Below are 72,089 nucleotides of genomic sequence, written 5' to 3'. Positions count from 1 at the left end.
AGATATTTTAAAAGTAGAATATAATGATCCACACAAGTATCACTCACACGGTCGGCCATTTTATGGAGTCAAAATTTTAACTCCACAAAATGGCCGACCGTGTTTCTTCGCGACGTAGAAGGAAAACCGTGCAATTTCGAGACATGTTTGTGTGGATCATTATATTCTATTTTTAAATTATCTAACCATTTTTTGCATTTCATAACAAACGGTTTCAAACGCTTTTCAAAGACCAACCAGACCGATCCAAGGCAACGTGGGTCATTAAGCCACAGAGTTCTTACCAAACGTATACCGATAATTTAAATACAATAAAAGCCAATGAACAAAAGGTTCCAACCTTTTTTCAATTAAATTCGACATTCAATTCGGTGATTGTTGATGAGAATTAAAGGATTTGGGTATCTTTTCAAAATGTCCATATATTTACATTAAACTTACAGGGTTTGAAGATAATGATAGTGGAAAGCTTCCCTTCAAATATTATTTACTGAGGTGCTGTAGTTTTTGAGAAATGAGTACAACAATGTCATGAATTTTTTTTTGTAAATGCTTTGAAAAAAAATTCGTCTCATGAGACGAAAATTATTTTCATGACATTGTTTTACTCATTTCCCCAAAACTACAGCACCTCAGCACGTAATATTTTCAGGGAAGCTTTCTACTATCATTATCTTCAAACTGTGTAGGTTTAGTGTAAATCTGTGGACATTGTGTTTTTTGTCCTACAAAAGTTACATACACCCTTTAAAGAGGCAAACATTTTTAAAACAAGTATCTAAATCAAAGTTAACCAGGATCCTGCAGGAGTCCTGCAGGACTGACTGAGAAAAAGATCAAAAGATGTGAAATAAGATAGGATAAGATAACAATTTTTTTTATATAATCCCACACTAGGGAAATTAAAACCGACATTGATTCAAACAGTACATACAAAAACACTATTAGAACAACAGACAGGTGGATTTAACCGATACAAGAAAACACAAATTGTTGTAAATAAATAAATAAATATGCAATAAACAACTACACATACTATTACTGTTAAAAAAATTCAGATTCAAAAGGGATCACACGCATCACGTACTCTAACTGTTTTGACCATTCGAGTAAAACAACCCCAAAACAAAATTGTGTCGTTGCTTCTATTTGCGAGAGGGTGACGAGGCCGTATTGCAAAATAATTAAACAGAAAACACCCCCAGAATAAACAGTAAAGAATAATTTAGTTGCTGGCACGACATCCCCTTCGGATGTACGCAATCGGTCGAGGAATCACAATATACTTTAGAAATAATAACTTCATGGTGTTAATAATTCATAGGCCGAGGGAGGAAAGAATTTAAAATATTACGAAATGCGTAGTGTGTGTATATATATAAACAAGATCCTCTAAATGCAGTATTGGAAAGTCGCGAAGATCTTCATGTAAATGTTGTAAAGCAATGACTAAAATAAGCTACTGAAAATAAATATTTTTCGATCAGTGACGCAAACGGAATATCCGGTGGAGAAACCTAAAGCTAAACATAGAAATAGAGAAATCGTCACAATCTTTTAAAATTATAATCTAAAAGTCAAAAGTAGATAATATGTTGTTTTGTTCGTGCCGCCATCCTTTTCATAATCTGACAACATCTGAATAAATTATATTCGGAAACTACAGTTTCGTGACCCACTCACCCTACGCCCACCTCAAGTATTACCACAGGAACATACGTGTGCTCCCTAACGTGCAGCTCACTACGTCATCGTGACGTAGCCTTCTTCAAACCAAAAGCAGTCCTTTATTCTCTGTTGTGTGTTGCGACATTTTTCTGACAGACCAGCAACTTTTGAAGTGTTTTAAACGAGCAGCGGATGATCGTTCATCAAGACACCTCGATCTCTGGTAAAATCTCTTCATGGGTTGTATTAAGATATTTGCCTGAACATTTTTAGCACTTTGTATATAGGCCACTTTGTATTACAGGCTCGAGATTCTACATGGCACTCGACTTGATGGTGATATAGGCCTTGCTGGTTTTTTTTTTGTGCAAAGTAGCACACCGGACTATAGTAAGTTGTGCGTTTTACTTGCTCCCGTTAATGTTTAGCAGACCATGTTTTAAAGTGTCTATGTACTTTTTCCTAACACAAAACACAATGTCCACAGATTTACATTAAACTTACACAGTTTGAAGATTTTGGTAGTAGAAAGTTTCCCTTGAAATTGTACTTATACCGAGGTGCTGTAGTTTTTGAGAAATGAGCAAAACAAATAATTTTTTATCTCAGTTTTAGCATGTAAAACCGTATTAACTAGTTATGCTATGTTTATGGTACAGGGGATTTTGCTAAAATAATTTTCGTCTCACTTGAGACGAAAACTATTTTGTGACTTGTTTTAACCATTTCTAAAAAACTACAGAATCTCAGTTAGTAATATTTGAAGGGAAGCTTTCCACTATCATTATCTTCAAACCCTGTAAGTTTAATGTAAATCCGTGGACATTTTGAAAAGGTACCCGAATCCTTTAAACGCCTATATGTCTTTCTGATGTATTACAGCAATTCACAACCACTTTAATGTTTTAATGGACTGTGTTATTCACATATTTAATAGAGAAAGAAACATGAGTTTTTTTTAACGAAGTATGTTTCACAGTTTTTGACAGCAGGTTCAGTTGAGAAGTGGTGTTACTGTTAGCTTTAGCCCTGTATTGGGTTCAAACACGTCACAAATAAATCACACGAAAACTGTGTGTGACAATGCATCCTCAACGTGTCCATCCAAAAACAATTAATTCTTGTTTCATTTCCCTTTCTTTCTTCCCTTTTGTTTGCGAGATGATAATAATACAGTTTCATCTCTCCCTTTTTGTATGGCCGTGCTCATTCCCCATTGCAGAATAGAGAATAATGGGCGCCAAGTGGAACAGAAAACTAATCCACCGTTGCACATTGTTCCGTCTCACCAATAGCAGTCACTATCAGCCATCAGCTAGTGTCTTTCAAACCATTCTGTGTAGATAGATTAAAAAATATTCTAATATGAATTTTCTCCGACCCCCCCCCCCCCCTTATTCTGGTCGAGACTCTAGGAGAAATTCAAATGGTGAAATAATTAGGACTAATGAAACGACAGAGTGAATTCATTTTTTTTTTGCCAATCCATCAGTAAAAAGGTGCAACTGAGTGTAAAGTTGGATGCAGTGAAGCGTTCCCAATTCTCGAGCAATTTTGTTATTTATTTTTTTTTTATTTATTTCCTGCTGGAGTTTTTCCAAAAATAAAAGAAAGAAATTCATGGCCGTGACTGCGACATTACGAACGGCCTCACCGTGTTGATCGGCGAGCCCGAAGGTTGAAGTGACCGGGGCGGACGCGTTGATTATTAGGCACTCGCTACTACCAGAACGAATTAATCACCGCTCGAAAAAAGGAAAAAAATATTCCCAGTTTTTTCCCCCACGTATCTGGTTGGTCAGGTCGTGATTGTAGAACGCTTAAAACCGCATGAGTTAAATCAATATTTTTCAGTCAAAGTTTGTAATCGAATTTGATTGTAAACTTGAAGTTTTCATCAGCTGGGATTGTTCGGGCAGATGAGAGGAGTCCTACGTCAAAATGGTGTGGCGCTCCTTGCTACCATGCAATGGTGGCTTAGACCGATCATGATGAGCTACCATAACGACACCGTGCTCTAGTGATCGTGACAACATTGCGATTCAACTAATCAAAACACACCACCATTCTATTGCAGTTGGTTATTAATAGCTCACGAGCAGCGCAAAGCATACACAACAAAACCCAGAACGTAAAAATCGTCTGTTTTCCAGAAATCACGACCGGGAACAAATCACATTTCGGTTCCGCACCAGTCCCACCACTAAAGAGACGCTGCGGCGCCGACACCAGAAAGAAACAAAACACATTTCATACATCGTTATAATCGCAAATTTTTGTCCCATCTTCCTTTCTCTTTTTTTACAACATAACGTGCATCCAAAACGTGTTTAACAATGGAAGACTTTGCTTGAAACTGGTCAGCCTATAACGCACCTAAATTCACCCTTCTGTCTTTTCACTATTTTATAAAAGAACAGATACCGCCTGCTAAAATTCCCGCTTCTCGTCAAAGTCACGTCCTGGTGATGTATTCTCCCCTGTGCGAGACTTAACAGAGCCGTGACGGTACCAGCGGAATGACAATTGGGACATGTCTTGTTCATAATTTGATCCATCAGCGTGTGGGAGTGTGCTTTTAACCACCCGTTCTCCATTGTAAAACCTGTGCTATTAAATTATCGGTCTCTGTTACACAATGATGCCCAAGAAAATCGAAGTGCTATTATAAAGATAAGACAAACTGAGGTTTTTTTCCACACTGAAATCAGAGCTTTCGAGGGAGGACGGAATTGTGTAATACCAAGAGTGAGAATTGGTGAAAACTTCTTGACAATTTTGAGAATGTTTGCGAGATTTGTTTAACATACAGGCCCACGCACAAATAATATAATACATCGAATAGGTTGAGTTTCGATTTTTAAGTGACCATTTCAGGCGATGACAATATTTACCTTCAAAGTGAATAACTTCACATCCCCATTCGACTTTGGTTGGAAAATGTACGGAAACTCACTGCACTGAAAATACAGGAATTATATAAATTTGATACAAAATCACATCAAATTAGCCCTATCATTGACTGGGGCTACCCGAAGCAAAAAGTGGGCTACATAATTGAAACAATCTGAACGAAAACACAAACTCTTCCAAAACCAACATCAAAACCTTATTATGCAGTTTGATGTAATGTTGTTCTTTACTGTATATACTATAACAAATCATGGGTCCACTGTCATGGCTCTGCTTACCGCGGCGGATTTATGCGCTTATCGCGCCCAAACACAATCATTCTATGTGCCTTTTCGAAACCACGTCATTTGGGCTTGGGCTCCTTCAGCCTAATTAAACCCAATAAGGAAAGCGCGCGTCTTGTAAATAACTGATGGGAGCCCAAAAAGACAATTCCATTTCTTCAGCATTACCTCGTTCTTGTTTATCGGGGCAAACAGGGGAAATACTTGGGGAAGGGTACCTCTTACTTTTTGTGCTTTTGGACAGCAGCTCTATAAAGTTGGGCCCAGGAATCATCAATAAGACTAGAGACCATGTGAACTTTGTTTACAATAAGTGTGACCTTGTGCATTCTTTGGGTATTCTGGCAGGCAAGATACTGCGCTGGTCATATGGGAAAGTTGACATTTTGTGTTATGTAAGTAAAAGCTGGACAAGTTTTGAGGTGTGCCCCATTCATCATATCAACAGTTGATAACAGTGCAATCTCCATAAAGTATAAGATTTTTTTTTTTTTTTCATTAGGCTGTGTACAAATAGTGCCTGCAGGAAGTCCAGGCTTGGTGGCTCTTTTGTAAACAAGTGATGTCACAGGTCACATCGTCTATAAGTTACTCTTTGTTGACGATGTTGTTGCTGTTGAACTCATTTTATTTTGAAGGCGATGCAGAGCACCTCGTGTTTGAAAGGTCTGTGGAAAAATAACTATTTGTTCCTTTTCCTAACTAAAAACAAAACTCCCATTATGCATTTCTATCTGTGTGTCTGTACCTCAACGAAAGACACTCCGTTTCGATGTTCAAGTAAAACAATAAAACACGAAAACTCCTTGACTTAAACTCAAAACTTTTTTATTCAGAACAAAGACCGTCAAAGAAACCTAATTAAGATTTTCTCTGCCGATGAAACTAAAATAATAAAAGCCACCCAGCCGTCAAGTCCACTAACTTAATTGTCTGGCTATGCAGTAAATAGTCATAATTGCACACTGGGTATTATTTTTTATGTATACACCCTATATTCATCTTTGCCAATCACGGCAACAAAAAAACAGCTTCCAGTGAACCGGGAGTTATCAGTTGATTTGCACAGCGGTTGCAAAGATCATTTGGTGGACGTCTTTATGCGTCCAACAGCTTCAGTTTTCATAACCTTGATGCACCCAGCAAGCAGTGAACTTCAAGTGTCACATGTAATGATAAGAATATCAACAATTCAATTTGGTTAACCAGTGCCTTGCCATGCTCTCACGGCAGACGTAGAAATTACAAATCACATCCGTGGTGTACATCTGAAAACCTCCTGAATGGCGTAATTGTTTTTAGGGGTCTGTCGTTGTATTTGGTGGCGGGCCGGGACTCTCTAGAGCTAGGCAGGCGCCGGCGGGTCGATCCCCTACCTCGGTCGCCTCTCGCGCCGTACGGGTAAAGCCAGGGAGACCTGCTAGGACACACACGCAAACCCCATAGAGCGAGCCCCACAGCATACGGCACCACATTTATTCTTATATAGTGCGGTCGTGGTCTCTATGACGTGAGAAGAAAATCGTCGTGCGAGTTCAGGATTTTTTGTTCCTTTTAAGACATTTTTTTGTTTAAATAAAAGCAAATAAAAAGTTCAAATTTTAATAGCGAAAATAATGATCAATTAAGACAATCATAGAGAAAGGACCACGTATAACAACACTGCTCTCATCACATCTTGCAAGACTGTTGTTATGAGTGCACGAAGATTCATCATCAAAGACAAAGTTCTCTTGTAACTTTCTGACAATTATTTTTTTCCCCCTTAAAGACCCTGACCCATTTAGTGGCTGTTGATTGTTGTATACGGCCCGACCTTGACCATGGTACTGATTCCACTGCAGGCAGCCTGGGACTGGTCGACATTAACCACTCGGTGTGAGGTGCAGTTTATTCAAGGTTTAGAACATTACACGATAAAAATATGAAGCTCTCTATCCCTCTCTACCGTCCATCTGAGGGCCTCAAGATAAAAGACCCCGAAAATAAAACTAAGTGTCTCTTTTATATAGAGTTACCGAAGTGTGTAAAAACTGTTCGCGAATGGACTGTAAAATTCGCAATTAACAGAAACCTCAACGTCTGGGGCCCATTTCAAGCATCAAAACTTGCTAAGCATAGAAAACCCTTTAGTAGTCAGTTAGGTTTAGCCAAGACGCATATAGTTTCCATTGCTGTGGCCTGGTACCCTATTCAAATGAAACTCAAATGAAATGAGTTCAACGACTGGGCCCCGTTTCATAAAGCCCGTATTAAAAGCACAAAAACGTGCCAAGCACAGAAAACTCCTGCTTGGCAAATTAGGTTACCAACCAAGATGCCATACATATACCATTGCTGTGACCTGCCCTACTCACTTCGTGCTTAGCAAAGGAAATTATTAAGCAGAATCTTCTGCTAAACAGCCTCTGCTTATCGAGGCAATTCTGACATTATTAGATATTCATTTTTAAATTTGATATCGACAATTAATGAAAATCCTATCAATTATGAAATTTTTCTTTCCTGAGAATCCAACGTCTTAAGGCCATTTCATTCCTTTAAACTTAGATATAACTTTTGCTGCTTAGTTTTGCTTCTTTAACCGAATTGTTTTCCGTCGTAGCGTTAAGGGTTCTCATAATTCGGTTAGATCGATGTTTTGTTTGTTTTGTATTTATTTACTTGGGATTTTGTCTTCTTCTTTTGAGCTAGCGGGACGTGGAATGGTGTCTGGCGTAAGACATCTCGCCTCGCCGACCAACGGTCTCAATGCCTCCCCGCCCGTCCTTCCCCTACTTCCCCCTTTGTCGTGCTGTACTTGATAAAATGCGATTAGCAGCATGCCACTCTATCTCTCAACTCAAAAGGAAAATCTGTTCACGAAATAAAAAAACAGAATCAAACAGGGAGGAGGATGGTAAGAATGATATCCACACATAACAAAAAAAAATACTAATAAAAGCCTGAGCGCTTCTGTAGAGAAATCTCTCAGACAATGAAGACAGTCTTATGGGGATTGAAGTTTCACCCCATCTTCGCCATCGTCGGGCCCGAGCCATTTCCGGTGGCGGGGTTCAAGCAGCTGTAGCCCCCGGTGAGAGCGCCTAAATTTCGTCACATCGGAGGTCTGTTGAGAGCGGACGACGAGAGAGAAGAACGGAAAGCAGATATAAAGGAAAAATATTGTCGTGAGGAACGACCCTGGATAATCGCGTTTATTTCTTGTTTGTCCCATCTTTTCTGATGGACAGATGCTGGGGACTAAACCGCCGTGTCACGGCCTGTCTCTATCCCCCAAGCCCCCCTCGTGTGATGGGCCCATGAGCGGTCTCGTGAAAATGCCCCCGGATTAGTCGACCGTTCACTATTGCAAACTGAATTTATCCAGTTATGTCAACAAACTCTGTATTTAATAGTTACTGTTACAAATTGAAAGGAGCGGCGAGATGGGTTTGGTTTTTTATTATTATTAGCGTGTTTGAATTGGGACACAGACGCAGTGTAGGGCATCATCAGATGTCCGTGAATAAAAAAATAAAAAAAGAGAGGGGAAAAAAAGAGTGAGACATTGGGGACAAGGCCGGGCGTCCGTGAGGCCATTATTTTGAGCATCTTCTGTTCTCCGTAATAGACAGTGTTAAGTTATCATTGGAGAACAAATTGAATCTGCATGTTGTGTTCCTTTGTGTTTGTGATGCAATGGTGTCATCGGCTTCAAGTGAGGGGCCCTGTCACACGCGGCAACTTTTGCAGGGCAACATGGAGGCAATCAACTACAGTGCATGCTACAGGAACACTTTGAAAACACTAGCGTAATTTTCCAAACAATGTCTTTCATTATTATTTATTTCACTATTTCGATAACCAATTGAGCCAGAATTTGTTAAAGGTTTGTCATTTTGTTACTTTAAGCATGATGTTGGGATGCACATAATGTGCGGATGCTGGTCCTTGACCATTTTTAATAGTATACACTGTCTTTAAGCATACGATGTTTGGTTATAGTTTTCGCTTTTGTGAAATACTATTGCTCTCGGTTAACTGCTGTGGTTTTTAATATTGTGATGCTTATAAATTTTCTTCTATTTCAATGTAATAACCTTTAGTTGTAAATTTTCCAATTAATTGACTAATGTGCGTCATCTGATGCGAATGAACTGAACTGTTTGTTGCCATTCTGTTTTGCAGTTGTGCTGTTTTTCAACGCATATCCCCACTATGATAACTTCAATGAGTCAAAATTGAGTCAAAATTGATGTTTGTTTATGCCGCTATGTTGTTATACACCAAGTGAGAATACTGGTCTTTGACAATTGCAGTGCCTTTAAAGGCAATGGACACTATTGGTAATTGTCAAAGAATAGCCTTCACAGTTGGTTTATCTCAACAAATGCATAAATTAACTAACCTGTGAAAATTTGAGCTCAATCGGTCATCAAAATTGCCAGATAATGATGAAAGAAGAAAATACCCTTGTCACACGAAGTTGTGTGCGTTTAGATGGTTGATTTCGAGACCTCAAGTTCTAAACTTGAGATCTCGAAATCAAATTCGTTGAAAACTACTTCTTTCTCGAAAACTATGGCACTTCAGAGGGAGCCGTTTCTGACAATGTTTTATTACATTAACCTCTCCCCATTACTCGTCACCAAGAAAGGTTTTATGCTAATAATTAATTTGAGTAATTACCAATAGTGTCCACTGCCTTTAAAGCAATTCATTTTGAGATACACATGTTATCTATTGCTATAACAACGACACATTGTTCGTGATTTGGGTGTTATCCAAGCTGGTTAACATTCACACCGAAATAACAATATTCCGGATTCTTTCAATATTGCATCCCGGAAATATGGCGAGGCAGTTTAACACCATCGGGAAATCATCAACTCCTAGACAGATATTGGAAACATCGGTCGAGGTGTCACAAAATACTTGTAGTTTTGCTTATTGTGTGTGTTGGTAATCGAAAAACAGAATCAATGACCACGTTCTAATCATCAGGAAGTCCACAAGTTCATACACACGCTACCAGTAAAAGTCACTGAACACCTTCTCACTTGGTGTATCCCAACATACGCATAAAATAACAAATGAAAACTTTGACTCAGTTGATCATCGAAGTTGTAAGAGAATAATGAAAGAAAAAACACCATTGTTGCACAAATTTATGTGCTTTCAGATGCCTAAAAAACGGCTTCGGACCTGAAGTCTTTTGTATGAGTGAGAAATTAACTCTGTCTCAAATACTTCGTTACTTGAGAGGGAGCCGTTTCTCACAATGTTTTATACCACCAGCAGCTCCCCATTGCTCGTTACCAATTAAGTTTTTAAGGTAACAATTATTTTTAGTAATTGCCAATAGTGTCCAGTACCTTTAAGTACCGGTAATATTGATGAAGTCCTTACATGTAAGTCTTATGTATGACTTGAATATGTATTTGTTTTTACTTTTAATCTTTTTTTAGTAATGAGTCTATAAGTGAATCTGCAAATATGCAAGGGTCAAATATAGAACTTTGACCTTTATGCCTGAAGATACATGTGTAATGAAGACGATGACGCAATTTTCAGGGAGGGGAACCCCCTCTCGCTTTCACTCTCTGGTCGACCGAGGTCGCAATCATGTTGAGATTTGCCCATTCATGTCTATCCCCTCTAAATTTGTGTGATCAGTTGGAAGCACCCAGGCAACTACATCTGTATAGCTGAGTTTCTGACTTAACCTAGTTCCCCTTCCATGTTTTGGTGAGCAGGTGATAAGCTGAGAGACAGGAAAACCTTAATAGTGTAAACACCATCATGTCCAATTAGAGCTTTACTCAATACCACTTCAGTTCCATATTACCTGAGCATCCGTTTGCTTTGAGTATTAAGTATATATGGTCAACCTATGGTTTGGTGAGAAACTGGGGAAATCTTCTTTCGCATGCTTGCTCTGTAGTATAATGGAATTAAAATGGTTTTATTGATTGAACAAAGACAAAAATGACTAAAGTATGACTCGAACCAACGACCTCCGGATTGACGGTAATACGTTGTTTTCTTCTATTGAATGTGCCGTACAAATTGTGCCTGGGTGCAGGAAGTCCAGGCTCTATGGCTTTTTTTATAAACATGTGACGTCACAGGTTATATTTTGCATTTATTTGGTACCGCCCGTTTCGCCAATTTTTTTTATTGTAGCTTCGAAAGATCAGACATGAATAAAATAATAGCATCCAGTTATTTAAATCATCAAATGTTCGTCAAAGGAAGAACAAATTACGGAGCGGGTTGTGTGTGTTTGATGTTGATGTGGTTCCTTTTCTTTTTAATTTCGTCTTTTACGCGCCGGATGGAGGGATCATGTCCACAAAGCTGTGCTGCGTGGATATAAACATATTGAGAAAGGAGCTGCGGTGGATTTTGACTCGAGCCTGATTTCGAAGAATAAAACATTAAAATATGAGAGAAAAAGATTCAAGAACGTAAGCAATCATGGATTCCCTGCCCTCAGGAGAGATACCGACAGTCTAATTTGATTGTAAATTATCAAAACAGACTCCGCGAAAAAAGGGGGAAAAAAGAAGATAATTCAAGAATTAATTCCATTTTGCTGGGATCAGTCGGTGATTTTCCTCCGCCCACCGGATACGGGAAGTGTCACCCCGTTTGCAAACGGTCAACCGACGCGAGAGCCCCTCGGTACCTGCTCCCATGAAGCACGGTCGGCCTGGGGGATTACCTGCTGAAGATAAACGCACAATTTATATTCCGCACTGTTGAGGACGAGTCGGGTCCCGGTAAACCCTTCACGTCCCTAGCGGGTCAAGAGGAGGGGAAATTAGCATGAGCTCCGTCCTCAGTTTTTGGAGAAGAAGAAAAAGAGCAGCAATAGTCACTCATTTTATTCCCCTTTCAAGTTCTCCCCATCCTCATGTTTGTGATCATAGCATAAATATTTATGTCCGTATTTGCGTATTTCTCGATCGCTGTATTTGCGTATTCCTTGAATGAAAAGCAGATCCCCCCATCATATATATAGGGACTCAGTTTCATTGACATGAGGTGCACTTTTTCTTTTCTGTTTCGCTCTTCTCTTTTTTTGCCGCTATGACAACAACTTTTTGTTTGACTTAAAAACACAATTACGCACCGAAAGTCCCTGAGAGTTTCCAAATCCAATGTACACAGTTGGGGAGAAATACATGCAAATAATATTCATAATTAATAAAGCGTGGGGAAAAGGTAGGAATTTATTAAATCATCAACTGTTATTAAAGGGACGTGCTCTGCGTCCTAGCCCCCCCCCCCCTTGTCACCTTTGAAAATCACTCAGTCCCACTTCCTTCTTTATCTTCGGGTTGGCATTAGTGGTATCCTGCCCTGCCTTTCACCCCACTGTGGGCCGTGGTTGGAATCCCACCTCTGACGAGGCCGCGCTAGTTGGCACTGCTTATCACGAAAGTCTACGCTCACAGATCCATGTAAAATTTGTGTGCTTTCAGATGCCTAAAAAACGGTTTCAGGTCTGAAGTATTTTAATATTTGAGTGAGATATTACCTCTTTCTCAAAAATTACGTTTCTTTTAGAGGGAGCTGTTTCTCACATTGTTTTATGCTATCAACAGCTCTCCTTTGCTCGTTACTGAGTAGTTTTTTTTTTATGCTTATAACTATTTTCGAGTAATTACCAATAGTGTCCAGTTCCTTTAAACACAACAAAGCATAGCCCCGTTGACTATAGCATTTAGCGAAGTGAGTCGTGTTTAGCTTGCTCGCACTGTGACCTTCACCTTAGGTGACCCCGAACCACAGTTCATAACACCACGGCATGACAATATTGCCAGAATTTCTTCTCTTTCTTTCTCCCTCTCTCTGAAATATAAAAATAAAAAGAGCCACCATTCACACCAGCTCCGCAACATAATGACACAATACACCAAACCGCCCAATCATGTCTTTTACTAGACACCAGTAAACGGAACAAAAACACCAGGCCCCAGCCCGTCCGCTGTCGACTCTCTTTGTGTCGCACGACATAATCAATTGTTTTGTTATCATTTTATCCGTAAAAAGGAAGAACCGTACTTGACGATAATAAACACAGCGCCACTGCGAGACATGCCCCAACTATCCGTTTTCCTTTATTCAATTCGATCGAACATCTTTCATCAGAGAATAACTAAAGGACAAGGAGAAAGAAAACAAAAATGTGTAATTGGCTGTAGTCTCTCGCTGTTGTGTACAATAACACGCTTGGTGATTTTTCTGAACATCAGTTGAGCAACCAGTCATATTAAGATTTATTCACAGGTTAATGACCGCAAATTCTTAAGACCATAAAGGAGACAGACATAAAAGAAGGGGAGACCAAAGAGGGGAGAAAAAAATTTATGAGAATTACCCTCGAGAATGGCTTGAAAATGGTATGGAAATTTCAAATGACACAGACCAAAAATCAAACACTTTAGAATGCTATAATCCCTAGGCTTATTAAAAAAGGGAGTACATGGATAAGCCATCGCCTCAATTAAGTTCCAACTTATGAATAATTTTAACATGCTCATTTTGATGTGCACCGTCTGACGTTGGTACATATTGAAATAGCTTTAGCTGTTTTAGAAATGCATGGATCACCCTTGCTTGTCAATATAAGGAGTAAAGGATGGGGGAATATATTTTGAAAATGCATCGCCCGCTTGTTTGTTTGTTGCTGCATTTTTAACATGTCATTAGGAGTGTGGAATGTTTGTTATGGTCTTCTTCAGAAGACGGGAAGTTTTTCCCGAAATTTTGGAGAAATCTTTTCACTTTTTTTTGTAATACCTATTTCACTTGATTGTTTCAAAGTTTGTGGCCGTTTTTAAAGGCAGTGGACACTATTGGTAATTACTCAAAATAATTGTTAGCATGAAACTTGGTACTTGGTAACGAGTAAAGGGGAGCTGTTGATAGTATAAAACATTGTGAGAAACTGCTTCCTTTGAAGTGACAGTTTTCGGAAAAGAAGTAATTTTCCCACGAATTTGATTTCGAGACCTCAGAATTTGATTTTGAGGTCTCTAAATCAAGCATCTGAAAGCACACAACTTAGTGTGACAAGGGTGTTTTTTTTCTTTCATTTTCTTTCTCGCAACTTCGAGACCAATTGAGCTCAAATTTTCACAGGTTTGTTATTTCATTGTTAGTAAGCTATTAGTGTTAAATATTTGTATTTATTTTGTCTTCCTCAAATTTGAATCATTTGAACTTTAGTACAACATACCAAGTTATATACTGGCACCGAGAATGCATCAAATTATTCCACAATTCTTGTTTTGTGTGATGAGTGAATAACCCCAACCCCCTTATTGGCCTTCTTTAGCATTTCTTAACCCTGAACGTCTTCGTTATCTTCTGGAAATGTATATGATTTATGTAGTGTTTAAGTGTCCCAACTTGTCATATAATATTCTGCATAGGGATCCTTGATTGATATGGTGACACACACTTATCCCATACTTTGTATGTGATTGATTGTGTTTATGATATAATCTGGGTGATTCAGACCGATGTGTGTGTCTCCTTCTTCTTCTCCTCCTTCTTCTTCTTCTTCTTCTGTGAGAAGGCGGTCCTTGGGGGAGGCAGGCAAAATCAACTCGCTCAGCATTTCTGAGAGCCGTGAATTTTGGTGCGACCTTTCACAACCTCAAAGATGCACATCCCAAGAGTCTTACACTCGCTGAGTCGCAAGGGGAGGATTTGTAAGAAAGACTTATTTTTGTTCTCGGATTATCACTTATTTATGGCAAAGGATGCCAAATCTTGAGAGCAAAAACATCTTTATTGTGTTAAAACCCGTCTTTATAGAAGGATTTAGTTTTTGACCCGTACTTCAGTGTGCTACAAGTGAATTCAAATACAAAAGCATCATCGACCACTATACCATAGCAGTAGTGATAACAACAGCAATTCTTGACATGTTAAGACTATAACAAAACAACAACACCAACAGCAGTAGCAGCAACAGCAGCAACATATACAGCAGCAGCGGCAACAATACATACGAAACAACAACTACGACAACGACAACTTGCAACAATGACAAATACAACTTACAACAACAGTCACAACAGCAGCAGTAAACAACTGACACAAACAACAGGAAGGAATTAAAAAAAAGGGTAAAACAAAATAACTAACAACAAAAGCAAGTTCATTAATATTCTCAAGGAAAACCGTGTATTAAAAAAAAACATACAGCAAAACATAATGAGACAAAACATCTATTAAAGACAATGCACACTATTGGTAATTTTCAAAGACCAGTCTTCTCACTTAGTGTATCTCAACATATGCATAAAATAAAAAACCTGTGAAAATTTGAGCTCAATCGGTCGTCGAAGTTGCGAGATAATAATGGAAGAAAAAACACCCTTGTCGCACTATGGTCACACGAAGTTGTGTGCTTTCAGATGCTTGATTTCGAGACCTCAAATTCTGAACTTGAGGTCTCGAAATCAAATTCGTGGAAAATTACTTCTTTCTCGAAAACTACGTCACTTCAGAGGGAGCTGTTTCTCACAATGTTTTATACTATCAACCTCTCCCCATTACTCGTTATCAAAAAAGGTTTTATGCTAATAATTATTTTGAGTAATTACCAATAGTGTCCACTGCCTTTAAGATGAAACTGATTTCCTTTAGTATAGACTGAATAACGGACCTGGCATAATTGAAGGGTTTGATTCGTGTACTCAAGTGCAAGAAAGTCACCACTTAAAAACCAGTAATGACATAAACTGATTTAGCCATGATCAGCAATTGGCTAACATCCACACAACATTGAAAGCAATTACGGCACAACAATTTCTATTCTCTGGGCAAGGCGCTGCAAAAATAAAAAAATAAATAAAAAATTTATGTTATTATTAAAAATGTTAGCGCAGAGCTAGCCACCAGGTTTCTTTAATAATAGCGAGAGAGCCGTTTGTGGGTCACCAATTAACATGCTTACCAGCGCACAAGGCGCCGTCCCTTGTTCTCGTAATAAACGCTCCCTTTTCCAATTAAAAATAATTTTGTCAATATTACTCTGTTGCTTGCCACAATTTTTTTTATCTTGTCCGTTTAATGAATAATAAAAAATCCTTGATTTGTTTTTTAGCGCCGGCGAGGTTGGCAAAGAGAGAGAGAGTAAGGCACTGCATGGTCGGCGCCTATGGGGAGGCCATGTTGGATGATGTGTTGGTTTTATAATATAGTGGAGGTAAAACAGGACCTTGGTGGCATATAACCACCAGCAGGAAGGAAGCCTCCGAGAGATCGAGGTTGAAATTTTCAACAGTATCACATTTCATGGATTCTATATATTAGCGGGTCTTAATATGTGTTCAAGGGTGACCTGGGGGTGATTAAGTCTTGATTAATATTTGCGAAGGGGAGAAACTTACCACACATATAGAAAAGACGTTCTATACACCACAAAAACAGATGTAATATCGCGATGTGCATAGAGCTACAGGGTAATTAGTGAAACAGCGAAAAGACTGACTATAGAGCGCCGAAGGAAACCGAGAAGGAAATTAAACTTGTCAGGTTTGAATCCCGTGGTAGTGTTTGACTCGTTAACGGCTACGGGTGTTGGCGGCGCAGTGTTAATTAAGAGATAATGCACAAAAACTGTGATTAAATTGTTACACTACTCCGAGCAAAGTACACGGATTTATTAGTTGGGAATCTTGTCTCCTTTGTCCGCAGTAAGGCTGGTCTGTCGCATGTAATTTCGCATGTTAAAGGCACTGGGCACCTCTGGTAATTGCCAAAGAGAACACTTGATGTATCCAAACATGTGCATTAATAACAAATCTGTGATCATTTGGACTCAGTTGGTCATCGAAGTTGCTAGAGAATAATGAAAGAAAAATACAATTTGTGCACAAATAATTATGTGTGCTTTCAGAATAATGCCTAAACAAGACTCAGGTCGAAGTATTTTAATACTTGAGTGAGAAATACCTCATTATATCAAAAACTATGATAATTCAGAGGGAGCCGTTTCCCATAGTTGTATTCTACCAACGGCTCTTATTTCGGTTGCTCGTTACCAGGTAAGTTTTTATCTTAACAATTATTTTGAGTAATTACCAATAGTGTCCACTGCCTTTAAATACCGTGTTCATTTGTGCAGTCTGTAATTATGTTGTGTGTCATCGACATGTAAACCTGTGTACAATCTGGACAACATTGTTCTGTTTCACACCAATTAACAAAACTAACAAACACACAATGTCACAACAAGGACACAGCCGGGGACTTCCCTTTGTTATCCCATTGTCTCTGCTTGTGTTTTTTTTAAATGCAGTGGAAACTATTGGTAATTACTCAAAATAATTAGCATAAAACATTCATTGGTAGCGAGTAATGGGGAGAGGTTGATAGTACAAAACATTGTGAGAAACGGCTCCCTCTGAAGTGACGTAGGTTTTCGAGAAACAAGTAATTTTACACGAATCTTGATTTCGAGACCTCATAATTAGATGAGGTCTCGAAATTAACTTGCATCTGAACGCAAACTTCAACTTCGTGTGACAAGGGTGTTTATTCTTTCATATTCGCAACTTGCAACCAATTGAGCTCAAATTTTCACAGGTTTGTTATTTTATGCATATGTTGATACACACCAAGTGAGAAGACTGGTCTTGACAACTACCAATAGAGTCCACTGTCTCCAGCGATGTCCCCATTGATTTTTGTACATAACGAAAGTGAATTGGAAATGATTTTTCCGGATCTGTGAAATTCCTCGGTTTTAACGTATAGACATGTTTAACAAAGCTGATCACCATCGAGAAAATAAAGAAACAATCAAACAAACACACAGTAACAAAAAATTACCAACAATTTAACTTGTCCATCATGTCATGACTTCTTGTGCGCCTCATAAAAATGCTTATTGGACTTTGCTTTATTATTTAATAACAATATACAATTTTAATTTGGTAATGATATTGAAGTGAGTGTTCTGAAAGAAATATCTCTTGCAACAGGATGACAATAAAACTTCCCTGATTAAAACACGTTTCTTCATTTTGGTTGGTATCATTAAATAACCATAATCATAATTTTAATCATAATATTTCGTATAGGCTTTGTCCTAGACACTGGTTATATGGCTTGGACGGTAGCTAGCTGAATGTTAAGGCGGTGTCACTCCTTTTTGCCAAAAAAAGCTTTCCGTGGTTGAATTATTTGAGAACAATAAATGTTTTGCTTCATTTCTGTTGGTAACATTAAACAAGCATATTCATAATTTTAATCATAGTATATCATGCGGGCTTTGTCATAGACGGGTATTTGGACAGAAGCTGCTTGCTGGAAGCAGTGTTGAGACGGTGTCTCCCTTTTTCGCATGAGGCTTTCTTGGTTTAAATTATTACAAAAAATAACTTAGTCATCTTGCAGGAAAACTGTATTGGCGAGGCTGGTAGCATTTCCAGCGGACTCCTGGTTCCATAAGTTGGACACCATTATTATATAAAACAGCCTCAAAAACAAAGCCTATAGCCTTAAAACAATGTTAGGTGTAGGCTTCATTACACAACGTTAGACACCCTATCCCTCTGTACATTGTAATGAAGCTGTGATGTGTTTTCTCCGGTGAAACACCTTTTCACTTACGGGCAGTCGTAACAAAATCTCGCACCCATTTTTCTGCCCCGACGTCGTTTGAAATGCGAGCTCTTCATACGCCCCCAACGCAACGGAGAGGCTGGCCAAGCTAACCGTCCAAACGAACCAGGTGACGACAACGAGTTGTAGTATGTACCAAAATCGATCAAAATGTGTAATAATACAGTAAGTTGATCAGGACAGTCCACAAACGCTGCACTACTCGGCCTTTCCTCTCGTCACCGACCAACCCCCGGCCCCTCCGGGGATCCTCATGCCACTAGTCCGACAAATGCATCGGGTCCATCGCTCCTCTGTCCCCCGTGTGCGCTGCTTGCTTTGCCACCCTACTCTCCCCCAAATCTCCCGTATAATACGCCCGAGATTGTTGATCCTTTATTGCTAATACGCGTGTTTTGCCCTGGGGCCCAAGTCGGTATATTACAAGTGTACACAGTGACATATTGTGGCGAACACAATGCTGCGGTCTGTGATGTGATACAAAGCTACTGTCAATGTAGCTACAAATCCAAGCACGCTCTAGTACATATCACGTACTATTATGTATACATGTACTCTCTTCACTCACTGCACTGTTGTTATTTTTTTTCCTGGATTGTTGTCCTCAACCTTAAATTGACTTATGATATTGGATATAATCGTGTTATTATTACTAAAGACGATCAAAATATTAAGTAAAGGCGATTTAGTGATTTGTTTTTTTATTTGGTTTAGATTGACCAACCATAATCACGTGCGCATTTCATTGTCATAAACAACTATGAACCAAAACATCACGTGTGCATTTCATTGTCATAAAAAAAAACTCTGAACCAAAACAAAATCAGCAATTTTTTGTATCATAATTTTAGACTCAATTGTAATTTGAAGAAACATATCACCAATCATTGACGAGTAGACAAGATTTAGTCCCACACACAAAATACTATGTCCAGTTTGATGCGGTGTCTTCTGCCATACGACAATTTCGCATTCTGGTCGATGTTGCCTATTTAAAGGGTTCATGTACTTTTTGTAAGACAAAAACTACAATGTCCACAGATTTACACTAAACTTACACAGTTTGAAGATAATGATAGTAGAAAGCTTCCCTGGAAATATTACTTGCTGAATTGCTGTAGTTTTTTTTTAGAAATGAGTAAAACAAAGATGTCCTTTTGACGATGTGGTTTGTGTGCCATTTAATAATGGAACACGGTAGACCTATGCTATTTTGTATCAAATTTCAGACTCAATAAAATGGCAGACCGTATGTTCTGCGTGCTAGTAGATTCCAAGAGGCAAAGTTATTATTTGTTTTAAATGACTTCCCATTTAAAGGCAAGGTACATGTTTGGTAGTTGTCAACGACCAGTGTTCTCACTTGGTGTATCCCATCATAAGCATAAAATAACAAGCCTGTAAAGATTTGGGCTTAATTGGTCATCGAAGTTGCGAGAAAATTATGAAAGAAAAAACACCCTTGTTGGACGAATTTGTGTGCTTTCGGACTTCTAGCTAGAAGTCTCATTATTTGAGTGAGAAATTGCCTCTTTCTCAAAAACTACGTTACTTCAGAGGGAGCTGTTTCCCACAATGTTTTATACTATCAACAGCTCTCCAATGCTCGTTACCAAGTCAGTTTTAAAGTTAATATTTGAATATTTGTTTTAAGTAATTACCAAAGTGTACTTTCCATTTAATGAAACACTGTTCCTAAACATCTCCAAAAAGGATAAGGAGAGGTTCCATGCAGTAATTTGAGATATTTGAAGGCAATGTGCCAACATTACTGTTAATCGATTTGCCAATACATCGATTAGTTTCAAAATTCAATCTGACAGGTAACTGATAATGACGTTTAATACCAGTAACGTAGGCCTATCCTTCACAACGTCGAGGTACCCAACCACAACAAATAGTTCCGTTAACCAAGTAAAACGTTGCAACTCAATTTGGATGAAATATTTTACAAAATGGCTGTATGATGTGTTCACTTGAACCTAGAGGACAGTGGTGGGCATTTTATGCCTTCTTGTCTACATAAACAATGGTGTTCTATTGCGGTATATACGCCTAGTACAATGACATTCAAATATTTCAGTGGAAAATTACTTCTTTCGCGAAAACCACGTTACTTCAGAGGGAGACGTTTCTCACAATGTTTTATACTATCAACAGCTCCCCATTGCTTGTTACCAAGTAAGGTTTTAGGCTAATAAATATCTTGAGTAATTACCAATAGTGCCCAGTGCCTTTAAATTCGTTTTACAAATACTTAAAAATGCATCACATACTAAGAGTGAGACAGGTTTTCATGTCAGATATATCTTATTGTTTTGAGTGAATTTGATGTGCGTAGATTTAGACCCAAAGTACTTCCTTTTAAAGTTCCGGTGGTAAATCTAGTCGTATACCTCAAGGTCAATCTGGTAAATTTAATCATAAACAGATGACTTCCTTTATTACAGCTTTTTATACAAAACATGATCAAAGGCACTGAACACTAGGCCTATTGGTAATGAAAAATCACTGTTAGCATAAAAACTTACTTCTAACTATGAATGGAGAGCTGTTGATAGTATAAAACATTGTGAGTAACGGCTCCCTCTGAAGTAATAGTTTTTCGAATAAGAGGTAATTATTTTTCACTCAAATATTCAAAGACCTTTTTAGACATCCGAAAGCACACAAAATTATTGTGCGCCACAAATTGTGCGCAACTTTTATCACCAGTTGAGCCCAAATGTTCGCAGAAGTTATGTTAGATGCATAACGTTGGGATGGGTACTCGTTGGGATGAACCTAGTGAGAATATTGGTCTTTGACATTTGTCCGGTGCCTTTAAAGGCAGTGGACACTATGGGTAATTACTCAAAATAATTATTAGCACATAACCTTGTTTGGTAACGAGTAATGGGGAGAGGTTGGTAGTATAAAACAATTAAAAAAAAAAAGCTCCCTCTGAAGTGGCGTAGTTTTTGAGAAAGAAGTAATTTTCCACGAATTTGATTTCGAAACCTCAGGTTTAGAGTTTGAGGTCTCGAAATCAAGCATCTGAACGCACACAACTTCGTGTGACAAGGGTGTTTTTTCTTTCATTATTATCTCGCAACTTCGACGACAGATTGAGCTCAAATTTTCACAGGTTTGTTATTTTATGCATATGTTGAGATACAGCAAGTGAGAGACTGGTCTTTGACAATAGTGTCCAGTGTCTTTAAAAGTATTGTGCGCGATCGGGAAAATTTAAGTTTTTGCTTTTACCCTTATGTCTATGTAAGCACTGAATGGTAAGTGCTTCCTAAAATGTGCGGGGATCTACAACAACAAAGGACAATATAATTTGATGATCAATTGTCACGGCAGAACAAATGACTTGAAAAGGGCTGTTCAATATGTGGTAATTATGTATAGGCCTACGGTCGGAGTCGCTAGGACAATTTCCTGGCACCGTAAATTTGGGAATGGTTTGTTCATGAAAGCAGTTTCAAGATTTACCTAAACCAGTTTCAAGTTCATATACACTATAGACCTTTATCACGGTGTGGTCATTTTGATTTTACTCCATTCCAACTCATTGTAACCAAACTGAGACTGTGGACGAAATAATAGTCTGGTGCCATGCGCAAATAATGTTAGCATTCATTACTGTTATTTGAAACAGGGAACATGACCAAGATGGTAAACGCGCGATAAAGGTCTATACACTTCAGATACTAAATACTAATTTTGTTTGTGTCCACTTACTTATTTCTTTATTATCACTGGTCAATTAAAGCATATCTTTTTAAAATGTCGTCCGGTCTTCTAAACAAAAACAGGTGGATTTTAATAATGATCTGTGACTTATAGATGTTAATTTATGATCTGTGACTTGTTTTCACATTTTCTGCAAACAGTGTATCTTTGCAATTGCAACCCTGAACATTCGAAGTAGGATGTACCATGGTGGAAGGAAAATACATGCACTACGTTCACTAATTTAAAACAAAATACGTACACAAGTAAAAAATTACACGACTGGGTAGGCCTACCCCCAGAGTGGGCTGGTTCCTTGCGTTTCGTCAACAATAGATCAATACAGACAACACAAAGTGTACACGGCCGGACAAAACACCATTATGGTATGATATCTGGAAATCGAACCTCACATAAAAAAAAAAGATAATTTGAAAACAATGTCAATCACAGAGAACGCTGGGTGTTTTGTTGTGGTCCCAAATTGCATGAGATTGTCTACTGCCATGTGCCAAGTTTAATGAGACAATGACGTCATTTCTACCAATTAGTCTTGAGCACGTGTCGTTCTTCTCTAAAGCACTCTCACTAAAGCACACACACACAAAATTCACTGTCACCTTCCAAGGTTTAGGATCGTCTGGCTCTGGCAAGCATGCCGGAATGGCGCGCAAAAAAAATACACAAATGAAAAAATTGCACTGGATGGAAAAAGCGCGCACAGGAAGCAGACGGTAGTCCTGTACCAATCTATTTTACTCTTTCTATTATATCTCTTTTCTTTTTTTGGTAATGGCGTGTTTGTTGTGAAAACATCCCGGGTTGTCGAGACTAACGGCCCGCTGGTCTTGACATTTGACTTGAAGCCATACATAGACAAGAATGAAAACCAGACAACAGAGTGATGAGGGAACTGGAGAAGTTGTGAAATCGGGGACCGAAATGGGCGGGCTTTGTCGTGTGTGGTGTTCCTGACTGCTGACTCACTGTTATATCTTTTGGAGGGGGGTGGGGTTGAAACTCAGTTAAAGACGAATGTTTCTAAAATTCCTCCACTAAAATATTTACCAATATACCTTTAATCAAATAACTGTATATGAAGACAGATAAATTGTCAGACTCTGGGTGCTGAGTGTTCGATGTAATGTATGTTTTTACACTGTTTGAGGGTGAGAGCCAATACGGACACCCCTCTAATACCAGTGGGATCGTCCGAGGTAACTTTGAAGTGCACCCACAATCCACCGCGAGAAGAAGAGGGGAAAATTATACTCGTACGCTGTGAAGCTTGACGCGCGTTGGGTTTTACCCAATGGTGATCAAAAGAGTGAATATTGTTCGCTGTCGACTACCATGCGAGTATTTCCCCCGAGCAAAAGACCGATTGCGAGTGCAAGCACGAAAACATATACCGGGACTAAACAACAGAAACAAATTTTGGCAGCAGGGAGATCGAGAATTAAGGGTCCACGCTCCTGAAAAAGTGTGATCTCTTTGGTGGCTTGGGTCGACCTACTGTGAGTATTTCTACGTATTTATCATTTGTGAGATAGCAGTAGGGTAGGAGGGAAATTATTTTAAATATTTGATTTCAGGGAACGGCCGAGTACAATGATTTTCGGACGCAGAGCTAAAAGTCGATCGACTTGATTTCGATGGGATGGAGATCGTTATCGCGGATTTTAATTCTCGCGTGATTTGTTGCCGTTTTGACGTGGGTTTTTCTTTCGTAAATAATCAGTAAGCTCTCATTACATAAGAGGTTTTATAAAACTGTGCCTTGGTCCGTTTTTTTTTATCGGGCATATTTGCTTAAACGTGTTTTTTTCCCCTAAACATTTCAGTCGAAAATGTGTTAAATTGGCCTCTCATTTTGCGTATGTCCATCTATAACCCAAACATTCAATACTTCGTCCTTTGTCATTCTGTGTTGGTAAATATTAAAAAATATATAATAAATAGTAACAAAATAATAATGAAAATATTTTGTTGGTCCATATCTACTCATTATTTTTAAACAACCAGAAAAGAAAGACAAGTTTGTACTGAAGTAAACCATTGACATTACTGCTAAAAACCCTTGCAACGAAAAACATAAAAGTTGTTGATATTTTCATTTTCATACAAGAATGACTGATGAATAAAGTAATTATTAATCAATCAATAGGGCCGAGCCAAACTTTAGTATGGATTGTCAAAGAAAAATAATACAGAGACATTTTGTTTATCACGATAAATGTCTTTATAAAAAATGCTTGTATTTGAGCGATGCCTATTTCAATAAGACATTGGGCACTATTGGTAATTGTCAAAGACCAGTCCTCTCACTTGGTGTAACTAAACATATGCATAAAATAACAAACCTGGGAAAATTTGAGCTCAATTGGTCGTCAAAGTTGCGAGATAATAATGAAAGAAAAAACGCCCTTGTCACACGAAGTTGTGTGCGTTGATATGGTTGATTTCGAGACCTCAAATTCTAAATCTAAAGTCTCGAATTCAAATACGTGGAAAATTACTTTTTTCCCGAAAACTATGTCACTCCAGAGGGAGCCGTTTCTCAACCTCTCCCCATTACTCGTCACCAATTAAGGTTTTATGCTGATAATTATTTTGCGTAATTACCAATAGTGTCCACTGCCTTTAAGCAGAATGAAAAACAAAATATTTCTGATACTGGACAAGAATGCTTTGACAGAAAAATACAACAGACACCATCTGTTCACAACCTCGGCACTACATTTGATTTTAGTTTTAGAAACAAAACATTACGTAAATCTGATTGTGATTTTAAAAAAATGTTTAATGCTAAATGTCTCAGATATTATTTGTTGATACAACTTGTAACATAGGCTTCCGAGGAAAGTAATGTTTTGCAAAACTAGGACATATCTATTGGAAGAGTTTATACTTGTTCTCGATCCTAAAAGTCTGGTTGCAATTATTGTGAAGAAATAAAATGAAGCAATTTGCAGAGTGTGAGAAGTGCCAACAACGGCACCGAATAACTTTTTACAAAGGTTATTTGCCTTATAACCGAATTCAAAGTAAAAACAAATAGTTGCTGATTCGGAATTTAAGTATATGAATAGGCGGAAAGGATTAAATTTTACTTCTTTATCCGATGGGCTGAAAACTTGTTTGAAATTTGTGATGGCTTCAGGTTCGAAAGTGACTGAGCATGTACCATTCTTATGTAGTGCAGTTAAACTCTCAACTAGATTAACGGAACTGGTCCAATTAACTCTTTTAACAGTAATGATGTTATAAGAGGACGACGAAAAAAACAAAGAAACACAAACAAAAATGAGATTAGGGGTTTCAGAATGCACTCTTTATGAGCAAACTAAATTAAGCTGTGAAAAAAAGGTCACTCTCAAGTAATGGGGCGAAAAACGGTTGTGGTTTTACCACGTATTGATTTAAAAGACGTCAATATAAGACTTATTTCGATTGCAGCAACTAAAACATTTGCTTTGTAGGTTCTCAAGAATTACCAGATTTAAGAATATTTTATGTGGACATGTTTCTGGGACGCGTCTTATACCAGTCCCCTAGTAATGCATGTAATGATCTCTTATAATTAAATTAATCAATGTTCTGTTTAGGAAATGACCACCTTTGTATTGTCTAAGATTCCAATAGATGCGTGTGGGTTTGAGTTACCTAGAAATGCTTTCTAACACCTTTGCTTTCTGGACCAATACAACAGGCTTTCCTCTCTGCGAAAAAAAGCTCGGCTGATTCTGTTTTCTCAAAAAAGCTCTACTTTTGAAAAGGTGCGTCCAACATGGTTAGATAACCACTGTATTAGATAACCACTGTAACTAAAGACCTATTTTTTCTCAATTCAAGAGGAAGTGTACTAAAGAGGTGCGAAGATGATTCACTTAACCCTGAAACAGTTCAACAATCAAATTACAAGAAGCTTTTCTTCTTTAGCAATCAAATTAGAAGAAGCTTTTCTTCTTCGGCAATCAAATTAGAAGAAGCTTTTCTTCCTTCAGTACCAACATGTTGAGGTCACGCCAGAGGTGCGAAGAGTGTCTTTTGTGTGGTTTTGCTAATCACGTCAGTTGTGGCGTGGGGAAAACATTGCAAATTGAAATACACGGCTACTTAACACCTTGTTATAACAATGGTCAATGTTGGCCCATACCTGTATGGGAAATCTGGTTTAGGTTGGACATTGAGTCCTTTGGTTATGTGCTGCTGGGTCCTTCATGTAATGGTGCTACGTGAGTGAATTGTGGGGACTGATCAAACATAAAGGCATAAGGGTTCCAAACATGAAGACGTTTTGAACAAATGTGGAGTGGATTGGATTAAACTGAAAACATAACAACTGGTGACATTGGAAAAGTATGAACCTTTAATGGCGGAACAGCCTCACTCGAATATGTTGGTGACTTCAGTGCTGTGTAAATTTAAAGGCAGTTTACAGTATTGGTTATTAGTCAAAAATATAATTAGCAGAAAACCTTACTTGGTAACGAGTAATTGGGAGCTGTTGAAAATATAAAACATTGATGTGAGAAACATGTGGCTCGATCTGAAGTAACGTAGTTTTCAAGAAAGAAGTAATTTTCCACGAATTTGATATCGAGACCTACTTAGAATTTGAGGTCTCAAAAACAAGCATCTGAAAGCACACGACTTCGTGTGACGGTGTGACAAAGTTTTTTTCTCCATTATTATCTCGCAATTTCGACGACCGATTGGGCTCAAATTTTCACATGTTTTTTTATTTTTACCCTGTAATTTCGGCTGTTTGCAATGGAAGGGCCGAGCCGTTGGCAGAAGGTGTGCACAACTTTATGTCGGGTGCGCGTCACTGGTTTTTGAGAGAGAAAAACTCATGAAATATTTTGCAGAATTTCTACCAGAAGAACTTCACCAAACATTTTGTAAATGAAGCGTTTTATTTAGGCTACGTGAAGCAAGAAGAATTTCTTTACACAGTGAGTAGTGTATAATGTTTCTTGAGTATTGACCATTCCAACCTGTTTGTAGGTCACAAAGCGGGAAAATAGAAATTGTAACATCGCCACGAGCAAATGAAGTATAATTTCGTTCTCAGTCAGAACAGTGACAATAAAAATGGTGGAACAATAAGAAGTGGATCCATCATCGATTGTCATTCCAGTTGGTCTTGGACATTCACACAATAGGAACGGATAGGACTGGCAGGTGACGTCCACAATAAACCAATAACTGAATAAAACACAGCTTCATCATGATAATAGGAGCATGAAAGACAGCAGAAATACACAACATTGGCCGTTGGGCCTTAATGCCAAAGTTACAAGGAATCTTTCTACCACTACCAAAGCGCAACCCTCTCCTTTCATCTATTCTGCTCCTATCAAAGGGAGAGGTGTAGAAACGTGTAGCCTTCTCGTTTGGAAGGACATAGGGACAGACATGGGTTTTGAATGGGCTTGGTGAAGTCCTCTGGCAAAGATAACACAAACACGGGATGATTCAATCAATATTCTCTTATCTCAATACAGGAACCATCTATATCGGTTGTTTTTCCTTTCACAACAGTTACCGGGGGATGATGCGCCCTGGCCCGGGCGCCACCTTGTCGCCAACTCCTGCTTAGGGTCCATTCAACGCGGGCGTTTCCCCGTGGCCGACACAGCTCAAAACTGTCGTGGATGAACGCGAACAAAAACAAGAACACAACTTTGTTTTGGGAACTGAAGAAGTGGTGACAACTCCGAGAATTGCTCAATTGTATAAGTGAAAGGGGTAGTAGTCCACGCCATGAAGGTGCTAAAATGATTTGGGGGTGTTTTCTGTCTCCCTTTTGAACACGCATCGATAAGAGTGAATGTGATCGGGGTGGACTTTCAATAGAATCGAGGAATCTTCGTTTGTTACGTCCCTATATTTATTTGATACACATAGCGCCATACGTGTGAAGTGCCACCTTGAGGCTGCTCACACGTTTTGTTATTTTGCGTGTTATTTATTATTTCGGCGAGCGAGAAGATTTTCTTCTTTTTTTTGCGATGGGGGGGGGGGGGGGGGGTGGTAAGTGGAGGATCATGCTTCTGTAGGAATCAATGATTCATTGAAGGGAATGAGTTACAGTTTTATAGCTTTGTCACACGTAATGTTAGTTATAGGAGCTCTTAAATAGGGGAGTTAAATCGATGAGGATGCAGAAGAATGTTCGTGGGAACAAAATTCAGGCAAAGAGCACAAAACAATTTACAAAGTTACGCGCCGTGTTCTGTTTTACCGCTTAGTACGGTAGGGCCGTTAGTGAAGTTGGAACTGCGATTGCATCGTAACTGACGGGCAAGTCGCCCGTTGAAACACGGAGGAAGAATTATCATCAAGTAAAGGCCTACGGGCTATTTCTCGTGATATCAAAGTCAACTTAACTTGGAAAATCTGCGTCGAGATCTCAATGTGTGTTGTGAATCGCTTTTCCAAAGATATCACAAATCGGGGCCTGCATGAACTTCCAAAAAGTTTCTTATGTCACGTTATTTTCGTTGGGCCTACAAAACTTTACTTTTGTCGTTCACACCTAAAAAGTTTCCCGTTGGATATAAATTATTTAAAACTAAAATGAGGATAAATCAATAAGAAGACAACTCCATTTTGCAACAAAGATGCTTGTAATAGAACGTGTTGGTACAAAATGCACCATGCAATATGAACATTGTGCACATAAAGTACGGGCTTTGCAAATACTTCCGTGCACCGGGGCCTAGAGTTCCCCCTGAAAGTATGCCCATCACACGGCGTGTGTCTGGTGCCCCCTCGACCCCGTGGCGCCGGTGTGGTTTAAATACCAGAGTCCTTCTTTAAACACCCCAGTCAAAGGCATTCACTTTTGGTTTACACTCTAATCACTGTGAGCTCATTGATTGGGAAAGTCCAGCCCGTACTTCAGGAGCTCGGCCCCCAAGACAAAACCTCAGGACAATCCCCGCCCTTTCGTTTACATTTCGCACCACATCACCCTTTGCACAAGCAACTTTAACATCATGTCAGACCAGTAAGGTCGCCTTTTTGGGGGTTGGCTAACACTTTTAGCTGGAGTGTTATTTGCACAGTTTGTTGTGTGTTCAAACCTGACATAAAAGCGCAACTGTTGTACTGGGTTTTCAAGAGGGGCCCGTCTGGAGCGTAGAAACAAACCAGTGCGGAATGATGTTCGATTCGAAAGTTTAGGCCTACTGTTGTCGTCGTTTGACTTTCCCGATGTGAACGTGTGTATACTTCGTTTTGTGGCCAACTTATAGAGCGACAGTAATATCCATCGAATTTCATCACAAATGGTTTTACCGTAGCGCAAGAACTGTCCCAGCTCTATGTTTGACCATGGAGGACGTTTTTTTTAGTCCGCCCTGGTTTGAAACATCTGGTAGAAAGTCGGAAATTAATTGGAGCAACAGTTTTTAACAAGAATAACCGTTAAAAAAAGTTTAAAAAAGGGAAAAAAACTCTAACCCAATGGTATAGATAATGAACTTTACAACAAAGGACAAATCTGAATTATTCTTTCTTGGATGAACCGTCAACTAAAAGCCAATCTAATATCTTCCGAAGTTTAATAAGGTTGGTTTTCGGTTTTCTTTTTAAACATGTCGTTACGCTTTGAATTGAATTGTAACGCTTTACAAACTTACTCATGTTTGAAGATAAAGCATGTTATGGAATTATGATGCGTTTTGGGGGAGTTTTTCGTTTGTTTGTTCTTTCCTCCGCTAAATCACCAGCAGAATGAAATGATTAAGTAGAAATATTTGTAAATTAAATGTATCGATTTGATTTTTTATTGATGTCCCTTCCTCTTATCGCTGCGGTGTTTTGTTGTGGGTGTAGTTTTTTTGTTTTCAATAGTCTGGTTTTGCTCGTGTTTTAATGTTTTCTTTTGTGTGATTTTTAAATGCTTCAGTGCAATCACCTTTTTATATTGTATAATTATATTTTTATCGTTGGCAGGGGTCTGGTTTTATATATCTTTTGATGGCAGTTTTTATACTTTTGTTTTAACCTTGACAGCCCCTGTACAACTTGTAACTGTTGTGTATGTCTAAAGATTTAAAATAAATAAATAATAAAATAAAATTGTTCGAATATATTTTGAGAAACCCATTGCCAAACTTGTGTTAGTTGCGAGACGCACGTTTGCAAGTATTACCTATAACTCCATGGTAATTTCTCATTCGAGAAAGATTAGCAGAGTATTTTTGTTCGAGAAAGACTCTGCTAGGGTCGAAACGTCATGCCACGTATGGTTTGCATTTAAACCATAGATCGTTTTGGTTGGACAGCAGTTTCCGTAGATTTTTGTTGGTAAGCGTAAATTTGAAACAAAACAAAACACTCGTTTTGTGTGTCGGAAAAAAATATATAAATATTTTTTTTAACGACATTATACTTTCAAGGAACACTTTAAAACAATACTATACAGATAATGGCTACCTTTTTGAGTAAAGTATGCTCATACGCAAACCAAGTGTTTAGAATGAATTAACAAAAGGCCTGTGCTATTTAATGTGACACGGTGCTCTTTATTTTATCCCTGAAAAAAAACCCATCCATTATTCATATAGTTATTCACATAACATCATGCTAGATATAAAACAACCCAACCAGCATTTTTCACTTAGGAGGGAAGACAAATAAAAAACCATATTGTAGAATATTGGCCACAAATAGAACTGTTAAAATTATGTATAACAGTTCATTGTGTATGTTTCTTCAGCTGAAAATTATATCGGTTGGCTGGAATTATAAATGAGCATACTAAAATAAAATATCTGCAGTTTGTACAACTGCTCACAATGTTAAATTATCTTTTTATTTTTAATTATTCGGACAATACAATAATTGTAACAAGCATAGACCGTCCAGGGAAAGGTAAAAGTATACAATCTGTCATCCAAAAACATGTGCCCTCCAGACCTTGCTTTTAAAAGGGTACAAACTTGTATACTATACAGAAACACAGACATATAAAGTGATATTGCTGTATGAATAATAATAATAATATTCAATTTATCCGCTGGCTTGCTTTAAGCGACGAGTGAGGGCGGTCTTCACGAATCACGGCATATAGCCTCATAATTCTTCACTAATGAGATGTTTGTTTTATGTGCCACTGCGCATACAACCCCAGCGCTGATAATAACACCACCCGTTATCAGCGATCCGTCTTCACCTCGTATGGAGTCCAAGCTATCGAGAAGGAAAAAAAAACAACACTACCGCTCGACTTGATTACATAAACAGACCACACTGGTTTTGTGTGTAAAAGAAATACTAACGACATGTCCCAATCAGTTAACCAAGATAACGTGGACGCCTTGAGTGATAGACGGTGCCAGCGGGCCTAGCGACTACCCCGTAAAAATTGCGATAACCCCACCTCGGCAACTGGTCCGGTCCTCTCTATGCACCCAAGGCCCCTGGCCCCCGCCGTGGTCGCGCAGCGGTAACCCGGCCGGGTCTACCACACAGCCCGATTGCGAACGCTACACGGCCCCCCACTCAACGATCGAAATTCTATTAACTTCCCAATAAAAATCCTTCTGGAGAGGATGAAAGAAGGGGGGGGGGGACCCTGAATGCTCTCTCACTGTCCCCCTGAAAAGACGTGTTTGGAACTGGGTCTGAAACAATAGGTTCTTCTTCACACAGGCAGGTTTGGTCCGGCGGTTGAAAACCATTCACCGATTCCCATATGTTTTCGTTGAAATTAATCACCCATTGGGTAAGGCTGGCGCCAGTACGGTTTAGTGGTTGTGTACAGTGAATAGGCGGCGCAGACCCCTACAAAGGGACTTTCACACCTCGCGTGTTTTCCCTGGCGCTTATTAATTATGTTAACACTTTAGACAGTCAACAACAATTATCTACAGCTCGGCGCTGATTGGCCAGGGGCGGAAGAGTCGCGAGGCAACTGTCAATCACGGGGTGTAATTATTGATAATAGCCCCTCTCTGGGCCACAGACACCCCCTCAGAAGGATTTCAAGTGGTGCGATTTCAGCGACGTTAATACCCCTGTGGCACCCCTCTGTTTTCGGGACCCCGGTATTGATCAGTATTTCTCCCCACCGATACCATCCTTTCTCACCCAACAAAACGATCAATTTAGTCTCTTTATTTTTTGGTTACAGAAACATCATAATATAGGTAATATTTTGAACGAAAAATTTGAGCTTTTTGACCTGACAAAGTCTACAGGAAAAATACTTAAAACTAAAAAAAAACAAAACACCAAGCCAAAGAGACCGCAGATCATAAAAAGCAGTAGTCTCTTTACTTTGGCCCCTGAACATGGACAACTACGTTGACACCGCACACGCATTATGCACACACGGCCAGCGATTCACATACCGTAACCTCTGACTATGCAGCCCCCACCACATGCTATTTCCATAAATGGGCTTGTCTGAATAAAAAATGAGGACTCAGTCCCGACCAATCAAGGAAACTTAAAGAGGTTTCTCTGCATATTTCCCTCCTCTATTTTTCACCCCTGAAAAAAGAAAATCTGTAGCGTGTAGTAGAACGACACAGAGTAGCAAGTCCTCCCTGAACGCCCGGTTAGCGAACCTCCATGTGGGTGGGTTCGTGTGATAATGCGGACTGCGGGGCCATGGTACAGTTGGGTGAATGACAACAGATACCAGACAGCTTTCATTGTGTGTGCTCACACTGCTGGCGCCAGCGGTACTTAGGCATTTGCGTCGAAATGGAATGCTCCAAAAGCTAATCACCTTTCAAGTCTCAGCATCATTTTCACGCTTTTAACAGGCCCGCCTCCAATGGTCCATGCTATAAATATTACAATAGGGGAAGGGATAACTACAGATCGGTTTAGCCATAGGAAAGAAAATTGAACCACAGTATAGACCGCTACAACAAGCTTTTAATAATATTGAATCTCCCAAATTTATCATCCCTCCCGATTTTGTGTTCGGGGGAGACAAGTCACAGTGGTGTTGCTCTAACCCGGAGATAATTTGCGTAAGAAGAAGCAGAAGAAAAAAATCTCGCCTTGATGATGACAAAAAAATAAATTCAAGTGAGTAGACGCGAGCATAAAAGATGGGCAGAGGATTTTGACACCTCCCGCCGTCAGTTTCAGAGTTAGGGGCGTGCCAAACAAGCGCCGTACACGGCTGTCCGTGATGACACTGTGATGGTAAATCAACCAGTCACCACACAGATCTAAGCCCGGTGTTCAAAGCTGTATACACGGTAGTAGTAGTAGTGTGCATGTGTGTGGTGTCACTACGCGTTGCTGCCGCCTGCCTCTGTCCGATCCGCACATGCTGCTTTATAACAGTATCTTACTAGTAATTGGCTAGCAATTACGTAGTAGGTCATTCGGCCGGGGACGCAGGGACAAAATATAGCCGGTATTTTAACTGAGGATAGACCTACCGTGGATTGAGAGTTCTTTACAGTCCACTGTGAGAGAACACACTTGAAGTTATGCAGATATGACGGCTCTGGATTTTTCCTCGATATCTGTCAATGTTTACGTTTTCATTTCTACTATAGCGAGTGATTTTTAAGCTTTGCTTTTTTATTTAACATCGCTTCACATCTTACTACAGGTCGAGGCCTTTCGGAATAAAGATCTACTTCGACCCTAAAACACGGAACATCTCAACTCTACTGAACAGTGGGTTTCCCATAGGACACTTCGTGCCAAATAACCAATCAAGCTGCGTTGCTCATTGCTCCAGCCGGGACTTCGTCTCTCTTCACAGTCAGCCAAAGACTCCTCCAGTCAAGTTACGTTGGCTCACAGCTGGACAGTGTGATTTGAAATCGGGAGTCAGCCGAGCCAGCTAGCCGCCGTGGTGTTGAGCTGGCCTAGGCAAGCAGCAGAGAGAGAGAGAGGAGAAAGACCGGCAGTTTCCTACCTCAGTCAGCCCGTGCCGTGACGGTACCGGCCGGCACTAAGAAACCCCCACACATCACTGAACTCAATGCCTGGACTTTCCTTTCGCATGAAGCAAGCAGAGTTACCCTCCACCCTTCCAGCCATGGCCTACGCACCGATGCTACCCCCTCGTCTCAGCGACTTCTCCGTGAATTCTTTGCTGACACAGCCTCACTTCTTCCCGGGGGTGTTCCGAGGACCTAACCTGACCGGGGCTACCGCGGCCGGGAGCATGACGGCCGGGTTCCACTTGCCTAAACTCGGCGACCTGCACAACCCGTACACGGCGCTGCAGGCGGACTTACTCGCTGCGCACAACCACCGGCACACCATGCAGCAGATCCACGGCATCGAGGCACAGGAAAACGACACAGACGACCCACAAGTTACACTGGAATCCAAGGAACTCTGGGATCAATTCCACAAACGAGGAACAGAGATGGTCATCACCAAATCCGGACGGTAAGTTCACACAACCAAACTTCTATCATACCCACAATAAACTTGAATTGAAGTCCCACGACGCACATTGTCACCAGTTTCACTGAGCCCTTACATAGTTTTTGCTTTAAAATACAACAGTTATACCGTTGTTTATTCAGCAACCGGACAGAATATAAGCACATTTTAAAATTGTAATCATATTTTTTTCAATGTACTCAAAGGGAGACGTTGTTGTGGGCAATTCACTACACAATCATTCAGACTTTTCCCACGTGCTTCATGTTTTTACCGTCAACGCACCGAGTTCGCAGTCTATGCACGCCGTACACAGCTGTTGGCTGTATAGTTCACGATGTACACAATCATCCATAACACAACAAACACGACCCAAGTGCCACATATATCCAGAGACAAATGAATTGTGTTGGGTTTTCTCGTTGTACTTTTTTGTGTTTCGAGTACAAGAAGTTTCCCGTATCGTTGGTATAAAAGCCAGGGCCAGAATAACCTAGCTTCATCATCCATCAACTCCTTTTTTCTTGCCACGGGTTAGCGTGATTGATATATACCTGGCCCGAGGCAAGGGGCTACGGTGTCTGATAACATCAGATAGGCGCCCTGTCTATCTCAACCTAACCAACAACTAGTTTTTTTTATTTATTTCAAATATATCCTCTGTTTTTGTCTGACCTTCAAATGATCCATGAACTTCGTTATAAAAGCCAATGTCATGTGGACTATAAGTTGTATTTGTTACTTTAATGGATGTATTCGCTTTACCGAGTGGTTATCTAACGTGGTCGAACCGTAGCCGAACTTACGAGAGATGTAATTCGCAGAAATGTTACACTCCCCAAAAAATAAAACTAGAAATAGAAACTTTTTCTTGTTTTTGTTATATCATTTTGGAAGATGCATTAATTTAATATCACATGGATGCGACTCTGCCCAGAACTTAATAGACATTTCTAAAGTGACACCAGATACTACTTCAAGATAAATTCCCACTACCGTTGCGCGTACAAATCAATTAAATGAAGGAAAGAAACAAACCCACAAAATATCTCGATTACACTTGAATGGTGATCTTAATCTAGTTATCTTCAAGGGAAAACCTACAGATGGTTCAAGGGTGTAAAGTTAACCCTTTCCGCCCAACTCGATACGCTGAAAAATTTAAACAGGTTAATTGATAATCAAATAGTGTAAAACAATTTCTTTTTTTGGATAGCATATCAAACTAACATGTTAAATGGAACACTGAACTGGTTCAACTGATGATAACACAAAACTGCGTTGAGACATTTTACGTGTGCACAAAAATGGGATACGCTCCCAACTTCCCACGTCCCAGATGGAAATGATGGGATTGCCACACTTCGGGATTTGGAGATATATAGTTTGTACAGTCTGAAAGTTTGAGCATTTTTGTCCCCATAAAGTGTAACTTGATACATAGTTTCTTGGATATGCTGCCTAGTCGCTTTTCAACTGTATAGACAAAAACTTTGAGTTGGGTTCGATACACTACATTACGAACGGGAATTGAAAATAATATATCTCGTTTAATCTGAGAGTAACAGCATTTTTGCCCCCAAAAGTGTAGCTTGATATATTTCTTGTTTTTTTTTTGCCATGTCGCTTTTCGGCTTCAAACGAGAAAGGTATTTTAGTTTGGTTCGATCATGGTTCGATACGGTACATCGCGAACAAGAATCACGGTGATTAAAACAACTTCAACACACTCATCGTTAGTTTGTATATATTGTAAATTACTTAACTCCCTGTTCACCGATTACTCCTAATTAAAGCAAAATTTAAATGAGTTATTCTAAACTACGGGGAGATTTCAATTTACCTTCCCGACGATGGTCCCGTCACCCGAGAACAGACTCCTCCTCCCCGGTGAGCAGTTTGGGTTTTGTTTGCACTCATGGGCGAATAATTTCTTTGGGGGTTTGTGTAACAAGCACTCGTCTATACGGGGCATGTAATACGAACGTTCATTAGTTGTTCTGCGTTAATATTAAGAATGACTAGCTAGTTTATCAACGATGAATAAGTTTAGGAAAAATTTGCAATGCTATTTCAGTTCGTCGCACTTCCATAGGCTAATCTAATGGCCATTTCATGTTAATATTTGAACTGCCCGGTTGTTAAATTTGAAATACGATACAGTTAAAACATTGTTCTTTTGGTTTGGGGGATTTCGTGATTGAAGTGGAAATTTTACCCTGATTAGCCGAAAAGCCAATCAAGGTGAAAGAGATCTATCTGCACTCATTTCACCAATTACTTAGATAAGCAAATTAAATTTAGAGCAATTACTAAGAAATCAAGTTAAGTGGCCGATGCTGGTGCCCCCATTTTATTGTTTTCTCTCCGTATGGACAACATTTCAGAAGTCAGTTGCAAGAACTGGGGCGACGACATTGGGAAAACAAAATTGATAATTGTATCAGTTGGAAAAAACAAAAACAAAAGCAATCAATTCCACTGAACAATTCGACAGTGTGAACTATTTCTAACCAACAAAACACATGTTTAGAAACTGTGGTAGAATCCATTGTTAGAAATTGTAAGTTTGGCACGCGAATGGAGGCCATTTCTATCCATATATCTCACAACTCTCACGGATAAATATTGCGTCTGATTGTTCTAAATATCATTAAATAAAAGAGACGATCACACACATAAGAGTGTGACATTGGGGACAATGGATGGTACAGTTGTGGTTAGAGAAAGAAACACCACGTGTACTATATTGTCTTTAATGCGTATTATTGATAGAGCTTAAAACACGGGAAGGGAGAATGTTGACGTTGGGTGTTGTTCTTTGTTTCATGGGGAATAAATGTCCACAATACATTCAAGGAATAGTCTAATCTGTATGTCCTTGCTCTTTGTGTATTGGAACGATATGAATGGCAAATTCCCGTCATCACTGGCCAATTTATTTTCATAAAACTTTTCCATATTTGTCCAAATCTTTTGAATTAAAAACTAAAGTGTTAATTGTATTATCTTAAAGTTAACAAACTTAAAAACTTAAGTGTTAATTGTATTATCTTAAAGTTTACAAACTTAACATGTTTAAAGTTTGCCCCATCGAAACAAAACATAGGGGAAAAAAAAAAATGAAAAACAGTTTTTATGTAGCCAAAAAGCAAACTCAAAATCTGTGATTTCGGCACTTCAAAATAATTACATCCTTCACACTTAAACATACAAGTATTATTTGAAAAGTTGTTACTTGAGTGTACAGATAGGTCCCCGTAGTGGGTGTCGTGTGTCCAAACCCTCAAACATTGAAAGCATTGATGTGGGTACAATACAAACTGTTACAGCTTAAACTCCATAAACACACATTTTGAGACAATATTGAAGATTCTAACCCCTTCGTTTGTTCTTTCCCCCTCACTTTTTAGGCGGATGTTCCCTTCATTCAAAGTAAGGGTTTCTGGCCTGGACAAGAAAGCCAAGTACATCCTCCTGATGGACATCGTTGCCGCCGACGACTGCCGTTACAAGTTCCACAATTCCCGCTGGATGGTTGCCGGTAAAGCCGACCCCGAGATGCCCAAGAGAATGTACATTCACCCGGACTCGCCCAGCACTGGAGAGCAATGGATGCAGAAGACAGTCTCGTTCCACAAGCTCAAACTCACCAATAACATCTCTGACAAGCATGGCTTCGTGAGTACACAATCTTTATTTTTATATTATGGCATATTATCACATCCTTTGTTCCTGGGTCCCGGTGGCCTTCATGTTCAGGAAGGCTGCACAGGATTAGGAAATTCCTTGAATAGAGTCTTAATTATGTACAACCCAACGTATTAGTAGTAGTAGTAGTAGTAGTCAGAAATAAGTACGAGGGGAATTTCACAATCTTTCCTTAAAAAAAAAATCTACCTTAAATCCCTTGTGAGATTCCGGAGAATTGTTAGTGGCTTGTAACATGTCATGCTGCATTGGAACATCAAAATACTTGTGTCGCCTTCTGAAACGACAAACCATGATCAGGCTTGTTTTACCGCGGATTTGCGTCGTTAAAAAAAGAGAGAAATAACCCCAGCCACATTCATGCACGCATCAGTTGAAGTAAAAAGGGCCTGAAAGCAGGCACTACGCCCGGCGGTGTTGCGCTTCCGTTCTGAGGGTCTGTACTACGGGAGGGCAGCCCCATGCCATCATCGCTGACTTCACGGGACATCCGCGATATGTTTGAAGCTCTAAGCTTTTATTCTTCATCAGGTCAAACTCGTCACAAAAAAAGCTGTTCTTTTTCACAATTTGGGGGAAGTAGGGCATCTTTCCTTTTTTCTGCTGTTACTAATAAGTGAACAGATTACCACGTGTTAGTTTTAAACAGAAAGCTCGCCACCATGGCCCCGTGACGACAGGTTACATATTTTCATATATTTTTTTCATATTTTTACGGTGGATGTTGTTTTTGTACTCACCCTGTTCATATTTAGGTTAATTAGTAAACCTTTTCCAGAGAAGCGGAATTCCCCAATTCCCACTCGTGCACAAATGGAAGGAAGAATAATAAGGGATATAGGCCAGGACAGAAACTGTTAATAAAATAATCAGTTTTAAATCCATGGAAAGGGTTCTTGAAATGTTGAAAAGTAGTTTGATTGAGTGACGAGATTTGACACCATCGTGTTCAAATAGAAAGTTGTTGATAAATCAAGTGAATAAGTTTGTCTCAGAATATTTCACTTTTTGATGACAACATAAAAAAATAAGCACACTTAATGTAGTCAATCTGGGGTTAAGTTGATGGACCAGCCGCTCTGAAAAGCTATACAATAAGTCAGTAATTTAATTTACCAAAAATTGATGTTGGATTTATTTGATCAATCTTAGAATAGCACTTAAATTTGAACAAGTTGTGCACAGTGGAAAATAGACGTACATGTGCCATAACTATCATATAGTATAAGACTCCTTGCGCGATGGTATGCCGTAGAAAGTTTGTTTCAAGTAAGCACATCAAAATTTCAAATTTACTTACCAACAATTTCACTTTGTTTTGAGGTTCTGGCTTGATTAATAATATTAACACCAGTCCGTACGAAATGCAGAATAAAGATTGGCTGGCCTTTCTGATTGACTGGAATGTAAAACCGAAACGTAACTCCCCTGAAGTGTTCACGCTCACCTGTTTTCTGATCATCGTTTACATTGCAGTTTGTTCTGCTTCGGTTGCTGTTGAAATAGCAAATCACTGCCTAAGGGGTGAGGTGGGGGGGGGGGGGGGGGTGGGGGGGGGGGTGGCTGTATTTAAAAGTTGACTTATGGTATTTTACTCCTTCGTATGTATCGATGTGTTTTTAAACTGTCAGAGCGATAGAGGGTATACCTGCCTGCTGTATGAGAAGATTTTAAATTACGTCCATTGATGCGAAGATATGTATGTGTTTTAAAAGCCATTTTGCTTCTGCTAGATAATGTGTGGGTTGTGGGCCATTGGCATTGAGTTCTTGGTAATTGAGACTGGGGTTTGGACACTTAAGTCGAAGGCAAAAACGAAGATTAAAACAAATATCTTAACCAAGAATGTCCACTTCCGTTTTTCACATATTTTTTTACAACCGGTTGGCTTACAAGTTAAATCGTAATACTGAAAAAGGCAAATTTTAAGACATCGAAATACTTTTTGTGAGAACCAAATAAAAATCTCTCTCTTACCTCTGAGTCTGTAGTAACCTATCACTGTGTTGAGCATAAGTTAACTATGATCTATCTGTGACATTTTGGGGTTTAGGATCACTTTTTTTTCAAACTGTAAATGCCGGAACTAAGCCTATTATAATACATGATGAGGGAAGCCCTGAGAGTAATACAGGAGACTACAGTGGTTTTATGTTAGCGTTGGAATTTTAAGTTCCGGATTCGAGAACTTATGTGAGTTTTAGAACTGAAGAAAAAAAAAACCCGGGGTTTGTGCTGGACTTTGGAGTGTTAGTGGACTTGGTATAGTGTTGGTAAACCTAATAATATTAGTGTGGGTTGACTTTAGTGTGATTATAATGACTAAGGGGCATTCTTCACCCACCTCACGTTGCGAGAGACACACTCTCTTTCGATTTCTAACCCTTGCTGATTTTTTTGTTGTATATCGCACAAGCAATCTCGCCTTCCGTGCCACGGGGACGTGTTGTGTCCCCACGATCGCCCCGGTCCCCCAACCCGCCAGTTGTCACGTTTTACGGGTAACTCGACAGTGATAGCGAGTCAATGTACAACTTGGGTTCGCTATACACCAAGAAAAGCGACCGTATCTTTTAGAAATTAGGTCCATTCTGGGGGAGAGATTAAATGTGTTGGGCAAACATGCCAAATTGACATTGGTTAGTGAAAGGAATAAATCAAGATCGCGGGCTGGATGGGAAGGTGGGCAGAAAACTGATGAGGGTTATTACACTATGCTGATGATTTTTTTCTTTTTCATTTTTTTCCCTTCATTTTGATGCGGTATGATGAAGAAAAAGTGTCCCCCAGTTGAAACTAAATTAATGCCTAGCCATGTACGAGTTTTTTTCTTGTGGCTGATGCAGTGTCTTTGGAAATGGGAAATTTCACTCCTCGGGCGATTTGCCTGTGGTATGTTTGATGACTTTCATGAGCTGGTTGTTCAATCTTTCTGTTGCAAAATCCCCCCGTGCGAATGTGGTTCTTTATTCCCTTCATATAAACAAAATTAACTTTCACAGAGAGAAAGACGGCGACTGTGGCCAGGATCTTCCGGGCAGCCATGAAGGCCTTTTCCAAACCTAGGTTTAGTCTGCGGCTCCTGCTTTCTTTTGAGGCACCAGTATGCATTTCGCTCAGTGCTTCACCCAACACATCAAACTTACCCGGAGCCAGTGAGCCGTGGTTTTAGCAAATGCCCTTAAAGCCTCCGTACAAAAGGCACTAAACTGCTGAAAAGTATTTCTGTCCTTTTAATGAAACGAGCCGACTTCAATTTCAGACCATGACAATTGACAAATCTGACAATTTTCGACACCTTAAACACAAAAGAGAAAAAAGGTGATATATATTTTCCACCCAACAAAAGAGAAAATGCCATAAAACATTTTCAAAAGGTTGATTGAGATACCGCACTGAGACCAGTACAACAGAAACGGAGAGAGGGGGGAAATGGGAAACACCAGTTCCAAACTGTACATGCGAAGCCGGAGGGCGAACGAAAATGACAACCCGTGTTTAACAAGCAAAAGAAGAAAAGATAGTTGGGTTTATCCCAGTTCCTAGAGTCGACGCCTGCAGGCCGTCTGGTCAATGATACCGAAACACACTTATTGTTGTGAATGGGGAATGGTCAATATTGTTCACAACAAATAAGAAAGAAAATTGTGAATAAATTTATACCGTGTCATGTTGGATGTCGGATCCCTCACACTCAGAACACGACATGATGGATGGCTATTTTATGGCGAAATAATGATTGCATATTTACGGAGTTGACAGGCGCGGTCTAGCCTTTCCACCCTGCACCACACAAGGTTAGCTTGGATGTGGAACGAGATAGCAACAAAAAAGTACAACCTCACAAAAAAAGGCAACAAATCCACCAACCTCACAAAAAAAGAAAAAAAACCTTACAAAATAAATCGGCTCGGGAATGAAACAATAACGGAGTGTAAGTCTCGGATCAGATCAGCAGCCTGTTTCCCTCATTTTATTAACTTACATTTGCGTACAAAATCGATCAATGTCCATAGACTAACCTCAGGACCTGTCTTTTTTTAATAAAGCAGCTCCATGCCATTCGGGGCGTTCATCATTATCTTGTTTATGATTCATATTTTCACACTTGGGGCGAGATTTTCCCGAAGAGATTGAAGGAAAGAAAAAAAAAAGACCGCCAAAATATTAAGTTGTCTTCTTTTGTCGACTGCCCCTTTTTTCAATCGGGGCAGGTTTGCTATTATATTGAGTGTGTTAATAAGTAGAGCCGTTGTGCCCTGCTTTGGATGTGAAATGCCCGCGGTGTGGTTAGTTGTTGTACGTGTTTTTCGAACAGCTGAAAAAGATTCACGGTGAATTTGGTGTGGGGTTATTATTAGTACTATTATTATTATTTGTATAATTTTATATCATGATACAAATCAGTACATATTGCAACTTGACTTTTTAACACTGGTGGGGAAAAAATTGCCGGTCTAATTTGAGAGTCAATGGCGGTTGCTGTTGAGTTAATGAGAGACAGAAACACAATGATTTGGCCCAATTGTTTCGTATTTATAATTTAAATGGAATGGTGGCTGCTGGCAAAAGAAGGAGAGAATTTTTAATAAGCATGTCATGTAATAACAAACAAACCTTGTAATGTTAAAAAAAAAAAAAAAAAAAAAAAAAAAAAAAAGGAAACTGGCAGGATTTGAAAAATCGATTGGAATTTCCTGTCAAAATATTAAATTTTTGTCAAGGAAATTTAAGTAAATAGTCGGCGTGGAATATGCGTTGGTGGTGACGGCGAACCTACTGACTTGTCTATACTAAACGTGAAATGCTGTGCAAATAGATGGGGGTATTTATAAGAATTGGTTTCGCTACTGCATTGCCCAGTTAGTCTTTGCCTCTGGTCGCTCCAGACATCTCTTTATGTAATATCGTATGTCAATATGATTACCGAAATATGAAGAGAAAAAAAATGAAGCACAGTAATTTCAGTTTCCTATTACTAATGCTATACACTAGGGATAAACAATGTATTTTGTGATGACTTGAAAAATGCAATGGGATAATTTGTCGCCCGATGAAATTGAAGTGTTGACACACTAACCAAAAATAACAGAACAGGTTTTTGTTTTATGTTTTGGGAAACAAAAATATTTTTATCTTTGTTTCGGATACAAATGGCGTTATCTTGCTTATTTACTTACGTAAGATTTGTTTCGTTCCCCTCGGCTGCGTGATGTCAACTCATCAGGTGTAGTGAAGTGACTTGGGTTACCAGACTGAAATCAAATTCATTCCTAAATTATAAAGTCACCACAATGTACTCCAGAAATAGTCGGTCCACCTGCCAATGTTCACCGTGTGTCTCCCACACGCACAAGTTCAACTGCTCTATAAAATTTCGTAAGAAAACAAAAAGGAAGTCAATGAAAAACGTGTTTCTTTCAAGCTGCAAAAAAGAAACAAAAATCGTGTTGCCAAGCCTGAAATGTTTGACAAGGAATTCTGTCATGATAGATGAGTAGGTTAATATATTGCGCCTTCGGCGTGCGAAAATTAATAGGACGTGTGAAGCGCCAGTTCTGGACCCGTATTTTTGTTTGAACGGTGGGCATGCGGACCCAGTGTCGCCGCTATTATTCCGTACTGTTACAATACCGAATTGCTTACTGATTTGGTGGTGTGTTGGGGGGGGGGGGGGGTGCTTCCAAGGTCTGTACGAATGATGTGGGAAGAAAACAAGAAAAGGTTGTTGTTGTTGGATTGTAAGTGGGGTGGATTCTTGCACTTGTGTTTATCCCTCGAAACAAAATGGATGGTGTTTTTCTTTAATCTTGTCGCACAACTCTTCTAATTTGGTGATGGTTGACAATAACAAGAGATGTCAATTCAATGGCACTCGTTGTTGTCATTGTGGGGAGGCGTTTCAATGTCATGACTTGTCACTCCCGGTGAGAAAGCCATTCTTGTAAGGGTTGATGATGATGATGAGGTTTTTTTTTGTCTAGGGAGTGAAGATTTGTGATTAAGGACACTCGTTTGAGAAGCAGCTTCCTTTCTTTGCTTGGTCTTCCGTTTCTTGGGGGGGGGGGGGGTATTCAGTCCGCGTGAAAACTGCGCTTGAGTTCGACTGATTATACGACAAAAAACACGGTACAATGTGAATGGCTGATCTGTGTGTCATGTTCACCTTGTTGTGTAGTTTGAGAGGGAAAAAGTACACTATTTTTTGTCTTCTTCTTCAATCCCTTTTGGGGAAAATCCTTTTCTAAAATTCATTTTGATATGTTCTACCATTGTAGGAAACATGCTGTAAAACGAACAGATACAAAGGTTTGGTGAGGTAGAGTGACAACTGTTTTTTTTTTATTTGATGGTGCTTCGTTAAAGATGCAGAAACATTGCAGAGGGAGACCACCTCTGCCAGAGGAAAAAATGTAGGTCAAATCAAAATGAATATGACATGCCCTTAATACTGGGAAAACATTACTTATTCAATTAGGCTTCAAGCCTGAGGTGTATTAGTTTATTCGACTAGAAAAACAAAATCGAAACTAATTATTGTTGATGTTAGTGAATTTTATATTCGCGCAAATATTTGATGAATCTGTCATGTTTTCTAATGAAATGTTTAGGAAGGCCGACAAAAAATGTAGTTTCTCGAAATATTTGTTTTGAAAAATTGTCACATGTGGGTGTGAAACTGTAGACTTAACTCAATCAATCGTACACCATTCATAAAAACTGATACATCCAGGAAAAACCCTAGCTTGTTTTATGTGTGTATATGGCTGAAGCACCGACGCAAGCGTGCCTGGGGACGCTCGGAGCCCGGGCTGCAACCGCCCCGCAGCCCGGGCACAAGTTCCCCACTCAGTGGTCAAACCCACCGACGATTCCGGTGTGACAATATTTGCATTATCATTTTATTTATTTCAAAAGTACTCTGAGGTATAGCCTTATTCTGGTGCTAAGCAGGCGCCTGGCTGGATCAATATGCCTTCACCTGCCAAAGGGGCCTTTCTCACATCCACAAACACACACTCCTTTCCCTTATAAACAAGAAAAGAGGAAGAAGAAAAAACACGGTTTTGTTCTCGTCTTTAATAAGAGTGTTGCACTGCGGTCGGTACCTACCTGCGAGTGTTTTACCCCGTTGAAACAGCCCCCTGGTCCCGGTTGGCGTCGTGCCGGAGTAGCCCTGGTTTAACCCCCATGGCTGCTGACAAAGTATTGAAGTTTCCCCATCCCGTTATTACTTCCTCGGCGTGTCCATAGCCCTTCTGCCGATGATGAAGGATTAACATGAAAAATGTGTCTCCAAATTCGAAGTGATTGGGAAATTTTTGCGCAGATCAATTTTGTGTCCATTTATGAAACTTTTATGAAAGTGCTTGAAGGCCTCTGCTTATAACTTTGTGCTTCCACTTTGTTTGCTTACGAGAAATCGATCTTTTCTGCCAGTTCAATTTGAGATGTTCATCTTATAACAGAATTAGTTTTGAATGACGTAGTGGTGTAATGTTGATTGACCTAATTAATAATGTAGTCCATCTCAATTCATAGCTAAACATTATTGAACTGTATTAGACGAGGTTGCTGTATGATTCAAAATCGTGTATATATTGCTCAATCAACGGCTGTACATTATGATATACAGAATGACGCTAAATGACGAGCCCTGAAAGCAAAAACCATTTCCCACAGCAAAACACTGCCGTGATATTGGATTATTTGCCTGCAACCTTCAAACAGGAAAAAGAGAACACGACGTTAAAATAAACACTTGAACGTGTATAAGCGGTTCTGAGGCGTGAAAAAAAATCTGGGGATTCACACGGCCAAACAACAGCAAAGTAGAAGAAAAAATAAAATCAGAAAATGACACATTTCTTGGCCGTGCCAAGGTCGAGTGTGGGCTCTTGCGATGCGTTATCTCTAGCCGTCACTTTCACGAGAAAACACCCTAACGATCGAAGTCGTTTCACAAGTAAGCTGCCAAGACGACAGAGTGAAGAAGAGGGGAAAAAAGATTGTGCTCAAGTATAAAAAGCTGTCCAATCTAGTCATCCCGAGCGAAATCGCTCATCTTCGATTTCTTGAGGAATTTCTGTCCCGACACGTTGTCAAGATTGTCAAACACCGAAAATGACGTCTTAATTCATGCGTTACATCGGAGGGCAGTATAGGAAGCAGAGGAGGGACGGAGAGAAAAAAAGAAGAGGGAATAAAAAATAACAACCTTGCGTCAGATCTGTCGATAGTTGAATCGGGGAGAGCTGTGAGAAAGAAGGGGAAAAAACTAACATGCTTGAACTGCCTGGGAGGTCAGTGTAATCTGTGAGTAACTTCGGATTTCCTAACTCACTCTTTCCACTTGTGACGGGCCGTAATCCGGACGTTACTAGCCCATACTTCATCTCGTGTCTCGTAGGTCCAGCATCACACAACGCGGACCAAGCAGGGCTAGAGGGAAAGAGTGGTTTCCAGGGCGTCAGGATCCGGCCACTCGATGGTGATTTACTGCTGACGGGAACGGATTGTTTGCCTCATTAAAAAACAACAACTCGCAAATCTCCGCGGGTAGGTGTATTTAAAAACGGCGCGTATATTTAAACAAACTTGTAATGTGTGCTAGGTTTGTTTCTCTTGCGGTTTTCAACATCCATTGGTTTACTTACAAACCCTTGCCCTAATTGGAATTTTTTTCTGGACTCTTGCAAATAAAGTGTTATTGGGAAGGACATTTTAGTACTTGACAAAAGCTGAATGTTGGACTTTCTTTTGACCCCCGCAAATAAAGTTTCATAAAGAAGCAAATTATTGCTTATGAGAGATGTTTTTCTCTCAATTTAAAAAAAAAACTATTTTTCAGTATAATCAATATTGGATGGCACGACCCAATAACCTCTTTTGACTTAAACTTTTTTTTTTAGATCAATAATACTATCTATGCCATGCTTGACACCACGCGGAAGATAAATGCCCGCAGAATCTTGCCCCGGAGTTGGCGGCAGCACTGCTCTGGTTCCAGACTCACCTTTGATCCTTACTAATAGTAATAGCGTCTGTGAATATATACAAAAGGCGACCCTAGATCGTAATTACAACGCTTCTGGTCGGGACCTAACAAACAATGTCCCAGTTTTTGTGTGTGTCCCCTCTTTCTTTCTCTCTTTATTTTCCAAGTGGGGCGATCTAATATACACATAAGATTGATAACGTATTTTTTTCTTCTTCTCCTGTTCAGTGATATATTTGTGTAGCACTAGCAAAACAAATTAAGAGGCACTACTGCCGCTGGTGGGCATAGGGTTCAGGGACCTGACTGTGGCATTGTTTCCTATACAAGAAATTAATGATGAAAATGATAAAAACTTATCACTTAATTGTCCACAGGAACAAAGAAAGGGGGGGGGGTATTTTACACTGCGTTGTTTTTAAATGCGATGTAAGTGAAATAACACTTGTTTGGATATTTGGTTATAATGCATGACTAGGCCGTGGCAACCGAGGGGGAAAATATCGAATCAAACGGCTAGATAAATTTGAGACTTGCGGTGAGATTAAGGAAGGAAACACCTGAGAAGAGTAGATGCGTGTGAGGGTAGAAGACCCTGCGTTCAGTGTCACGATGCTGGCCTGTGAACTGGTGGAGTACCCTAAACCATTGTTAGCCCAAAATTAAATCACAAAACAGGAACATTTATCCCGTGATGAGACTTTCAAATAAAGGAATGCTGCGTCGGAATTGTCTTGTGTGTGAAGACGTGATAGATCAGCTCAAAAGCAAAAAGCGAGACAAAAACACAAAACAACAACAACAACGACAAACTTTTCAAACTCAACTTGCCATTAATTGTATCTGCTCATTTCGAGAAGGATTTAAACACGCCATATTTATTTTATTCAATTTGTATTTATTTTTCTAAATAACATTTTTGTCCTACGAACATTCGCCAACCGCAGATAGCGTTGGAGTAATCAACATTCATTCAAAATGAACCATGTTGAAGTCACATTAAACACAAGCATGTGGAACATTCGTAAATAAATGCATGTCCCCCATCCATGATGTTGATAAACACATGGATGGTTAAACATGGGCTGATTATGTTAATTAATTATAAATATATTTTAAATTACAACCCTTCAGGTTGGCGTCACCCCTCAGGTTTAACCTTGGCAACCATATAACTTTTTTTTTTACTATTAATGTTAGTTATTGGAGTATCACCCATTATTGTTTTGAGTGAGTACACACAACACACTGTTCATACCATGGTAGTTAAAAACCATTTATATGTATCCTATGATATACAATCATGGGTACAATTTGTGTTAACAACAACTAGGCCTAAGGTACATAACATGGATACAATTAGTTAGTATTATATTAGTACACTTATTGTAAACTGTAATCTACCAGTTTGAATGTAACATTTAAACAAAAAATGATGTTCTTTTTAAAGGAACACGTTGCCTTGGATCGGACGAGTTGGTCTTTGAAAAGCGTTTAAAATCGTTTGTTATGGAATGCATATGGTTAGAAAGATGTTTTAAAAGTAGACTTTAATGTTCCACACAAGTATCACTCAAAATTGCACGGTTTTCATTTTACGTCGCGAACTAACACGGTCGGCCATTTATGGGAGTCAAAGTTTTGACTCCCATAAATGGCCGACCGTGTTTGTCAACGAGATAAAACGAAAACCACACAATTTCGAGGCATATTTGTGTAGATCATTGTGTTCTACTTTTACAACATCTTTCTAACCATAACGATTTTATAACAAACGGTTACAGGGAGCTTTTTAAAGACCAACTCGACCGATCCAAGGCAACGTGTTCCTTTAACTGTCAAAGCGTTTACATTTTAACAAACCCTGATTGAAATAAGAGTACTTTCGGGTTTTTTTCCCTAAATAAACTACCACACGGCGGTTTCTTTAGTAAAAAACAGCAAGCATTCGTCGGTAAAGCGATGTTGATGATTAAAAAAAAGCATGATAGGATTTTAACACAACATTCGGCACGGTACGTTTGGCTTGAGTTCAGTCAGCCGTACTGTCGATAGACGAACATTAATTTGGTTATAAACCACGCACACCACCGTACAACACAGTGTCAGCCGTGCCGTGTGGTGCCGGGGCCAAACTAGCCTAACACAGCTCCCCGGGATTTCATCAAAACCGGCCACCAAACGCACTTCTGTCCCCGCTGGTGTAATAATTAACACCTTAAGAACGACCCAATGTGGCTTAATTTAGAAAATATATTTTATTATGAATTTTTGAGTCGGCGTAACCCGTGGGTTTAATAAAGACTGTGGCGTTGAGGCGTCTGCGAGCCAGCGAAAGCCATGGGGGCTTGGGGACAGGGGACCAGGGGTGTGTGTGGCGTGATTGTGTTACGGGTTACATACAGAGGGACCTCCCAGTCATGAGTGACGTCATGCTTCAACTCCAGTTGTGGTGGGTTTCCTTTTGAGTTGTGAATATATTATTATTACAGAATAATTATTACTGGGGGTATTATAGCGTGCGATTTTCTCGATTTGTGGTAAACCTCAAATTGGAACATTATTATGAAACGTTATTGATATGCTAGCTGTAGTTGAGTTGTAGAATCACGAATGGTGATGTGATAGACGTGCAGGAAACTAGACCCATATTCTTCATGTTGATTGACCATTGCATGTGTTTTAAAGCACGATTTTCATATCTGCAGTTTGTTTAAAGGCTGTGTATAGCCCCTCTGTAAACCCAATATATCGGTACGTAGTCCTTACATACAATGAGGAAGACTTCCGTAAACTAATGTATCTATTTGTTGTATTTATTTATTTTAATTGCTGAAGGCTGTGCATTGTTTATCCTTCCGTCACGATGCGATCTGTGCTAATACTGATGACATGCCGGAACATGGTTCGCCATTACTCACAGTGTATATAGTAGTAGCAGTAGGCCCTACACGGCAATGTATATATACATCACACACACACACTCAACACAACCACAGACAGAACAACACCAGTATAGGATTTACTCTTAATTAATCACAACCAAATATACACCCCCTCCTCCTCCTCCTCCCTCCCTCCTCCCCTTCAAGACAACCCATCGGTTAACCTGTTTGTCTTTAAGATTGAATCTTAACACGCCAGACAAGTGGTCCTCCGTGGAGCCGTGTCTTATTGTGAAGAAGATGCTTCTTCTCTTTCTCTCCTCAATGGATCAGTCTTGTGTAGGATTATTGAAGACATCACTCACATCTTACTCTCTGCAGTAGTGTCAGGGCTAATGAGGTGTTATAGCGCCACTGTTTGCATCTTGAGGGATGCTGTTCACATGAGAGTCGAGCTTGTCACCACCCCCCCCCCCCTTTCATCATCCACCTCTGACCAGCCAATGTTCTGCAAAATGTCTCAGTTGCTACTCAAAAATCATCATTTGCTAAACTGATTATTATCATTCAGTGCAAGGCCTGATACTTCACGGAGGCAACGAAGGCGATTGCCTCCATGCCCCCTTTAAATGCTCCAGTAGAAATGTACAATATCCTCATTGGGTGCCCTTTACCAAGGAGAAAGTGCATTGGTGCCCCCTTGCCTTTTCAAAAACAAAGCATACGGGCCTGCAGTGTGCGCAAAACACTCAGTGCTGGACGAAATCGTGCCCTGTTTGATCCTCAATCAATAAAGACAAAATCTGACGATGTTTTGATCCTTCATCATGGGTGCGTGGATTTACTTAATTCTGAGTTTTAGTAATCAATATTATTAGATAGTGCATGACGTGATGAGAAGGCCACTCTTTGCTCGTTGATGGCTTGTTCACCATCATCCGTGGAGAGTTATGTCTCGATTCTATATTTGGTGCACAATGTTGAGCTCTGACAATACATCTCCTTAATGATTATCCTTGTTCGTCTACATAATTTGAGCTTAAAAACATGTTAAAGGTAAGCCTTTGTGGGCTGAACAGTATTGTGAAAATGTACTTCGACTGAATGTCTTTGTCTGTGATTGCATGTTTATGTGCACAGTTGTTGCATCTACCTAAACAAAATTTTATCATAAAAGGTGTCATTCAAATCGTACTGGATCACATGGATTATGAACAATGTTGCAGTTTGTTTGACGATCCGCCCTCTACGTCGACTTAAGATAGCGGCACTCCTCATCAGAGAGAGGTGATGGGTGATAAAATAAATGACAGACAGACAGACGTCGCGATTGGGGGGATGGGATTGGGGATATCAAGGGACCCGATGAAACCACTGAGACAGGGCGGGGCGTAACTGGGATTAGTTAGGGCTTAAAAAGATAAGGGGATAGCTGGTCCAGCAATCGCTGTGTAAACACTGGATTCGCCACTGTATAGTTTGCCAACAGATGAAGGGGAGAACTATTTTGTTTTATGGGGGGGGGGGGGTGTAAAATGAGAATTCGTGTTCATTAGTGGAGAAAGAAATTAAACGCAAAGCCGCAAGACTAAACAACACTAGGTGATAACAGCAGTTTGTCGCTTGATTAAAATGACGTAATGGCCGCATGACGTCAGTTTTTGGCGCCAGTTTGCCTGATCACACTGTGCCGTTGGCTCTCGTATCAGGTCCGATTGCACGGTGCATCGGTGTTTTCGAGGCATCGTCTCTTTGTTTATATTTGTAGGGGGATGTTGGACATTAGTCAAAATGCTATCTGTATAAGAAATGTTGGGACTGGATGCATTATGTGAATGTTTTTTCTCAGCCGCTTCTAAAAAAAAATGTAGGTTAATTTGGACCGCTGCAAAGAAAGATGAAACGGGAAACCATAGTTGTGGGAGCAAAGTACCTTAATGCACGGTTGCGATTAGCTTTGCTGTTTTTTGTTGCCGGCAAAGTTTAAAGGGATGCAGTTAAACACCTCGGTTCCACAGTCCTATCTCAGCCGGTCGAGGTGTACAGAAGATGGTGAAGATTAGACATTGTTCGGGTAAAGAAAATAAAATGGGTCGCACGATCTGGTTGCCTCTTCTGACAACTTGAAATTAAGCTGTTTTTCTTCTCTTCGTTCGTCTTGTTTTTAATTCGTAGGGTTGATGATGAGTAATTTATCATGTGTCTCCACTCGCGCCCTAGTTGAGGGAAAATAAAAAGTACAGTGTTTTTTATTTATTTTTTATGTAGGCCTAGGCCTTGAGACCTTCAGTAAGTATAGTGTCATATCATTTCGCTGTTTCTTTTGATAATGTCTGCACTTCCGATCAGCGCGCGCAAAGAAGACAGACATCGCTGTCGTCTGCTAAAACAATAAATAAACCCCTCACACAGTAAACAGTTCACCCGCAGTAGTGACAAACCTTAAACCAGTGTTGAGATGTGTGTTTTGGTTTGGGGTAGATTGGGTGCCAGACTTCGATTCTCATCCCAGACAGCTATTAGTACGTAATCGGCGAGAACTATGCAATTTTTTATTAGCCGTAAGTACACCGCCTTGTCGGGTTGACGCCAAACATCGCTGGTGTCCCGCACTCTTCCAGCAAACACCACATGCCAGAATTGGTCAGTCTGGAAACACCTCATGTACCAGTCAGCATCTGTCACTTTTGGGAGATACTTTCGAGTTTGAGATGGGCCCACAGCCCTTTTTATTTCCTCAACCTCTCTCCCCCTTTGGCTTTTTGGTGTTTGAGGGTCCTTGACAGTCCTGATCTTCCCATAATCCAGGATTTCAACGCCCTCTTGAAGAATAAACGGTGTTCAGTTGATCCTTTATCTGTGTGTATTTGGCGACTGTAAAACCTGTGGTGTTATTTGGCGTGAAGTACCATGTTATCTCTCTTCGGTCTGCGGTATCTTGGTGTTGGCAGCTCCCTGTCTACTTATGCACACAATAGAAGAAGTGACACTGGAGACAGCTAGATTCTGTCGTGGGTTAATGATTTAATTACTTGGCCTTTGTTTCAGATGTTTAACACAGTCGCTAGCGCCACAACTGCTAAGTGGCGGTGTGGCTCAAAAGAAAGGGAAAGATGTGGGGTTGGACCATGGCTGGACCATCACACACAAAAACTTAGAGACTGTAGTCTACCTTATCAGTCGTATCGCAGGGATAGATCTGCCAGCGCCACCGTTTGCCTTTTGATCAAGAGAGTTCAGACATCAATTACGGCTGCCACAGAGGCGACACTAAGGCGTGAATCGGCACACGCTGCGAAAAAAAGTCCCTTTACACTTTGCCGACTTGTTTAGTATTCGGGGTTGTACGGTGATACACAGGTACACAAACCAGGACCATACTGATGTGTGTGTGTCTCCCACCCCTAACGACCCCCCCCCCCCACAAAAAATATAATGTTGGAATAAATGAGAGTCTTTAATCAGTACACAGTCGGTTATTTATCAGTCGCTTTTGTATACAGCGGAGCACACACACACACTCCGCCCTTGGACTCAAGTGACTTGTGTACCGTGTTACAAGCCCTCTGACAATCGCTCTGAAGTACCCCAGTGTCGTCGGCTTGATCGGGGCTTGAGTGGGCCCGGACCACTTGGCCCAGATAAAACACTATACTATCTCTGGTAGCCATGTTGACCCATGACCCTTATTCGTCACCAAAGAATGGAGTTTGATACTTGCCTGCCGCTTTAAGAAAAAAATAAAATCCCAGCGATGTTGTGCGCTTCGCTTGTTTCACCTGTCCTTAAAAGTACGAACGGAAGTCTTCCTTCGTGGCTTAAAAGCAGTGGACACTATTGGTTATTACTCAAAATTTACTCAAAATAATTGCATAACAACTTACTTGGTAGAGAGCAAGGGAGAGCTGTTGGTAGTATCAATATTGTGAGAAACGGCTCCCTCTGAAGTTGTGTAGTTTTTGAGAAAGAGATACGTTTTCACTTTATTACAAAATACTTGAGGTGAGGCCTTTTATCAGGCATCTGAAAGCACACAAAGTAATGCAACAATGGTGTTTTTCTTTCAATCCTGTTCCTCTACCCTCGTTGTATTTTCCATCATTAAACTGTCAAACGGTTGGAATGATGGAACCCACCCCCTGTAGTGCAGTTGTTCCTCTATTTCATTAGGTATCATTGATGATATACCAAACTTTCACCCAAAATAGGCCATTTTAATTTTCATAATTTCCATCCTGCCAATCATTTTTATATCACACAAATGAAGGTTGTTATTAAAAATCAACTTTTCAAAGAAAATGGCGCTTCCTTATTATTTCCTCAGATGAAAACGGGAGTGTGTGCCACTCGGGGCGTTGCTAGTGTTTCCACCACGTGTTGTGTTGATAATTACCCGCGAACAATTGGCGCCAAAAACTCAATATTTTAGCACTGCTGGCGATATCAGCACTTAATCGTTTGCACATTGTTTCCAGTGCTCTTTTTTGTTATAGCCCATACAGTGGCGTGTAGCCAATCACCCCATGATTTTAGTCTGTCGTTTTAGCGGGGCCCTGTGTCGAGTTAATTTTGTCAGAATCCATTTCAGAAAATTGTAGTTTTTTTTTTCACTCTTCGTATAGCGTAATCATCATCATCAACATCAAAACCTTGAAAGGTATTGTCCGTTGAGTTCCATGCGCTCATGCGTGAGGAATCCAGTAGTTGGGTACCACACCGGATTATGGCTTGAAACGGAAGCCAAATTCGTGGCGTAATGCACTAGATTACGGATGAAATAATATTTTACTTTCATTAATCGAAGGTTGAATCTATTTTTGTGTACACACTGTCAACCACGCCGCTCATTGAGGGTCGTGACAGACAGTGATAGTGTTTCTCCTCGCGGGTTTAATGACTACTTAGTCAATTATACGACTCAGTTTTGAAAAAAAAAAAAAAAAAACAGCAAACGAAAACCCTCATCATTTATAGAAATGTTTGCCTTAAACATTCTCTCTCTGTTTGTTAAACCCATGGGAGTGTATCCCTTTTGCCGCGAAGTGAAACAATGCTTTGCAAATTCTGAGTAGGGGGATTTTGTTTTTAAAGTTTCAATGGTTTTAGTCGTTTCAGAGCGGAAGTGCAAACAAAAAAAAGACTTGCTGATTGAAATGGGCTATCCTTGTCACGATGGCATTCCACCCTCCATTATAAAAAATCACCCCAAAATGGAAATAGACCCAATGACAAAACTCAATGATTTACTGCCAATTGGTAATTTCCTTATGCTTGTTAATCACAAGGTTCAATCCCAGTGAAAATATTGTAAATTATTTATGTAATAAACACAAACATTGTGGTGTATATATAGCATGTTTATGAAAAATTGGAATAGAACATTCGACGAACGACGAGGAACTAAGGTCACCTTGCCAGCCCGGCTCACCCCATGGGAGCAAGGGGCTCCCCTTTCCAGGTGGGCCACTAGTCCTTCGACACCACTCGAGGACGAAATCATTACGAGGCCCTGGTCAAAACAGATAAATTTCTCCCTTGTTTTTCTCGCTTTCATCATAAAACCGCCTTGTGTATTTTAGATGACACGTGCATTTCCTGTTTAGTTGGTAATTTATGTTTACTTTCATTTCAAACTTTTTTTTCAATGACCTCTTTTAAGAGATACTTGTTCATTAAAGGTCTACAAATATTCAAGTGCTTTGCGGATCATTAACTTTCCTCTTTTACTTCTACTTCTATGGTTTTAGAAAAAACGCTGTTGTACGGTACAAATAATGTTCCCATTTAGTGGGCATGAGTACCTGTTCGGAGTTTTCCCTCAATGTATTTTGATGGTTGTGCAATGAAGGTAATGGACTCAACTTAACTGTTTTGTGTCCAAATTCACCCGGTATTTACAGTGTTTTCTGCCCCGAAAGTGTTTGCTTTCTACCCAAAAGTGATGATGGTTTTTTGTCTTTTTTTCTCTTCCACCAGCAGACGATTTTAAACTCGATGCATAAATATCAACCTCGCTTTCACATCGTCAAGGCAAACGACATCTTGAAGCTGCCGTGGAGTCATTTCCGCACATTCGTATTTCGAGAGACGGACTTCATTGCAGTCACTGCTTATCAAAACGAAAAGGTATGTTTCCTCTTAAATTTACCGACCATTTCATTTACATCACCCCCATCTGTTACAGGTCCCAATTTCATAAAGTATGTATAAAGCATACGCATTTGCTAAGCACAGACAAATGTTGCTTATTATAACAGAAACCGATTACCATCCAGAATTTCATAACGTTTACATTGTTGAACTGGTGCCCCACTCAGTTTATGCTTAGCATAAACAATTGCTAAGCAGAATCTTGTGAGTTGTGACCGTTGTTGACTGGGAATGTTATTTCATGGCCCTTTTTTCGGAGTCCGAACAATTAATGGCTCATTATTTCCTCAGTCATTCTGCTGCCCTGGCCCTCAACTAAATTAACCACCTCGCTATTTTAGTTCTCGTTCATACTCGCGCATTTCTCATAATTAGGGACATTTCTTTTGCTGTCAATGGAGATTTGATGAGTAACTGGCTAGGTTGACTTAATGACTTGACGAAGATAGGAAAGGAAAGGAGACGTCGTGATCTTTAATGGTAGAACTGCTGTCGGCCTCCAAAATAACCTAATTTGTTTACCAAGTCATCGGGGGAAAAATAATGTTAAGCATCAATGGGTCTTTGTAGAATGGCTTGGGTAAAAGGAAATGGGGTGGGTTTCTTAAGAAATTACACAGGATCATCCAAGAAAGAGTGAGTCTAAGATGTTTGGGATAACAAGCCTTTATGTTTCGTTTTAGAAAGGGCAGGGGCACCCACCCTTTGAGGAAATTGTATTGGTAAATTTCTCCTCGACCATTTCAAGGGCACCAAGTCAATGATCATCAGGGGGCATGGAGGCAATCGCCTTCGTTGCTAATGCTCCCGTGAAATATCAGGCCTAATAAAAATTGATACACTGGTTTGCTCGGTTGACCACGATCTATAGGGTCAAATTTTGAAGCAGCAAACCACTTAAATGCATTCATTAATCTCAGTTAGTTTAATACCTGTATTCGTTTACAGTCTTGTGCTTTGCATTGTTATCTTAACGTTCGTGTGACTGACAGGGGCAATATTAGTGGTTTTTACAAGCAATTTTTTGCTTCTGTTTATACACGGTGCACGGTAGACTGTGTATATGTTTCCTTGGGGAGAACCCGAGCTGTGTCAGGTAGTCTCGTAAATCACCGAGTGAGCTTCTGATTCTTTTTTTTTATTCTTTGCTCTTATTTTCCTTCTCGTTGTCCATCTTCAAATTGAGCTGTTGTGAAATCTATCGCTTGAAGGTGGCTAGTGTAGACTTCTGTATTTTACCGGAGTATCTGTGGATGGTAACCATCGCAGAGTTTTAGTGGGGAGCAGAGAGCCTTTGCCCCCCATTGAGATAGTTGACTTTACCCGCCTCCAATTGCCTTTCGAGTTAAACTCTCTCAACACTAGACCACGGAAAAAACATCAGCTCGGTTATGAGATATCAACCAATATTGGCCATTTGACAGGTCCGTCATTTCCATATTAAAAAAAAGTTAATCTGAAGTTTGAAATTAGTGAAGTTTGGCTTGATGATTAAGGTTATAATGATGATCTACCCTAATAACCAAAATTGGATAAACTTCCTGGCAAATTAACAGGCAGTAATTTCATTTTTATTACCAAATGAGAAAAAAAAAGGAAGAAGAAAAGTGGCCAACCTATCATTGGCTGACAATCTAATGAATGATATATTTTTTCATTATAAAACTTACTAATTTGAAAAGGGCTATTTTTTAGTTTGTTTACTCACGCGAAAGAAAAACAAATTGTGATGACTTTCAAATATCCAGAATAAATTATTTATTGCGGTTGTCGGCTCCGTAAAAGCCCCCCCCCACACTCACCGAGACACACAAAAAAGAAGACGAATGGGAGAGATGTGCGTCGCACGTCACTTAAGCAATTTTCAGTCAACACTCGGAGGATTGTAATCTTCGGCTCTTTCGATCGTAAATCTTCGAGATTGCTTCGTTTGCTGTTTGAGGTTTTGCCAGCTCAATACGGCAAGGCTTAAGCTAGGGGGAGAATTATCACCCGTAACGGCACTTTGTCGGTGCTGCTCATTCCAGAATGTTTGTATCTTGGAAGTCAGAAGAAGACAAAAAAGTACAAACAAAACAGAGACGAGGTAGTTGTTAATAACAGTGATAAATCTCACGAGAAAAAAATACTCGCGAGAAGTCGTAGGAGATATTGGGATTAAAGTCAAATATTGTTTTTGTGAGAAATCTTTCCCTCTATAAAAATTGAAAACGATGTTGGTTTTTAAAAACCAAAATAAATTCTTCTTGTTGTTGCTGCTGTTGTTGTTGGTGTTGTTGTTTGTGTTGTTGCTGCTGCTGTTGTTTTGGTTTTGTTTTGTGTTAATATTGTTGTTACTGTTGTTGTTGTTGCTGTGTTGTTGTCGTTGAGGGTGTCATTCCTTTCGAAAGTCCTGTATAGATGTTTTCTTTGTGTAAGGCGAAAATACTTCTTCCTAAGTCATTCTTTGTCTTCCATAATTGTTGGCTTCACTGAATGACTCGCGGTGAAGAGACGAAGCTTTCCTGATTGATACCCAGCGAACCTTAATTAAATGAGTTTCCCAAAGAGCTGATGTAGACACAGTCTTTATATATACCTAACCAGATGAATTTGACCATCGATCAGTAGGTGCGGACACAAACAACCACCAAAAGAGAAGAACATTCTAACAAAATGTCTTGTCAATAAAACACAGCACTTCGAAGTTAAACCGAACGATGGGAAAAACACACACTCTCCCTCTCACTCCTAACTGTCTTCACAGCTAGCGCGGTAGAGTGCTACCCTATTGTTAAGTGTGTACTTTTTAAATAAATAAAATTAATTAAACACGATAATTGTATGTGGTCTGATGGCGCGAGAGTGCCTTCCAAGTCAACCATTTAGAAAGAAGAAAAAAATTGTCAATAATGACAGTGCCGCCATAAATGGTGAATAATTAAACACCATCGGTCTGGGGGTGAGAAAGTGGTTTGAACAGTTTTCTGCTCATTGTTTGTGGTGGGAAAATGGAAAAGCTCATCAAATTCACCCCGTACCCCATGGGTTCAAGGTTTTTCCAACCCTGTAATCATCCATTAGAGAAAAAGACAGGGACATACAGAAAAGAGACAACCAATTAAACACCCGATTAAAAAAAAAGAATTGGAGTTTGATTAACACAAAAAGGAAATATTACTCTGGCTAGTGCTCAGCTCGTTTTTTAAGTCCATCGTCATCGCCAATGATTGAGGACTTCAGCACAAATACAGATGTTGTTTAGTTGGCTTTATATATAGAGTGGGAGTGTGCAGACATATCTCATGGTTGGATGCCACTTTGCATCCTCTTCCCCCACCCCCCCCCCACCCTCAAGGTCGGATTCTTAGTACGCGCTCTGGTTGTTCAAACCTTGCCGGCGCCAGCTTGGGTATTAATCGGCCCCGACGACAAAACCCGTTAGTTATAATAGAAAGAAAGACAAAAAGAACCGTGTAGGTAATTAAGGTAGATAGCGTGAACTCCCCACCAGTCAATTGGTCGGGTGTTTTTATCTGTTGTTTTTGTTTGTCTTTTCTTTTCTGTGTTTTATCTGGGGGTTTTTTTCTTCACTTTTATGATATAGGTAGAATTATTAACGATCATTTTTGAGTATACAAACAAAATATGTGTTAAAAATTTACGCATTGCTCAGAATTCCACAGGAGATATGAAATTATTATGATTTCGATGAACTGTAAACGTTCCATTGATTGAGTAGTTTACTAAAGTAATTAGTCAGTGTCTGGCTATGATCAGTTTTGAATTCCCTTCACTGCCCTCTGCAAATGTTGTGTTCTTTGATATTCTGCCCGAAGGACCTTTGAATAACTTTACTACTCGGGCCTGTTACTTCACGGACGAAGGCGATTGCCTCGATGCCCCCTGGTCATTGCCTTGTGCCCTTGAAATGCTCCACTAGAAAATGTATACTTTCCTCATAGTCATATGGTGCCCCTACTCCAAGGAAAAAAATGCCTTGGTGCCCTTGCCCTTTCAAACACACCTCGAAGAAGAGTGAAATTAATGAATGTTTTATACACCTGCTTCGAAGAAGAGTGAAATTAATGAATGTTTTATACACCTGCTTGTGTAAACTCCAGGCAATTTATTTTGTCTTTATGATCTGTAGGTTAATTTTCTTGGTAATGGAGTTCACAGGAGCATCTCGTCAAGCACAATGGATTTTTATCACCTAACTGAAACTAAAACGACCATTTTAAGTGGTCCATGTCTAAGCAGCTCTCAAAAAAAGCATTAGGTGTATTGTTATTATGACGAATTAGTGAGATTGAAACAGTGTATGTTGCTACCATCATGTTGTATAATGCAAAGCTTTGACGTGGCCATGGGTTCTGAGGGAGACGTAACCATTTTTCATCATGCTGCCATTTTGAAAAGTGCAAAGGCGATGGGGCGTGAAGACGTGTGCACTGTTGGAACCGTTTAATGGCACCATAAAAATGGCAGGTTTTACACGAACGCACAAAACAAAAAAATTTGAATAGTACGGGGATGAAAAAGGTAATCAGTCCGAGTTGACAGTGATGTGACGGACCGGGGAATCGCAGCTTTATAACGGCCTCGGTATGACTCTTTCACGCCTTGACAAGATGGTTATATCAATCGCACCTGTGGACCAATCGGTCATTATAGCTCGACCCCCCCTCCTTTTTGTGTGTTACTTCCCCGCCCCTTGGTGCTTGCCTTCATTCGAGACTCATTACAGACGGGTGAGAACTACGCGCCTTGTTCCGTGTGTGCCCGCAGTGAAGAGAAACCTGTCCACTGCCTGCCAGTGCATGCCAATGCACGACCCGTCACCTCCACAGCTCCCAGCGGGCAAGGTCTAGGCGCCGCCGTCTCTCTCCCTCTTCGAGTGTCTGGCAGCAACCTGCAGTGAAAATCACTCCTTATTAGCGGAGTAGAGAATCCCCTCCCCCCTCTAGCTTTGGTCGTGGGCATCAGACCGTCAGTAGAATGATGCTCTCTTGCTTTCTGTAATCCTATTTTTGACGCTAATGGAGAAGATGTTACCCGTATGATCGAGTTAAAGATTCCCCCCCCCCCCATCACAACACAAACTATATACACACACAACGGGATGACATCACAACGTGTTAAACTGTGGCTTGCCTGCGCTTCAACACTTCTTTTTATACCGCTCTATATCAGCAGCGACGAGTGGAGAAAAAGAAAAAAATCTGCGTCAAAACTCAATTCTCATGCCCGATGTCTGGCGGGATTTAATTTTCACGCGCGGCTTTCAGTCCGTAAGAAAGGAGAGAGGATAAAAAAAAAAAGATATACTTCAAACCTCGTATTGTAAACGTGGTTTGTTCACACCTACCCTCCCTCCTCAAACGGCAAATAAAAGATGGAGTGACAGAGAGCCAAGAAAAGTAAGATAACAAATCAAAACTGCCATAATTAAATAATACAGGAGCGAAATTTGATAAAAGTTTCATCACGCCATCCACTAGTCAGTCACGGTGATATCTAAACCCGAGCTTTACGCTCTCCATCTCCCGGTCAGGGCCTCCTCCCCCCTAGAGCCAACCATATGTACGCGCTGTGGTTTGCAAATCGCTTTGCGTGCAAAATGTCGCCATCCCCTACCGCTATAGCACCCTGCGATTTTCACACCAGGCGCATTAGTGTGAAGATGAGAAAGAGAGAGACACAAAAAATGCTATAAAGATAAAAACAGCAAACCATGAAGGTTGACTATGCAGACTTCGCTGTTATACAGGCAGAATGTGTTGTATTAATATTATACACAGAGAATACTCGGAAGTTGTTTACTGTGGAGAATCCAACAAGCTGTGACCCAACAACGCGCACGAGCTGCAAATGATTTCCGGTCGCCCGTTCATTCATGTGTCATTTTTAAATAGTACGGTATCATAAATCCATTTGTCCACACCTCTGTTCTCTTGCACTTTCGGTTTTCATTTTGAGATCGACTGTACTTGTTTCCTAAATGTGCTGTCAGCTAACCAAAAAACACACACAAAAAAACACTTGAGATGAGTGAATAACAGATAACAAACTGAAAATTTGTTAAATACTTGAGAAAATTGACATAGTATTTGTAATCATTTCATATACACAATTGCGCACATTCACACACAAAGAACAAGTAAACAGTGCCCAACAAAACGCTTGAGTTTTTATCAAATATTTAACGTCAACGGAATCACATGTAGAACACGGTGGGGTTCTGTTTTGTATGGCGAGGTGTTTTTCTGGTTGCAACTGTTTTGGGGCTTGTTTTTTGGGTGGATTTTCGGTGGAGTTCTTCCTGTTTGTTGTGTAGAGGATCGACGCACGGACGTCCGGTTGGGGCATTGTTCGTCGTGTCTGCATCCCCGTGGAGGGGCTAGTTGGGTCGGCACCAAACAGAGCTCCAAACACGGTCCATTGCTCGTGACCCGCGGACAATTTGTTTGAAGCACACGTTTATGATATATTTAGATTGCGGTTTTTTTCTTTCTTGCATTTTTATTTGCGTAATCGGAGCTCACAATAGATATTCATTTTACTACTTTTACAATTCTGTTAATACTTTTGAAAAACATATTTGAGTTTCGCACAAACAGAGTGTTTAACAAAAACTCGTGGGCTGATTACATACTTCAACAGAGATTCTATATATTAAACCAAATTTAATAATGATAGATTAAAAAGTATAGTTTATGTAATCATGTGAACTTTTAAGTACAATAAATGGATGTCCGATAACAAGTTTCTCCTGGAATTGTCAACGTTTTTTGCTTAATGAAATTCCCGCAGTTGTTTTTGTTGTGGTGATTTTGTTCTGCATTCTGGTAAATGAGACTCATAATTCTCCAAACCACAACAACAAATAAAATAAAAAGATAAAAAAACATCTTTCCCAGAAAATAAAAACATTGAAAAGGAGGAAAAGACAAGATCATACCGGGGGCGAAAACAACAATCGAAATTGGTTTTGGGTTGTTTCCCTATCTCAAGTAACTTGAGCTCAGTTGTGATAATTTCAAGACTCGAGAGGGGGATTGTTCCGGCGCGTCCTAACCGGATCAGCTCGCTCCGTTCCTCCATTCGGGTTGTGGTTTGGATAGGAAAGCTGAAGGGGGACCAGTAGACGTTTGTCTCCACCCGGTCTGGCGATCCGTGAACCGTCTAAAAAAACACACAATCCGGAGGAGACGGACCGGTAATACCATGGTGTAATACAAAACCCTATGTCGTCTGGACTCGGATCGTGTTTGGCGCGCGCGTCTATCCGTTTCCGACACGAAGAAGGAACTATGGCGTCTCGAAAAAATAAAACGGCCCCCAATCAAAATGAAATAAAACATTTTTTCTTTCTTCTTTTTGAAATAAAATACAACCACCCCACTTCAACGATGTGTGTGATGTTCTAGCCACTTAAATTTGATATCGCCGGTGTTGCTTCGCTTCTTAGGTTTTTAGGGTAAGTGGAGCAGCGGTCTGACTTCCGTTCATGTATAACTGAGACTGTGTGTTTAATTGCCGGCCGAGTCGTAAGGGCTTTAACATGGTGATCAAGCAAAAGTCAGAGCCGTAGCTGATAAATTGGAAAGAGCCTAAACGACATGTAGTCATAAGTTCAAATCCATGTGTTTATTAGTTATGGGTATCCCATGAACATTTTGAAGGGGATAAGACTATAGAGTAATCTTAAGTCAGTTAACTTTGGTCAGTGAAAGGGTCGGTTGGTTTGTCTACTTATTGTAACGTTGTGCCTTGTTGGGTTCTGTACAATTTCCTTTTAATTTTACATTTATGGACTATGTGTTTGTTTGATTTTTTTTCTTCAGGTCACACAACTGAAAATCGACAATAATCCATTTGCCAAGGGCTTCAGGGACCAGGCCACGGGCAAGAGAGAAAAAAGGTTAGCATAATTTTTAAGTAAAATCTACTTTTGAAATCAATTTCCCCTTTGAATTTTGTCTGAATTACAACAGATTCAGCAGAAATGCAGATATAAAGCTGTATAGAGAAAAGGAAAAGCAACCCAATATAAATATCGAAGTTGAAAGATCATGACTTTGATTTCACCATCCACTTTTAAAATTAATGATGTATTACCCTATGAACGTCATAAGCCAGTAAACAACAACAAACCAATCTTTTCAAATTGTTGTTCTCTTGAAAAAAACAAAAATCAGTTTTACGTCATAGTTTCACAAAAAAAAGAAAGACAAGTTGGTGAGAAGCTGTACCGTTTGCCTAACGGTAGGGTCCGGTGGGTTACGCGTGGGTAAGAACCTCAAGGGCAGGGTGGTGGGGAAGAGGGAAGGCCCACAAAGGATCGTGTTTTTTCCTCAAAATAGTAAATTAAAGAGTGACATTTCATGGGTGAGGGAGCAAAAAGGGACATGGTTCGTCACGCGTCGCCTACCTTGTACTTTTTCGAACTCTAGATACAACTACGTGCGTCGGACGTGCCTGAAGAGGAAACAAACATATTGAAATCAAATGATAATGATTTGAATATCTGATTTCAAATTTGTTTGTCTCTATTCCTTGTTTTATTTTCGATTAATTATTGAATTGGTTTGATTGTTACTAAACATAAATCATGGTTTACCCTCACATGAATAATGACCCCCTTGAATTGTTGCGTATCATGTTGAAATTCGCTAAGCAAAATGACACTGATTACAGAATTTTGAACCCAAAACTCTGTTATAGATTTGTCGCATACTGAATGTGTGTTAATTTACATCTTCTGTCTAAATATTGACAACTCGAAAAGGAACATAAACCGAAATTTTGCTTTCGGTTAGTTCGATGTTTGTGTTCTGATAGTTAAAATTGCCAGCAGTGATTGCACTGTCGTGAACCTTTGAACTTCACGGTTTTAAGCTTCTCTGAAAACTGTGAAATGAAATCATTGTGGGTTTCTTTTGTTTAATTTTTTTTTTCGACAGATGTTGAAATGAAGGACTTTGTTTGCCTTGTTCCATTTATGTGCGATAAATCGTACATACTTTGACACTTGGTTTTCGGTCGTGAGAAATTATTGATCTGTATCGATTATATTAGCAATAATTATTTCTGTTCAAGAATATTTCTTATAATGTCGTTTTTCTTGTGTTTTTAATTGTTAATTGTAATATTGTTTATGGTGACCTATAAATTAAATATCATTAATTTTTTAAAGATGATCCCCAATTTGTTTCAACACTCGAGGGGAAAACTTTCTGCTTCATAAAAAGCAATGACCTATTGTTTGCCAAATGTACAAGTTTGAATAACAGCTTTAATTCTAATTACAACATTAACATTTAACTCAACCCGACTGCTATTTCATCTTGAACTTTGTATGATGACTCCTTTCAGAAAATATCCGTCGGCTAACTACGATCTTGACCACAGGGATCCTGATGACGTAGCAAGTGACCCGGAACCCGAGGCTGGCGAAGTCAGCACGACGAGTTCCGAGAAACACGAAGATAAAAGTAAGTTGTGAGACGACACCACACTGTGGATTTTATTAAATCAAGTAGTTCGTGGGCGTGTTCTGTTACGGTTTTCAAAGCATGTTTGGCTGTACATCAACTACACGATGGCAATTCTGTTGGGCACCTTACTGTATGTTGTACATAAAGTAGTTCGTTAGGGTTGTCTGTCTATGGTTTTCAAATGATGAAGGGCTGTACATGAACTACACGATAGCAACACTGTGGGCTTATTACAGCAAGTAGTTCGTGAGCGTATTCTGTCTAAGGTTTTCAAACCATGTAGGGATGTACACCAACTACACGATGGTAATGCTGGAATCTTGATAGTGGTGATGCATTATACGTGCAAATAGCTTGAGTTGTATAGTTCTACCATCACACATGCGCAACGTACAGACAAGCACCACACACACACTTTATAATGTATTTATCCTTGGAAAGAAGAAAAAAAAAAAAAACGATGCCTTGTTAGCAATGAGAAAATAGACGGAGCCATATTCCAATTAGTCCGAATTAGATTCGGATTACTCCGGGACCCGAGTATCCGATTATTTCATATCCGATCATTGAGTAACCGATTTCGAAAACATCCGACGGGGGGGGGGGGGGGGATCCGGCGCACAACCCTCAATCAGTGATTCACTCATTTACACCTCTTCAAGGTCGGGGTTGGATTCCACGTACTCATTGTCAGTGGTGTATTGTTTTATGGTGATTGAGTGCCTCATTATGGGAGAAGAAGTAGCTTGTATATTTTCACGGCACGGTGGTTCAGAAGTACTCTTACAGACTCGGTCAATATATTATCATTTTAAATATTAATGTTTGTGTCTGTTCTGATAAAAGAGATTTCCGAATTTGAGCCGACATTTTCGGTTTTGAAATGCCCAGTGCATCCAGGCCAGTAGATTCAATTCCAAAAGTGTCTACTTTCGCTGGATTTGCCGACAGATCTAGTTGTTTTGTTTGACTCGAAAAAAAAAAATCTTCATATTTTCAGTCTTGGGGTAGTCATCCACTTTTGGTAGTTTTCTCGAAATAATTGCGTTTTACACTAACAAGAAAACATGAGATTTGACTGTTAATGGCCTGACGTTTCTACCCTAGCAGAGTCTTTCTTGAAGATTGAAGGGCTGGCTAAAATATAGCCTTTGAGAAAGACTCAGCTAGGGTCCAAACATCAGGCCACTAAACTATGTTGTTCATTTATATACCTAGATCTCTTTGGTTGGGAAGCAGTTTGCAAGAGCTAATTCTACTTTCTTAATTAATTATCCATACATCTCACGTCCTCTCGGGCAAGGCAAAATCAGTTCGACGACGTGGAGCTGCTGTTGATACCCTGAACTGTTGTTCTTGATAATAATTCGCCAAAAGATATTTTGAGAAATTACCGATGGTACACACACCCTTCCCTTATAAATATTCATAATTTTGTATCCTATTTTTTTTCTCTCTCTCTCCAGTTATTTCACACCACGATCGGGACGTAGCCTCCAGGCTAGCCGCCGACCACGAAGAGGTGACCGAGATCCTACGCCGTAGGGCCGAACACGAGAGGCGGTCTCATCATGAAACCAAGCTGGAGGATGTCGAGATGCGAGATGTGAGCCGAGAGAAGATGCCTTCCTTAGGGGAGAGGCATCACCATCATCACGACGACGGCAGCAAATCGGACTCTGAGGAGCGCACGAGTAGGAAACAGGAGAACAGAGACTCAACTTCTGAGAAGAGTGATTTATCCCAGAAAAGCAGCAGCGGCTCGCCCGCCTCTGTCATGAACCCGTTCCACGCGGCGGCCACCGGGCACAGCTCACACCCTCCGGTGGTCACCCCCGTGTACCCGACCCCTCACCCGTTTTTCCTGCACCCGCAGATGGCTCTACCGGGTAGTGTGGCGAACCTAGGAGCAATGTCGCACATGATTCCTTTTGTACCGCCGTCGTCTGGCTCCTACTCGCCCTCAACTCATCACTGTCTGGACGCTCATTCAGCGTTTGCGCTGACCGCTCATCAGAGCCTTCTAGCTTCTCAGTCTGGTCTTGCCGCGCCTGGTTTCGGACTCTACTCAGACCCGTCGGCATTGAGCCAGGCCTATGCAAGCAATGCATGCACCGGTGCAATATTCAGCGGTCACCCGCGCTTCAGGTTTTCGCCGTACGCCTTGCCGGCTACCAGCACAACGATGGTCACAACAGCGAGTCCACTGGCAAGTACGCTGCCCTATGAGAACTCTCTTCATTCGTCGAGTTTGCTTGGACACTCGGCGACGTCGCCAACGATCAGCGTCACGAAGAACGCCACGAGTCCCGTAGCCTCCGTTGTTAGTTCAGCCGCCAGTGAGCTTCAAAATATTCAAAGAATGGTCAGCGGGCTCGAGAAGGAGCCTAAGTGACGCATGAACATTCTAATATGATGTCATCATCTCCCTAATTTAAAGAATAGATTATAATTATTATGAACTTTTGAAGAAAAAAGGTAAAAGAAAATTCGCACCAAGATATTTAAAATGATGAACTTAAAAAGGGATGGTAACGCCACCATAAACCATCACTTTATAACGTGTAGATGCTGTCTGGACATGTATTTTTCTTAATCTCTGAAATACCTCCCTCGCTATTGTTCAGTAAGTTAAAAAAAAGAAGATCGTTTCAAATACAAATTGTTACCGATTGATGTGGGCCAATATTGATCAAAAACTAAATATTGTCAGGAATTTTGATTTCTGTAGAGGTGCTAGTTCACAATATGTCGACCCATCACAAAGACATGGCGACAAAATAATTGTGGTGTTTTTTTACCATTCTTCTAGCAATCTGTAATTTTGTGGTGCATTATTGTAAACACTTAATGTCAGGGTTTCATGCAACTCGATTGATTATTAAAAGTCTCAATCGAGATGCGAGCTTTTTCATGTAGATGTTTGTCACAAAAATAACCATGTTTGTGCAGCTTAGAAAAAACCAAAATCAATTTTTTTTTTTTATGTTTCTCGTTACCAAGTTTTTCCTCGTCCCCCGTGTTTAGTTCCAAGCCTTGATTTTGTGTGTGTCGATCCCGTGTTATAAGAAGCGACATCAAACCCCACCATTCGAGGGGGTGATTCGTTTTAATTCCGAGAGATCATGTAAAATCGATGGCTGTAGCTGACATTAAGAAGGGTTGGAAAGGAGGGGGGGGGGGTGGTCCTGACAGACAGAGTAAGTCTGAGATAAATTTACACAGTCGCCGAATTATCGACATGGGTTTGTTACACGATCAGCAAAGCGTATCGGATCGCTTATATCCTGAGTCTCTGTCTCGTCAGACTACGAACATTTCCTCATCCCCGATCTCTGGGTCAGAAATCTCTTCATTTTGTGGGGTTCCGAATCAATTTATTATGTTTGTATTTCATGGAATGGGATGAAGTGGGGGTTAAAACTGGGTGTAGAGATTGAATTTCATATTTTTGAGGGCGGTGTGTTTCAGTTCTGTTGTACGCACGCGCACTGAAGTCGAATTGTGTCGCCATTAGGTTTGTGCCTTTCTACAAAACAAAAGAAGAAGAAATGTGCACTTTATCCAATATAGCGTCAAAAATATCATTGGTTACATCAAGAGGGAGACAATTCTTCTTTTTTTCGTCCATAATTTGTGGGTACCATCCAAATTCATGTACAGTGGTAACAAAGATGTGATTTGACTCTTAAAAAAAATACCCTCGTCCGAAGGAAAAATAATTTACGGGTGTGTGTTTTGTAGCAGGGTAAGTTTTACTCTGTGAGTTCCACTATGTCTCAAACTACCTTGGAGTTATGTTGAGATAGTCGAATTCTTAGCAGGCTCAACCCACTAGCTTTTGAACCAATGGTGAAGTTAATAAGTGCAGTCCGGCTATCTAGTTACCATTTTTGCATATCTGCCCAGAACAGATCAGATTCTTCTCTTACTAAGCACCAGTCTGTGTTCAGATGTAATGATCAAATTGATTGACAAGTTTCAAATCTTCTGGGATTTGATGAATTGTGACTGAAGTTTGACTTTTTGCAAATCCCAAATTCTCATTGATCACATTATTTAAAAACCATTGTAAACCATTGGCGATATCTCTGTTATTGTTATGAATATTATTATTATTTCGAGTAGTTGAACAAAATCGGGTATTAACTTTTTTTTTTAATCGAACAATTTTGCATTATGCTGCCTTGATTGTGCCGAAGTTATAGATTTTAATTTAAAAAAAAACAGCAAGAGATACGTTCAGAGTGGATTCGTGTTTGATCAAGTGTACATACTTTACGGTGTCGGATATATTTATGTTTTGTAACATAGAATACTTGGCAAATTTTTTGCAAAGTTAAAAAAGAGTTGTTGTACAATAAGGTTATTTATGAAATAGTTCGTAATATATTAATACATTTAATGTTAAAAACAAAAAGCTTATGTCGTCTATTCATGACAAATTTTAAACTGGGCAAACTTTTTTTTTTACGCATGCACATCAAAACCGGATGTGACGTCATCATGGAAAGAGGTCATGAACCCAAGTTTAAGATCTGGGTCAGAATGATTAATCCATAGCAGATATATACGGGTCAAGAGTGGCCACAACTCCTTCCGGGTCACACTGACGAGTTGTTATAGGTCTGGCGTTTATCACTTGATTGTTTTTATGTAGTTCATCTGTGTGGCATGTATTGTAGATGATATGAAAATGGGTCAAATGACCCAATTTGGCTAGATGACCCAATTCGGCCAGAATGATCAGATACATGTCTGACTACCGAATTGGGAAATTTTGCTCAGTTTGGCCAGATTATCATATCAGGTTTCGGATGCCGCAATTGGGCCATACTCCTCATTTGGGCCAAGTACCTTAAATGGGCCACTTGGCCGTTATTATACAACTGCCACAGATCTGAATTGTGTTTACCAGCAAGAATGGTGTTGTGATTCTGGAATAAGGAAAGAGTAATATTCGAATTCAACTGCACCACACACACAACAAGGCAATACAGAATTACGCAGTTTCTACTATACAGTCGTCAGTATTTTCTTTGTTAATTTGTTCAATATTGTCTCTCTGATGTCATACCTCACACAGAGGTCATTGATTAATTTTAATAGTCAGTAAATAATGTTCGTTTTAGTGTACATTTTGTACTGTGAAAGACAGAACCAGAGAAAGCCCCCTTTTCCCATCACAAACGAAGGCTTGTTGAACAAAGTTTAAAGACACTGAACACTATTGGTAATTGTCAAAGACCCAGTCTCCTCACTTGCTGTATCTCAACATATGCATAAAATAACAAACCTGTGGAAATTTTAGCTCAATCGGTCGTCGAAGTTGTGAGATAATAATAAAAGAAAGAAACAAGAAAAAACCCACTGTCACACGAAGTTGTGTGCTTTCAGATGCTTGATTTCGAGACCTCAACTTCTAAATCTGAGGTCTTGAAATCAAATTTGTGGAAGATCACTTCTTTCTCGAAAACTACATCACTTTAGAGGGAGCCGTTTCTCACAATGTTTTATACCACCAACCTCTCCCCATTACTCGTTACCAAGTAAGGTTTGATGCTAATAATTATTTTGAGTAATTACCAATAGTGTCAAGGTGTCTTTAAAACCTCATGTGAGGAGTAAAACGGAAAAGCCTTAACGGGCAGTGCCAAATGATAAACAAAAGTAAAACAAAAACTTGGTGTGATTTGTTGTCCATTTATTTTTGTCTCGATGTAAGATTTGTGTACGATGTTATTTTTTTGTAATTTGGACCAAGCTCAGGTCGGATGTACCTAGCATCTTTGTCTAGTGCCCTGTGTGCTTCAACAGTCATGAATGCCAGTGATCATTATAGTATACAGGGGGACAGACACCAATGTAGTTTTCGTCGCATTGATTGCACATGTTAAACACAAATCATGATAGCATTTTCGGGGGGGGGGGTGGGGGGTGTTAATGAATCCTGTTGAAAACTCTACACGTATACAGCGATCCGCGGTGAACTAAATTTTGATGATATTTTGGAGAAGTGAAATTGAGAAAAGGGTCAATGTAATTAATTATGCTAAATCATTGCTTCACGGAACAAACAGAAGCTTAGAAAAACAACATCACTGGCAGCGGTGGGGTTTCGTACAATTTAATAGAGCTGCAGAAATTACTGAATTAACAAGTGTCTACTAGATAGCAGAAATGAACAGGACACCAGTGAACAATTGTACATGTGACATCGGCTAGTTTAGCTCAGGCTGGTAACCTT

General features: G+C 39.8%; 1 protein-coding gene across 3 annotated transcripts; it reads left to right on the top strand.

Moving 5' to 3' along the window:
• Positions 1-23,650: 23,650 nt before the first annotated feature.
• On the top strand, positions 23,651-71,518 carry LOC139938641 (uncharacterized). 3 transcript variants are annotated; one of them, XM_071934241.1, is made up of 7 exons: positions 23,651-23,740; positions 33,826-34,619; positions 38,030-38,297; positions 56,187-56,336; positions 64,190-64,266; positions 65,721-65,839; positions 67,309-71,518. In XM_071934241.1, exons 2-7 carry the CDS (start codon positions 34,204-34,206, stop codon positions 68,235-68,237), a joined length of 1,959 nt encoding a protein of 652 aa, XP_071790342.1. In that variant the 5' UTR covers positions 23,651-23,740; positions 33,826-34,203; the 3' UTR covers positions 68,238-71,518. The 3 variants fall into 3 exon arrangements, with proteins under 3 accessions (XP_071790342.1, XP_071790341.1, XP_071790343.1); XM_071934240.1 differs by lacking the exon at positions 23,651-23,740 and adding an exon at positions 33,089-33,287; XM_071934242.1 differs by lacking the exon at positions 23,651-23,740 and having other exon boundaries at positions 33,361-34,619; positions 56,190-56,336.
• The last annotated feature ends 571 nt before the right edge of the window (positions 71,519-72,089 follow it).

This window comes from Asterias amurensis, chromosome 6 (assembly GCF_032118995.1).
Source record: "Asterias amurensis chromosome 6, ASM3211899v1".
In the NCBI taxonomy this organism is placed as follows: domain Eukaryota; kingdom Metazoa; phylum Echinodermata; class Asteroidea; order Forcipulatida; family Asteriidae; genus Asterias; species Asterias amurensis.
Note: the sequence above shows the minus strand (reverse complement) of the source record. Positions and strands in the feature narration are given on the sequence as shown.

Coding starts and splice junctions, on each gene's coding strand:
- LOC139938641 (XM_071934241.1), top strand. CDS start 34,204: ATGCCTGGACTTTCCTTTCGCATGAAGCAAGCAGAGTTACCCTCCACC. Junction 56,337..64,189: donor CTGCTTATCAAAACGAAAAG/GTATGTTTCCTC, acceptor TTTTTTCTTCAG/GTCACACAACTGAAAATCGA. Junction 65,840..67,308: donor CGAGAAACACGAAGATAAAA/GTAAGTTGTGAG, acceptor CTCTCTCTCCAG/TTATTTCACACCACGATCGG.